Raw genomic sequence first — 72089 nt, 5'->3', positions numbered from 1 at the left:
GTGTGGGATCACTGGAAAATCCACAGTCATGAACTTGTGTTCAATTTGGTGCATCACATCCTGAGTTAAACAGTCAGACAAGACCCAGTCTGTTTTACTGTATGCTCTCCTCAGTTCATTAATAGGTATTCTGTCGTGTTACTGTCCAACAACTCATACATTTTGAACACCATCTTCTTGATTCATTATGACAACCCCCCCCCCCCCCCCCAACCTTTGGTTTCATAACTCTAATCTGACACTGATCGTTCAAGTGTCTTAAAATTAGTTAAGTTGTCAAAGTTTGGTGTACCACTCAACAACATAGCACGTATTTCATTTTCACATACAGTTTCAAAAGTAGTGATACTGGTGTTTGCTGGTGAAATAAAAGTACTTCTCCATTTTAAACTAGGTACTTGCATGTTAATACTCCCTTGTTTGTCATTAAAGAACAATTTCAAATTTAATTGTCTTGTAAACAATTTTAAGTTAGTAAGGACCTTGGCCACATCCTATCTAAAATTCGGTACAAAAGAATAAAACATTTGAAAAAAGACATATGTACATCATTAATCCTTATTTGTGAAAAATTGTAAACATTAAAACCATCTTTTGTAGTTATTGCACATTTTGTGCCATCAAATGAGTCCATTTCTGTTATAGTAAATTCTTTATCTGATGCATAACTCAAGAAAAAATCAGTACATTCTATCTCATCCCTGACTGGTGTTGGTAGGAAGAATTCCTCCCTGATCTGCCCCCCCCACACACACACACATACACAGTATCTATGGTTCTTGTTCTTGATTCTCTGTGACCTGGGGAGTGCATGTTGTTCTAAAAAAAATCTTGTGTGCATCCGTTACTGGTTCATTGTCCATTCTTGTTTCAAAATCCTGACCAACATCTTTAACATTCTGTTTCCCTGTTCCCTCTACCCTAGGTAGGGGGTAAAGTGCCTTACTAGGGGTGCAAATTTAAAGAACTGGTTTGAAAAACCTTGTAACAAAAGGCTTGGATCTACCATGTCCAAGTATAACACGTAAAGCTTGTAAATGCATCAATACAGGCCCCTATGTGATGCTAGAAGGTTACTATCCCATGTCCTGGCCACTGTAACATTAAGATGGTGATATATGTGGCCACATGTTTGTCTTGCCCAGCTTTTTACGTGGGCAAAACCACTAGAAAATTGAGAGAGAATTTTGGAACATGTTAGGGACATTAATCGGAAAAGGAATGAAAGTGCATTGTACAATCACTCTGTGTGATGTGATAGTTTCAAAAAAAATATATTTTTTGTTATTGACAGGGTGATTGATTATGTTAGAGGTGGTGACTTGAAAACTCACATGGAAAGGTTAGAATTAGATTGGCAGTTTAGGACCAATGCTACATTATTTCCTGGTATTAACGACTGTGTTTAAGTTCAGTGTTGAAACTAAAGGCAGCTCAGATTTGATTTGTATGTTACAAATGTTTGGAACAAAACAAGTATTGGACATTCAAAAGTTTATTAACTTCATTTTACTTTATTTTTGATTGTGTTTTTTAAGAATGAGAAGGTGTTGATTAATGTGACGTTTACAAATGTAAAGGTGTATGAGAGTTTTTAAAGCTTGTGGTTTGTTATGTAAAAGGAACTACATCATTAACTCATGTGATGTGATTTTAAGTATTTAAGGGTGGGTTTAATGTGGCTAATTTACTGTGAAGCCCTGAGGTTACAGGATGAAAGCACTTGGTGACATTAAAAGTTTTTCCAGTTCATTGATTGTGGTTGCGTTTCTATTTTCTTTTGTATTGATGTTATAGTTTTTGCTGTTTTGGGCGTATTTTCTTTCATTTTTCCTTGTACCCTACTGCCTGGCGAACAGTAACCACCGAATCCTGGGTACAGTGGATAATATCCAGAGGTTACAGCATTCCCTTCCATCTCTGTCCCACTTCACCCAGAAATTTACCCGATGTCCCACCCAGTCAGGGGGAAGCAGCAGCACATGAAATCCGAAAACTGCTGCAAAAAAAAGTCATCCAAATGGTCACTCCCAGACCAGATAGGATCCGGTTTTTACTTAAGATTCTTTTTAGTGCCAAAAGACAGGGGACTGGAGACAGATTCTGGATCTCGGCACACTAAAATTTGTAAAAACAGAAATTACGGATGGTCACTGTTCAGTCTATCCTTCCTCTTTTGGAAGAACACTGTTGGATGTGCTCTGTAGATCTTCAAGATGCATATTACCATATAAAAGTGAACATACGTTCAAGAAGATGCCTCCACTTCCGCATAGGAGCCACTCACTACCAATTTCGAGCACTGCCCTTCAGTCTCTCTACAGCCCTTAGTGTTCTCCAAATTCATTCCAGTGGTTATAGCTCACCTGAGACTTCAAGGATTTCGGGCATTTCCATACCCAAACGACTGGCTCACCACCCCCACCAAGCATCTACTGGAGGAAGCCCTGGATTACAGTCTTCTCACAGCTCAGCACCTGGGAATCACTATAAACTGGGAGAAGTCCAACATGACCCTGGCACAATCTTTAGAATTCATCGGAGTTCTCTTGGACATGAGAAATTGCACAGGATTTCTTCCAGATCACAGACTTCAAAGAATGACAACAGGTTCAGCCACTAATCTGTCACCACAAATCTTCTGCTTGGTCCGTACTCCCAACTCTTGGGGTCAATGGAAGCCTTGATCACCATTCTTCCTCTGGCCAGGTTCCAGACTTTTTCAGTGGCTACTTCTCACTCAGAGGTACCCTCTACAACATCCTTTGTCTTTTCAGATAAGTGTAACTCAGAGATGTAAGCAAGGTTTGCTCTGGTGGACGTCTCAAAATCCCCAATAATGGTATCGCCCCCTTCAGCCCCCATCAGCCAAAAGCCACTGTGACCACGGATGCCTCCCTGATGAGGTGGGGGGTCTATGTCAGGGAAACTCTGTCCAAGGCACCTGGTCGGAGACAGGCTCATTTGCATATCAATGTCCTGGCACTGAGGGTGGTGCTACTAGCATTGCAAGCATTTCACTCAATCCTTCTGTTGGGGACTATTGTGATCCAGTTAGACAACATGTCAGTAGTGTGGTACATCAACAAGCAAGGGGGCACCAGATCTTGCCTGTTATGCCTAGAGGCCTTGAGACTATGGCAATGGGCGATAGCTTCCAACCGCTTTCTAATTGCAACGTGCATGCCTGGGAGCTCCATGATAGCAGACAAATTGAGCAGGTGCATTCTACAACCTCACGAGTGGTTCCTCAATCCTGTGATAGCAGCAAAAATTTTCAACTGCTAAGCCCAGCCTTGCTGCGATCTATTTGCCTCCCCAGTCAACTACAAGTTCAGCAATAACTTTTCCCTTATCCTCCCCCCTCAGGGACAGTCACAGAGAGATGCTGTAGTCCATGCTTGGCCCACTGGTCTGCTTTATGCTTACCCTCCTCTACCCCTCATTTCCCAATTTTTGAAAAAAGCACGGCAGTTGAAGAGTAAAATGAATCCTCATTGCATCATTGCACCATATTGGCCTCGACAAGTTTGGTTCCCCTTCCTTTGGCCTCACCTGCTAGATCAACCATGGAATCTCAGTCCAACTCTAAGGTTGATTTCCCATCTGCAGGGTCTGACCCACCCCAATCTAACAAACCTGAAGCTGACAGCTTGGTTTCTCCACTTCCAGTGATTGCAAGGCAGGATAACTCTACTCCCCGGTGCGCAATATTCTTATTGCATCTCATAAATCATCCACCAGGCTAACCTATCTCAGCAAATGGAAAAGATTTACCTTTGCATCAGACAAACAGTTGGATCCCTTTTCAGCCCCAGTTTTGTGGTATTAGATTATTTGTCAGATCTCTCTCTCTGTCTGGGTTATCAGCCTCTACTGTTCGTGTTCATTTAGCTGCCATCTCTAATTTTCACATTGGCTTCCAGGACTCTTCACTCATCTCACACAGACTCTGTAAGACTTTCTTGAAGGGTGTTTTTCACCTAAAGCCTCCCTTTAGAGAACCAGTAGAACCTTGAGACCTGGCTTTGGTTCTGCAAGCCCCAACAGCAGCATTCCCCTTTGAACCTGCATATTCATGTGACTTAAAGTACCTCTTTTGTGCTATAACATTGGCCAGACGTCTGTCAGAACTTCAAGCCTTGTGCATCAAATGTCCCTACCTTATCTTCCATAAGGATAGAGTCTCGCTAAGAACTAATTCCTCCTCCTTACCAAAAGTGGTATCAATCTATCAACCAGTCTATTGATCTCCCAGTATTTTTTCCTAATCATTCTAACAAGGGAGAGTATTGCCTGCACTCCCTAGATGTTCACAGGCAAATCTTTTTTATTTGGACAGAACAAAATATTCCTGTAAATTAGACCAAGTATTTCTGGCTTTTTCTGGACCAAGATTAGGTCATCCTGTTTCTAAAGTTACATTAGCATCATGGTTGAGAAATTACATTACCTTCATCTACAATAAAAACATCACCTTGCCTCACAAAGTGAAAGCCCATTCTACAAGGTCAATGGCAACTTCAGCAGCTTTCCTTGCTAGGGCTTCCCTCAATGACATTTGCTCAGCTGCGACTTGGGCCAACTCCCATGCCTTTATTCCTGTAAATTAGACCAAGTATTTCTGGCTTTTTCTGGACCAAGATTAGGTCATCCTGTTTCTACAGTTACATTAGCATCATGGTTGAGAAATTACATTACCTTCATCTACAACAAAAACATCACCTTGCCTCACAAAGTGAAAGCCCATTCTACAAGGTCAATGGCAACTTCAGCAGCTTTCCTTGCTAGGGCTTCCCTCAATGACATTTGCTCAGCTGCGACTTGGGCCAACCCCCATGCCTTTATTCCTCATTACAAATTGGATTTGGCCTCCAGAGGAAGAGCTTCTTTTGGTTCCATGGTACTCAAGAATGTCCTTCCATGAGGGTTGCCCAAGGATATAGGTAGCTGGGGACTGTCCCATCGTAAGGAATGAACGAAGATGAACAACATTAGATAAAGAAGTTATGTCTTACCATAACATTCCATCTGTGTTGTTGATCTTCGTTTATTCATTACTCCCTACCCTCTGTCCCCCTCAGAAAGTTCTTGGTGGATTTCATATGGTCGTCCTTCCATTATTGTAGGTCTGTTCTGACCAGAGGTAGCCTCTACATTTGTTTATCAACTTGAAAACTCAATCTGAGGTAACTGGGAGCAGATTGAGTAGGATCTTGGCTCGAGAGTTTTTTGGCCAATGTGAGCTTGGTATAAGGCCGGCTCTGTTCCAAGGACGGAACTGATAACCCATTGCAATGAATGAACGAAAGTCAACATCACAGATGGAACATTATGGTAAGACAACTTTTTATGTGCTATGCCTTTGCTGGCAAACTCGATCTGAGGTACATTGAGGAGCGGGGCATTTTGGGTATAAGGGAGGAGCTCATGTTAGGAAGCTCAAGCTGTGGAAAAAGTGGCCGGTCATATTTTAATGGAAATAGAGGACAACACAGATGGAACATTATGGTAAGAACATAACTTTTTTTTTTTTTAATAGAAGCTTTTGCGTCAACAGTTGGGCACAAAGTTGGGTCAGTGGGAGTTGGGTCAGTAATGCACTTATGAATTTTATGGATCCCAAAAATACTAGGGATCCGTGGATACGTCTTCAAATAATTGTATTCAATTTCTGAAATTTGGCCTTGCACTAATAGATCATAAATGAGTTACTATTTTGTAATGCGTTATGCTTAGTTGCTTTCTAGACGCTTCCTCATAGTTATCAGAAAGTAAAATTCCCTCCAATTTAGAGTCATGATCAGTAGTGTCCATCACCACCAGACTTCCACTTTTGTCAGGTTTCATTAACCTTAAATCCCTGTTTTCATAAATTTTTCAATAACTCCCTTTCTTCTCTACTGAAGTTAATAGAATGTTTGAAATTCATATCTTTTAAAAGGGACCCAATGTTCAATTCACAAAGCTTTTCAGAAAGGGTAATAGATGGATACAAAGGCACATTACACCGGCTAGGTCTCTTAAGATTGTCCATATCCCCACTACTATTGGTGATGTCATTTTCATTCATTCTTTAACTTTTGTATTCGGATCCAACCCTCTGATTTGACTCTGCTTTTTGCTGCTCGTGAAACAAACTGTCAACGTCCTTACCTATAATACCACAGACACCTAACATACCTCAGATCTTGTTTGCCACCTTCACATAAGGATGTGGTCATTGCAAACTTTTAGGTTAGCTAGCTAGTTGCAAGACTTTTGAAAAGATTTATCTTCTCTTCTATATCCTCTCAATATATATTTTTTGTATCACCATAGCTCGTATTCTTTTTCCCTCGTACTAGTTGAGTACTTCTGTAATTACCGTCATTGGTAATCTTTTCCCTTGTTTTTTTTTCCACTGAAAATAAGTGAAAATAAACTATCCTATCATCCTTCTGTTAAGGAGTTAGTTCTGACAAGTCTTCTGGATTTTAAAAAATGTACAGCCTGTGGCCATAAAATAACATGTGATGTGCACACTAAATGTGTATATTGTCTAGGCCGTAACGCATCTAGACTCCTCCTGTGGTAGTCTGCCTTCAGAACGAAGGAAGCCGGTGGGCAGGAAGCATGTCTTTTAGGAGCAGTTGGTTTCTTTCTCTCTAAGGCATTCTGCTTTCAAGGTGGTGGAGAGAGCTTTCTCTATTTTTAGTCAGAATGTCTCCCCCCCCCCCCCTTTGGCTCTGACTTCCCAACCCCCATTCATCACTGCGTCTTGAGCCTCAACTTCCTATGCCATGGGAAGAGCCAGCCCAGGTAAGTCACCAAGGGATACCCAGCAGGGTATACTTCTTTCTTCTGAAACTTTTCTGGAGCATCCCTCCGAAGAAGAAAATGCATAAGGATGCACTTCCTCTCCTCGTATGTCTCAGAGGATACCAGTTTTGATGAGGGAAAGGGTCCCCAAGATCACCACCTGATTGTTTCCATTGGAGACATTCTAGAACTTTTGAAGCAAACAGTGGTTGGTATCCCAACAACCCTTCCCAAGAAGTGCTGGTATTTCTGGAGCTGGCTCTTCTACCTCCTGGATGGATCCCCTCGCCAAAGAGCTCATTGATTTGGTCTCTCAATGGGTGTGGAAGGAACCTGACACCATTAAGCCACTCCCCAAGAGACCGGATAGGATCCTGGCACCACTGAAGGAGAGAGTTCTGGCGCAAGAGAGTACCAGTTGATGCCATGGCTGTAGCTGCAGGCACAAAGAGGGAGCTAACAGAGAGCTGGGAAGCATGTATATGCTTAAATGACCATTGCTCTTTGGTTTCTGAATTATTTGGCACACTCCACTAGACTCCAGAGGGATTTGTTTAAGGACTTTAGTAAATCCCTCTCTGGAACCATATCTGCCAAGGCAGAAAATACCATTGCCTTGCATTTGGCTACCCTCCAATCCATTTCAAACTCCTCCATGAGACTCCTCTCACAAGCAGCTGAACGTACCTTATGGGCAGTAATTCAGACATTTCCGTCAGAAGGCATGCTTAGATATGCTTATGTAATTTTTTTTTGCAGAGCCCTTCAAGTCTTCCTGTGGCAGTGCTCCCTTTGAAAGAAGTTCTTTATTTGTTTCTAAGGTAAAAGCGATGCTCTTCAGGTGTGAGCAGGAAGGTAAAACCACATCTGCTACAGGTGTAAGTTTTTCAACCTCATGTCTGCTACAGGTGTAAGTTTTTCAACCTCTCCATGGACGGAAAATGTGGTTCAGAAATTCCCAAGGTCCCTTTCAAGATCCACATGGAGAAAGTTTCCCCAGGGGCAGGGGGGTGGGGTAATTCTAATGGAGGACACAGTCTATGCAGCAGAGGTGGTCTGCAGAGCCAGGCAGGGATCTAGAGATGCATTCTTTGACAGCTCCTACCAGCACTGTTGAAAGGAGGCCTGACCATCTGTAGAGGCAGTCCAGGGGTCATTTATCCCTGCACCAGAGAGCCTGGCTAGAGACTTCAAAAGATTCTTGGGTGTGGAGGATAATCTTCCAGAGGTTATATAATACCCTTTTCCCTACCACCCCCTTTGATGATAAAATTCCTGATGTTCCACCCTGTCAAAAGGGAAGTAGCAACAGTACTCGAAATAAGCTACTAGAAAGAGAGTCCTCCAGGAAGTCCCCCAGACCAGAGAGAGTCTGGGAGTTGCTGTTCTTTTTGCTGCAAAAGAAAATGAGACTGGAGACCAATTTTGGATCTCTGCAATCTGAACAAGTCAGTTTGGTACACCAAGTTCCGGATGGTCACTGTTCAATCCATTCTACCCTTTCTGCACAAGGACGACTGGATGTGCTCAGTAGATCTTAAGGATGCTCACTATCATATCAAAATGAACAGATGATCAGGAGATATCCATGTTTCTGTCTGGGGGCCAGTCATTACCAATTCAAGGCTCTGCCCTTTGGTCTCACTACAGCCCCCAGGGTGTTCACCAAGTGTTTGACAGTAGCAGCAACTCACTATAGACTGCAGGGTTTCAGGTTTTTCCATATTTGGATGACTGGCTCATAACCACTCTGACCACGCATCTGATCAGAGCATGACTATGTACTCCAGTTATGCTCTCACCTGGGAATTGGCATCAGTCGCAAGAAATCTCAACTCAAACCAACTCAAATGTTGGAGTTCATCAGAGCCTCATTAAAAACGGTAACTGCCAGCCACTTTCCCTCAATCAAGGATTCAAACCATTCGATTTCAGGTCAAAAGGATCATTGAAAGTTCTACTCTTTCAGCTCAGCTTATTCTGCAAGTATTGTGGTCAATGTCAACAGCAAGGTACCACATGAGAATCCTTCAGTGGACCCTATAGGCATAATGGTCCATTCTTCAATCTTTGTCCAATCAGATCAAGATAACAAGGGCTTGCAAAAATTACCTTCTATGGTGGGTATATTCAGGTCAAGTAGTAGGTCATCCCTTTGTTCTCCCTCAGCCCAAGGCCATAGTGACCACAGATGCTTCTCATATCGGGTGGGGTGTCATTTCTTAGGAAAGACGGTCCAAGACGCATGGTCCCCCTGAAGAGGCCAATACACATCAATGCTCTGGAAATGAGAGCTGTCAACACTGCAGGCCTTCCAAGAAGCTCTCCTTTCCATAACGGTTGTGATTCAGGCAGACAATGTCAGTGGACTGGTGCATCAACAAACAAGGGGGAACCAAATCTTGCCCCCAGTTTTTGAGTAGCTTTGAGTGTGTGGCACTGGGCAATCTCATCCAATTGTTTTTTGATAGCAAAGCACATTATAGGGGAAATCCACCGTGATTGCAGTCAAGTTGAGCAGGTCCATTCTTATGCCTCACAAGTGGTCTCTCAATATGAAGGTTGCGGAAAGAATATTCCAGCAGTGGGGATAACCATGATGCTATCTCTCTGCATCTCCCCTCAACAAATGCAGCAGGTTCTTTGCCCCAATCCCCCTGCTGGGGAGTAACCAAAGAACGCTGTTATTCATGATTGGCTCTCTGGTCTCTTATGCCTATCCCCCATTACTTCTACTTCCCAAATTTCTTCAGAAGCATCTTGAATGAAGAGGACAGTTCTCCTTATTGTCCCTTATTGGCCTTGTCAAATTTGGTTTCTTTTTCTTTGGCATCACCTAGGTCATCCACCATGGATTCTGTATCCAATTCCAGACCTTCTGTCTCACCAGGCAGAAATGACATACCTGGACATTCCAGGCCTAAAGTTGACTGCATGGTTTCTCCACTTCCATTGATTGATTGACAGCCATCCCAGGTTCTCTCTTCTCTGTCCGATACATTCTATTATCCTCTCACAAAGCTTCCTCTTGAAAAATCTCTTCCATTTACTTCTATAAATTAGTTTTTTGTGTGCAGCAAAAAGATACTGATCCCTTTTCAGCACTGTTTCTTAAAGTTCTTGAATTTATAGCTGCAAGCTTTATTGAAGGTGCTAGCTCTTCTACTGTTTAAGTATAATTGGCTGCCATTTCCAGTTTTCATATAGGAATAAATTATTTGTCTTTAGGCTCTTCCAAACTTTGTAAAGCCTATATATAAGGGACCTTTCTTCTTAGACCCCCCCCCCCAGTAAAATATCCCACTCCTCAGGGGGATGTGTTCTTCAGTCTTTGACACAATCACTGTTTGAGCCATTAGCGAAGTGTGATTTAAAGTTTTTGATCTGGAAAACTGTCAGAAGAGATTCAGAACTTCAGTCCTCCATATTTGATTTTTCATAAGGATGTATACTTATGAATGAACCCCTCCTTTCTTCCTAAGGTGGTATCAAAATCCAACATTAAACAACCTTGCAGTTTTCTTTCCAAAGGAGAATATATGTTGCACCTTTTGGATGTTCACAGACAATTCCAGTTTTATCTACATAGAAGCAAAAATTTTATGAAATCAGAACAGTTGATCTGGTGGTGTTAATCTTCACCTAATCCTTGACAGTAGGTTCGGTTCTGAACCCTTGGAACCGACTCGGCCATATCTTTCAGTTCACATGCTCCAAACTATCGAGCCAGGCTCTATCCATAATGCTCCTCACAGAGATTACCTCAGATCTCGTTTGTCACTTCACAGACCAGACATGTTCATTCCAGCTCTCTCAAGCTTTGGCAGTTAAATTGCAAGTGTTTTCAATTTTCTTCCTCAACTCTATTTTTTCTATTTTTATTAGTACTTGTACCTGCTCTTCCGTCCTAAGTAATTTCGTCTAGCTATTACCAGTGGTATTCTGTCCCTTATCATAGTTGGCAAGTTCTCCTTATACTTGTACAGTTGATGTATTTCTTAATACCATAGTTGGTATTATATTTTCCTTTTTCTTCCTGTTTTTCTTTATTTAGAAAAAAAAAATTCCTTCTGTTTCATCTTGTCACGACAATGGCAGACCGAAAATAATCTCCCTGAAAACCTTCGAAGAGCACCTCTGAATTCAAGAGGTGTAGGAAGTGTGAGGGTAAAAATGCCCAATTCAGACGGGCACACTGTGTTCATTGTCTGGGCAAGATTCACCTGCAAGAAAATTGCGGATTTGTCCAGGGTTCTCCTGTGCATTGACAGAAAGGAAGAGCAAACTTATTTTAAAAGGACTTTTGAAATCTCCTTTTGATGAGGCCATTTCTGGTTCCAAGGAAAAAAACTAGTGGTACAGGAAATGTTTCCTCCCATTGCTTGAAGAAAAGATCTTCCTTGATTCCGAGTGCTTTGGAATAGACAAAAAAAAAAAAACTCAAGTTCATCGGTACCAAAGAGTTCATCTGCACAGGGCGACCTGTCTACACCAACAGACAGCCGTTTCCACATCGGTACCAACAGATCAACTGGTACCCAAGATACTGCAGCTGCCTATCCTCCCAAGAACTTCTTATTCCCCTTCTGTTGACCCTTTCAGAGATACTCCATTTGTGGAGGTTAGATCCAGATCTCCCTCCACGGCATCTGTGAGGTCTACTAAGAGTCTATTGGAAGCTGAGATTGAGGCTAGTGGATCAGCTACTTGTGGCGAGACGATTACCTTCGGTTCTGAGCCAATCCAGCGTCAAAATTGTACGTCCTATGACCCCCTCGTACCCGCCTCCTCCAACTCTACATGAGCCTTTGGAGCCCTTGATCCCAACACTTCCAGCTCTGACGGATTTTGTTATGATACCTTTTTCATCTTCGGTTCCAAGAACTGTCTTGAGCATCTCCAAGCCTTCAGCACCGGAGACCTTCTGGGGTTGGGACTGTCTAGTCGGTTCTGAGATGCATGGAACCATTTTGGTTCCTTCTGAGCCATCTATGCCTCTCAGTGCCTTGGCCCTTGTAGTGCCGACCCAGGCTCCTCGTCCAGGGGCATTCTCATCGGTGCGGGGTGTGACCCCAGTTCCGAAGCAGTCTTTTTTTGGTTCCGGGCTCCCATCCCTCTACAGGGGGATCTGCCTTCCAGATTATGGAGAAGACATTATCTGTTGGGGATTCTCAGCCCTTGCCATCCCTGTCTGGACATATTTCTTCTTCCTCTCAACCTGAACTACTATTGGTCTCATTCTCTGGACAGGGGGCACAAAAGCCCCAGGTGACTCCTACTTTAGTGGTGGTCTCTTCTAAGACTTCCCTGGAGCATCCCCCAAGAAAGTCCCTGTGAAGAGGAAGTGCAAGAGGAAGCTCCGGGACTTCTCTGAAGAGTCTTTTACCAAAGATACTGTCTTTGATGTAGGGGAAGGTTCCCCCAGGTCACCCTATGATGATGCTTCCTTTGGGGACATCCAGGAAATCCTGAAGCAGAAGGGTGGCCGGTCTTCCACCCAGCCTTCCTCAGAGAATCCTTATACTGGAGGCTTTTCGTGCCCAACCCTCTACTTCTTGGATCTCTCCACCCGCTATGTAACAGATTGCTCAGCGGGTGTGGAAGATGCGATCCCCGAGAGATCTGACTGTGTACTTTCAGCACCAGAAAAAGAGCCAATTTGGTCTAAGGGAATTTCTGTTGACCCTGTGGTGGTAGCAGCTGCCACCAAGAGGGAACTTGCAGAAGACAGTCCTACTATCCATCCTCCTAACAAGGCATCTAGGATGTTGGATAGATGTGGGACGCTTGTTTATGCTTCAGTGACCTTTGCTCTGAGGGTCCTTGAATTATATGGCACATTTTACCAGATTACAGAGAGATTTGATTAAAGAACTTTCAAATACTCTCTCTCAGGAGTAGTAGCTGAAGAGGTCCATGACAAAGTTTCCTCTCCCTAGAGTCGATTTCCAACTCATCCATGAGGCTCATAGCACATGAAGTTGAAGGGATGACCAGGGCAGTGGGTTCAGGTATAGCCATTAGAAGGCACTCCTGAATGCGTTTATGCAAGTTGAATGGATGACCAGGGCAGTGGGTTCAGGTATAGCCATTAGAAGGCACTCCTGGATGCGCTTGTGTGACCTTGTGGAGCCATTTAAAGCGTCATCGGTCCTTTTGAGGGTTCTACACTTTTTGGCCCAAAGGTTAAACATACTCTAGCTCAGGGGTCTGCAACCTTCACTATCAAAAGAGCTATTTTGGCCTTTCTCCTACCAAATAAAATTCAGCTGGAGTCGCGAAACATATTTAACCCGTAAAATGAAGGTAACACGGCATACTAAGTTTTATATATAGTTGTACTGTATATAACAGAACTAAGCTTATAAGAGCAATATTTAAAATTCGTCCCTATTTTTGTTCCATTGTTGAGATTTTTATTGGGATCACCCGATTGCTGTCTGTGTGTGTGTGTGTGTGTGTGTGTGTGTGTGTGTGTGTGTGTGTGTGTGTGTGTGTGTGTGTGTGTGTGTGTGAGATACCTTTCATCCTCTTAGAGCAAGAAATCTTGACAAAGCCATAAATAATAGGGAGACAAAAGCCCAAAAATAGGGACACCTTTTAAATATTGCTTTTACAAAATTAGAAAGTTGAACAGGTTTTGCATTAGCATGAATTTTTCTGAAAGGTATGAAGTCTGAAACAAACATCTGTCAATATTTTCTGACTTCAACCCTAAATAATTTACCAGTGATATGCCAGAAAACCACAATTTTATGAGAAATAGACAAAAATATGAGGCAAAAATCAGGACATTCTGCAAAAATCTGTATAATTGACAGGTAACTGCATGTGGAAAATGCACGTTAACAAACAGTGTTATTCAAGCAAGTTTCTGAGTTTATAAGAGCAGTATTTAAAATCTGCCCCTATTTGTCTTCCTTTGTTCCCCTTTATTTGTGGCTCTGTCCAGATATTTTGTGGTTAAAAGTTTGAGGTATGGTGGAGAGGTACAGAAACCTTTCAGGAGATGCTGATGCTGCCAAGGGTGTGTGTGTAATGCATGGTAAATAAAACCATGTTATTCTAGCAAGTTTCTAAGTTTATACTAGCAATATTTAAATCCATAACTTGATCGATATCCGTTTGTGTCATGTGGCAGAATGGCCATTATTTTTCAAAGCTATAGGGAGCCACTGCAGAGGGGTGGAAGAGCCGCAGGTTTTTAGACCCCTGCTCTAGCCAGAAGTGAGCAAGATGCTAAGACCCTATCTGCCATAGGCATACGTTTGTCCACTTCTCCAGAGACCTTATTCAAGGAGCCAAAGGAGTGGGAGACTATGGTTTGGAAAATCCAAAGAGCCTTTTCATGACTCATGAGGCTAGGACTTCCTCTGGGGCAGAGGGGGAAGCAACAGAAGATGCCGCCCTAGGGGCAGAAATAGACTGCAGAATCAGGGGTCCAGCGAATCCTTCTCTGGCACTTCCTACCAGCATCCCTGAAAGGATGCCCAATTGCCTTCCTCTGGAGGCAGTCGGGAAGATTTATCCCTGCAACTACCAGCCTGGCAATCAATAACTTCGGACAAACGGGTGCCGGGAATAATATCCAGAGGCTACCAGATTCTGCTATCTGTAACTTCCAAAGCCCAGAAAACACTCCCAGATGTTCCACTCAATCGAAGGGAATCAGCAGTCTTAGAAATTCAAAAACTGCTCAAAAAAAGGGTCGTCCAAAAAGTCCCACCAGACCAAACAGGATCTGGGGTTTACTCAAGATTCTTTAGTACCAAAAAAAAAAAAAAAAAAAAAAAGGGACTGAAGACCTATTTTGGATCTCAGCCAATTCAACATTCCAAATTCTGGATGGCCTCTGTACAAGCCATACTTCCTTTTTTTTTTTTTGGGAAAAAGCCAACTGGATGTGCTCTACAGACCTCTAGGATGCTTATTACCATAAAAAAAAAGAATGGACAAAAAGCTCCAGGAGGTTTCTACACTTCCGGCTAGGAGCCAATCATTACCACTTCAGAGCACTGCCCTTTGAACTCACCACAGCCCGCGGGGTGTTTACCAAATCCATGGCAGTGGTTGCAGCTCACCTCAGACTGCAAGGTTTTCGAGTCTTTCCGTACCACGACTGGCTTCTCACCACTGCCACCAGGCATCACTTAGAACGGGCAAGAGATTACACACACCATGAATGCTTGCACATCTCTAGGCATTTCAATAAATCTTTAAAAATCCAACATGCCGCCTTTTCCACAATTGGATTTCATAGGTGCTCATTTAAACACACTCAGGAGTAGCTTCTGTTCCTCCAGAGAGACTACAGAGTATTAGGGTCCTAGTCAGACAAATTATCCAGTCCCAGCAAGACTTATCCTTCATATCTTAGGTTCAGTGGCAGTGTCAGTCATTCTGGTTCCTTTAGCGAGGTTTTATATGTCAGTACAACTGTGGCTACTAGCAACACAATGGTCTCTGATTTGCCAACCAGTGTCTTACTTAGTCTTGATCACCAACCATTTCAAACAACACCTGACATGGTGGCTTCACTCTGACCAAATCCTCTTGGGTCGACCATTCACCCTTCCCAAAGCCATAGTGACCACGGATGCTTCCCAGATGGGGTGGGAGGGCATTATCTGGGAAAGACAGTTCAAGGCACATAGTCCCAATTTGCACATCAACATTCTAGAGATGAGGTTCATAGGTTCATACTAGGCTATCTGCCCGAGGGCATTTACAAGCCTAGCCCATAGTTTTTAGTATGGGGAACTATACCCATTATTTTGCTGTGCCTCTGTTGAGCAGTGACACTGAGGTAATCCCTGGGGTATATCTGGCATGTGCTATTAACATTTTAAGCATTCCAAGATGCCCTCCCTCTAGGGGACAGTTGCTTTTCATACAGACATGTTGGTAGTCTGGTACATCAACAAACAAGGGGGAACCAAATCTTACCCATTATGTCGAGAGGCACTCTGAGTTTGGCAATGGGCGATTTCTTCCAACCGCTTTCTGATGGCAATGCACATTCCGGGAAGTTCCAGTGTGATAGCGACAAATTAAGCAGGAAAATTCTTATGCCTCACAAGTGGTCTCTGAACCCTGTAGTGGCAGACAGGATCTTTCACCATGGAGCCAACCTTGCTGCGACCCCCTGTAATGGCAGACAGGATCTTTCAGCATTGGGGCCAACCTTGCGAACTACTTGCTTCTCCCCTGAACAAGGGCAGAAGTTATTTCACCCTAATCAGCCCTCCGGGGGAGTCACCCAGAGATGCTCTTCTCAGTTGGGCTCCCAGTCTGCTATATGCCTTTCCCCCATTCCTCTAACCTTACAATTCCTAAAGAAAGCCAAATGGATGAAGAATTCAGTAATCCTCATTGCCCTATTCTGGCCTCGACAAGTTTGGTTTCCCTTCCTTTGGCCCATCTGTTACAGAAACCATGGATCCTGGACTCTGTTCCAAATCTACTAAATCACCCAGACGGCATGGTTCACCTCAATCTTCGACACCTTCAGCTCACTGTATGGCTTCTCCAATTCTTATGATTGTCAGGCAGCCTTCTCTTTCTTCTCCCATCTAACGTATTATTATTGCACACCACAAACCTAGAAAACTGTACCTGTGCAAATGGAAAAAAAAAATACCAAATGAATAAAGGGCATGACCCCTTTGCTGCTCCTTTTTGAGACATTCTAGATTTCCTAAACAGACTTTTTTTTTCAGTCTGGTTCCTCTACTTCTATGATGAAGGTTCATCTAGCAGCAATTTTGAATTTTCATTCAGATTGGAATAATTCTTCGATAATGTGTCAAACTTTGTAAAGCCTTCTTGAAGGGGCTCTTCCTACTAAAGCTCCCTTTTAGAGAACCAGTTCCCCCATGGGATCTGACTACTGTCCTTCAAGCTCTAAGCAAGGCCCCTTTTTGAACCATCAGCATCTTGTCATTTGAAGTATTTACCTTGGACATCTGTATTTTTGGTAGCAATTACTTCTGCAAGAAGGGTTTCCAAATTGCAAGCCCTATCATGCAAATCACCCTACCTGATATTTCATAAAGACAGAGTGGCACTGAGAACAAATCCCTCCTTCCTACCCTCGGTAGTCTCTGAATCCAATATTAATCAGTCCTTACAGTTGCCAACTTTTTCCCTAATTTTTCCAACGAGGGAGAATATGCACTTCATTTACTAGACGTGCACAGCTATGCTTTTGTCTTCACAGAATAAAGTCAGATAAATTATTTGTAGCCTTTTCACCAATCTGTATGGGCTATTCAGTTACTAAGATTACTTTAGCTAAATGTCTGAGACTGCATCACATTCATTTATCAAGCTTAAGGACTTCAACTCTCCAAAACAGTTCAAGCCCACTCAACAAGAGCGGTTGCAACATCAGCAGTGTTTCATGCCAGAGCTTACGTAGATGACATCTCTGCAGCAGCCACATGGTCTTCTCCTCATACCTTCATTGCCCATTACAAATTAGACCAGATCTTGGAGTTGAGCATCCTTTGGCTCTATGGTGCTTCAGAGTATTCTTCCATGAGACCTCCCAAGGCTAAAGGAGCTGGGGATTCTACCCCACTGTTAAGGATTAGGTGAGGATTAACAGCATCAGATAAAGAAGTTATGTCTTACCATAACGTGTTCCATCTGTGTTGTTTATCTTCACCGATCCTTGACATACCCACCCACCCACCATCCTAAGGATCTTAGTGGATATCCTTAGTCCTGATCTAGTTTCTCTTTAAGGACTCCTATATGGTCTCATCTCTATTTTTATCTATATTAAACCACTCTATTTTCTGCTATATACTGTCATCTGTCAAGCTCGATCTAAGGTAATTTCTGTGTGAAGCATTATGGGTAGAGCCTGGCTCGAGAGTTTGGAGAGCACGAGCTGAAAGATACGGCCGAGTTGGTTCCGAGGGTTCAGAACCAAACCCCCCACTGTCAAGAATTTGTGGTGATAACACAGATGGAACATTATGGTAAGACATAACTTTTTTTTTTTTTCGGAATCAAAATTAGGCAAACCAGTTTCTAAAGTCACTTCAGTTAAATGGATGAACTGATTACCTTTGTTTAGGAAAAAATCAGTTTGTTTTAACTGAAACCACCAAAAGCTTCCTCCACCAGGTCAATGGCAACTTCTTCAACCTTTTGTCTAGATCTTCATTAGATGATATTTGTGCATCTGTAGTTTGGGGCTAATCCTCATACCTTTATTGCTCATTAAAAATTAGATCTGGTCTCTAAGGGAAGAGCAGTCTTTTGGTTCAGTCATTCTCAGGAATATTCTTCCTTAGAGTCCTACTGTGGGGTACAGGAAGCTGGGGACTCTGTTCCAACAGTTGAGGAATGAATGAATGAAAGTAAAAACATCAGATAAAGAAATCTTGTATGCATTATAACATTCCATCTGCGTGGTCTATTTTCATTTTTCCTCAACTCCCCTCTCAGCAATCCCCTTCCATGTTTAACTTTTGGGAGGATTAAAAGATGCTGTAGGAACCAGTCTTCCTTTATTGGAGCTCCAAATGCTATTTCCGCTTTATTGCATCATGCTTACAGGTTTAAGGGACAGCATACAAGATCGGAGGTGTTTTATGTGTCTGGGTCATTATGGGTAAGAGAGGAACTCAAGAGTTTGTGTTGCATGAGCTGGAAAAAGTGGCCAGGTCAGATCTGAACCCAACAGTTGAAGAAAAAATGGACAATACAGATGGAACATTATGGTGAGTGCATAACTTTCTTTTCTAATGTATAGCTTTAAATTGTTTAAAGATTCTGCCACCCTACTCCTTCTGGTTGGTACAAAGGTCATACCCTTATCACATAAACAAGCATGCCCATCTGTAATAAATACATAACTCCATTTATACATTTTAAAATTCCTTTGTTGAAGATTGTCTAATGATTCCATGTATGGTACCCCCAATGTCTTCCTTTGGTGAGGAGGGGTACCCAAGTCTCCCCTCTCTTATGATCTTGAACTTGATCTTCTAATTTGGTTCCCGATCTCCTTTTTTTAGCCTCTCTGATCACCTGAGGTGGAAAATCTAAAGTGGCCTGCTGGAAGCTATTATCTACAGGTTATGAGCACTCGTACTTTGCTTATCATTGTTCCCTTTGTCCTATTTTTAACCTAAGAACCTTGTCAACATGTGAACATTTTTTTCATATTCACCTTTGTAATGATCAAAAAACATGTTTTTAGTATTCACACTATCCAGCTGAGTAATTTTAGTCTCTAATAAATCCATAGATGACTGACTTTGCTGCATGAGGGCCTCCATAAGCTCACATCCTTGACAGTCAAACAAAGCAAGTCAATCATGGTGTAAAGCTGACCCTTCCTTTCCTGTTGAAAATTTCCAAGTCCTCGATCCTTTTGGGATGATGCCCATTTTAATGTACTCGTGAAAATAACAGATGTTCTTTGTGTTTCACTGTTGCAGTCATCACACTTGGGTTATCCTGCCAGGGGTAGCCCTCAGTCAGCCCAAATACCAGAGGTTTAGTATTTCTGCGTCGGTTGCTGTCGCTTCAAGACTGATATCAAGCCGTCAGAGGTATAAAAACAGGCAGCTGGTGCCATTACACTAATCTTTCTTGCCAAGGATCCTGAAGCAGAAGCACTTCACACGAGTGCCAGTTGGCCGCTACCTGAGTTTTCATTTCCGAAATTGAATCATCTTAAAGTCTTCTAAAGCTAAATACCCCATTGGGGATCCTTTTTTCTTGCTCTAACCAATGTCAGAAAAAGTTAACAATTGTCTCGCCTGTGGAAAGCAAATACCACACTGAGATTTCCATTCTTACTGCATCACCTGTTTAGGCCCAGACCACGATGTACCTCGCTGTCATTTTTGTGACTTGTTCAATGCCCAAACTATTCATCATTGGGCCCTTATTGTAGCTAAAAACTTTCGATGTTCATCGTGCATACAGCTGCAGTCATAACAGATGGGTTATCCTGCCGTCAGGCGGGTCCTCGGTCGGCCGAATTCCAAAGTCTAGGTCCGACGTCAGTTGTCGTCGCTTCCTCCCTGACGTCAGTGCGGCAGGGGTATAAAAGAGGCAGCCGACACCATTTTCTTCTGTCTTTCTTGCCGCGCGGTGCCCGAAGCAGAAGCAGTTTGCAAGTGCCGGTCGGCCAGCTCCTGAGATTTACGAAAGTATTTCAGCCGAAGTCTTCTTGAAAGCTAAGTACCCCGTTGGGGAAACTTTTCTTGCCTCAGACCGATGTCAGACAAAGTTAATAATTGCATTTCATGTGGGAAGCAAATACCGCATAAGGATTTCCACTCTTACTGTATACCTTGCTTGGGCCCAGACCACAATGTCTCGGCCTGCCGTTTTTGTGCTAGATTCAAGAAACGCACTATTAAGCGTCGGGTGGAGTTCGCCCTTCACTTTTTTGGCAAAAAATGTAATTATATTATGTCGTCGGATACTCTGACTCCAGTTTTGAGCAAAAAAATGCAAAGATAAGGACCGGCATACGAGGTCCGCACCACCTACTGATACCACGCTAAGGCCGACTACCGGTTGTCCAGTACTCAGTGAGGCGCCTACGCAGCCCCTGAGTACCGATGACAATGCATTACCGGTGTCTTCAGTACCCGAGGTCGCAGGCTCCTCGGCCCCCATTTCTACTACAGATACCGACGCCACACCTGGTGGAGAAACTCAGAATTTAGGCAGGCCTGCCATTTCTCAAGGGGTCTTCAGGCCTTCCTCCTTCTCTATTAAAGCCTTCACTAAATCTAAAACCGCCATGAAAACCAAAAAACAGGTTCCTCAGACACCCTCTCAAGGCACCATGCCTAAAAAAACAGATGCTTAAAATGGCTGAGGATTTGATTACTCTTATCAGGGGTTCTCAACCCCCCTCGGACAAAAGGCCCAGATTAGAGGAAGACTACCATTCCTCAGATCAAGCTTCTATTACCTCAGAACTATCTGAGGACCAGGATTGTGCCTATTCTCCATTCGAAGACTCTGATGCAGAGGAGTCTATTCCCTCGGTCTCCCCCCTGAGGACTTCTCTTTTGGGGGAAACCCTGCATACATTGAGGGAACACTTTCACTGGGAAGGCCAAGATTACTCACATTCCAAGCAAAGGCTCAGGGAATTTCCTCTGCTCCCCCAGCATAGGCCACTGGCTATCCCTCCTGTTTTAGATATATTGGATGATGTGTACACAGAGGCCAGCCTTAATCCTGATTCATTGCCTCCAGCTCCTGTTAAACCAGACAGGTATTATCGGGTTCCTGATTCTCACCAGTTCCTATATAAAAGCCATATTGCTGACCCAGAAACTATTTCACAGGGTCCCAAGGGAATTAAGGCCTCTACTGCTAAAAACCCATTACCTTCAGAGAGAGATTCCTGATCTTTAGAAAGGTGGGGGAAAAAGGTGTACACCTTGGCCACTTTAACCATGAGGGCATTAAACTGTCAGTTCCATATGTTAAAGTATCAGCAGTTTTTGATATCTCAGCTGAAAAACAAAATGACACAACCAGAACAACCAGATTTAAAAGAGTTGCAGGATTTGTTGCATGGTGCAGAGCAAGTGGGTAGACATACCTTGCAGTGTGGTTTTGATGCTTTAGAGGCCTCATGTAGAGCTGCTTGTTACGGGGTCTGTTATACGTAGGCATGCTTGGCTCAAAGAGCAAACCTTACCAGATCATGTCAAAGCTAAATTATTAGATGCACCTCTTCAAAAAGATGTATTGTTTGGTGTTAAAGCAGAGGAGGTGCTAAAGAAAATGGAGGAAAAAGCGAAATCAATGCAAACAGTGAAAGATTTCCTGCAGGTACAGCCTCCACGTTTCAGCAGAAACTGGCCTTCAGAAAATTGGTCCTTTCCAGCCATGGACAGACCTCAAAGGGGCAGATACAGGCGTCCAAGGGGTAGAGGGAAACCTCAAGGATCTTTCAGAGCCAGACAGTGGCAAGCACCAACCCCAAGAGGTGGAGAAGATAGATCACAGTCTTTTAGAAAACAGACACAATGACTTCCCCCGACACCTGCCAAGCAAAGCTTTAATGGCAGCACCTTTGGGCGGAAAACTGACGTTATTCTCAAAAAATTGGCATATTGTTAGAAAAGACAAATGGATTCTGGACATTATAGACAGAGGCTACAGGTTCCACTTTCACACCCTTCCAAAAATGAGAGGCATGCCAAACCTGCCACAAAATCAAAGGGCAGAGGCACAAAAACAAATTTCAGCTCTCATGGACATGAAAGCAATTCAGGAGGTACCTGCAAAAGAAAAAGGTCAAGGGTTTTATTCCAGACTATTCCTGGTACCAAGGAAAGACAAAGATTGGAGACCTATCTTAGACCTATCCATCCTAAACACATATCTACAGGTGCCAAAATTCAAGATGCTCACATTACAGCAGCTTCTTCCCATGCTGGGCAAGGAGTCTTGGCTGGTAACATTGTACCTCAAGGAGGCATACCTGCATGTCCCTAGATTGCAGAAGATACCTCAGAATTCTTGCAGGTTCATCCCATTACCAATTCTCTGCATTGCCCTTTGGCTTATCTACTGCGCCCAGAGTGTTTACGAAATGCTTGGCATCAGTAATCGCCTTCTGCAGACTACAAGGGATACAAATCTACCCGTATCTGGACGACTGCCTGATCCAAGCGGACAGCAAGGACATACTGCTGCAGCACCTGGCGTTTGTAATAAAACTGTTGAACTTCCTGGGATACACAGTCAACAAAAAGAAATCAAAGCTAATACCCTCTCAACAAATAATTTTCCTGGGTGCCAACTTGGATACAACCACCCAGATGGCCTACCTCACGCCAGACAAGCAAGGGCAACTGTCTCAATACTTCAGAAAAATGGCAACTTACACCAGGCTAACTGCAAGGAAAGTCCTGCAGGCTCTGGGATTCATGGCATCTTGCATCCTACTTATCCCATGTGCAAAGCTGCATGTGAGGAAACTTCAATGGTACCTAAAAAACTTATGGTCTCAACACAGCCACAGCTTGGAAGCAATTATACCACTCATTCCATGCCTTCAAAAGGAATTTATGTGGTGGGCTCAAGTTTGCCAAAGAAACACAGGTCTTCCTTTCTGTGTACCTCAAGCAACTCAAATCATCACAACAGACGCCTCAGACTACGCCTGGGGAGCACACTTGACAAATCAGTGCATTCAGGGAAAATGGGCACGAAAAGAGAAGCTCCTTCACATCAACCAAAAGGAAATGCTAGCCGTACAAAAGGCTATTATGACCTTCAAAGGCCTTCTGCATCCAGGCCAGCTATTGATAAGGACAGACAACACCACAGTGATGTGGTACATAAACAAACAGGGGGGAACTCATTCATACCCCCTGTGCAGGCAAGCCATGACCCTATGGAACACAGCACTGGAATTGAAAATTCAACTACAGGCACAATTCCTGCCAGGGAAGGAAAACACACTGGCAGACAACCTAAGCAGAAATGACAGATCCACATGAATGGAAGTTGCATCCTCAAATTTTCACAAAGATAACTCCGGCATGGGGACAGCCAGACATAGATCTCTTTGCTACCCACAGAAATTGCCAGTTGAAAAAATTTTGTTCAAGGACCTATCATCCACAGGCCTGGAAAGTGGACGCACTTTCCTTCAATTGGGCAACATTGACAGTCTATGCCTTCCCGCCTCTTCCTCTGCTGCCCAAAGTTCTATTGAAAGCCAGGGCAGAGAGGCCGAAAATGATTCTCATTGCTCCAGACTGGCCAAGGCAACACTGGTATCGGCTCCTGAAGAGCCTGACACATTCCCCACCATGGATCCTACCTCTAGTCCCTCTTCTGTTGTCCCAGCACAACTACAAAACTCTTCACAGCCATCTCAAAACTCTAAATCTAGCTGCATGGAGAATTCCTTGATTTCCCAACAGTTTCTCTCCTCCAAGAAGGTGCAAGATGTCATCTTGGAGGCCAGAAGACCTTCAACTAGAAAGGCCTACTCCGCCAAATGGAAACGATTTTGTGCCTGGAATCAAAAGAAGGGCAGAATCCTTGGGTAATAAATATACCTCAAATTTTACAGTACCTAGCTGAGATGTTAAACAATGGACTTTCCTCCTCCTCCATCAAGATCCACGCTTCAGCCATTTCTGCACAATACAACACAGATCCTCCTTTATTCTCTCATCCTCTCTTAAGGCAATTCCTCAGAGGGGCAAAGAATATAAAACTCCCAAGGAAATTACCAGTCCCTGCTTGGGACCTCAACTTTGTATTGGAAAAGCTGACTCTTCCTCCCTTCGAGCCAGCTTCTTCATCAGAGTTACAGTACTTGTCATGGAAAACAGCCTTTCTTCTGGCTATCACCTCAGCTCGCAGGGTTTCGGAGCTACAGGCCCTCATGGTTGTGCAACCATTCATCATTTTCCATCAGGACAGAGTTTCCTTACGAACCAACCCTACCTTTATGCCAAAGGTAGTATCCAGTGTAGCTTTGAATCAGACTATTCACTTACCTATCTTTTATCCTAATCCACAAAACAAAGGGGAAAGACTACTACATTCCTTGGACATTCACAGACAACTTCGTTATTATTTGGACAGGACAAAGCCATTCAGGAAATCTGAGCAACTCTTTGTGTCCTATGCTGCAGGTGCTCAAGGAAAGGCTATTTCCAAACAGACAATTTCAAAATGGATAGCCCACTGCATATGCTTTTGTTACTCATTTCATGGAAAAACTGTGCCTGCATGCATCAGATCCCACTCCACCAGAGCCACAGCTACCTCTGCAGCCTTCCTCAGGGGGTCCCTACCAAGGATATTTTGGAAGCAGCCACCTGGAGTTCAGTGCACACTTTCTCCAAGCACTATCACCTCCCACTGTACTCTAAATCTAGTGCGGGCTTTGCCACAGCAGTCCTGCAGGCCATCCTAGCCCCTCCTAGTTCCACTTAGTGCCTACCACCCTTACTTTAGAATTGGGATTCTACCCATCTGTTATGATTGCAGCTGTATGCACGATGAACATAGTACAGTTTTGTACCTACCATAAATGTAGATGTTCGAGTGCTCATACAGCTGCAGTCCAGGTTTCCCTCCCTCCAACCCCTCTTAGGACAGGCCTTATGATAAACCCTTTTCATATAACCTTTTGGGGTACTCTTTTATGGTGTATTTGCTTGCAACTATTGTTTTTGATTTATCAACATTGCATTTTTGCATAGCATTATGTTTGCCTTCCTTCTGGGGGCACCTGACATCTGGGGCAAGAAAAACTGAAGAAAATGGTGTCGGCTGCCTCTTTCATACCCCTGCCGCACTGACGTCAGGGAGGAAGCGACGACAACCGACGCCAGACCTAGACTTTGGAATTCGGCCTACCAAGGACCCGCCTGACGGCAGGATAACCCATCTCTTATGACTGCAGCTGTATGAGCACTCAAACATCTACATTTATCTCCGTGTTCCGAAATGGCTTCGGTAAACCATCTGACTACTGATCTTCCAAAAAAAATGTAAGGATAAAGACAAGAGATAGACAACACAGGTCCAAAACTGCCGACAACGCTTCCATTAAGCTAGTTGCCAGGTCGCCGGTACTCAGTGAGATGCTTTCGCAGCCCCTGATGCCCACTTCAATGGATTCGCAGGCCACTACCAAGACCCATTGGGAGTCCGGTATGCCGAGCAACTCTTCTTTGACTAGGGAACCTGTGGACGTCTCTACCTTGGATGGGTCCAGAGCCGCTGTGCAGGCACTGGCTTCTGAGGAAGTTCTTTGCGCTATTGATATTCGACACAAACTGACTACTTCTTTCACGTCTTCATTTCTTTTTAAAACTACAGAGTTTCTAAGGCCAAGAGTACGAGCTACACCTAAAAAACTGACAACCCAAATGCCTGCTTCCTTGCCAAAATCTCAGATGCTTAAAATGGCAGATGACCTGATCATGCTGATTAGGGGAAGCCAGCCTTCCCCTGCTAAAAGAAAGAGACTTGTCCCCAGCAGCTTTATCTGACCAAGAGTCCGATGACTCTGAAGTTTCTGAATATGAAGACATGCCCTTGTCTGCCTATGAGGATTCAGATGCAGAAGAATCCAATCCTTCTGCCTCCCCCCTAGAGGAATTTTCTTTTGGTGACAACCCTACATACTTTAAGAGAGAATTTCCATTCGGAATGCCAGGATTATCCTCAGTCCAAAAAGAGACTCAGGGAATTTTTAGATTTACTACAGCACAAGATCCTTAGCTATCCCTCCTGTACTGGATGTTGTGGATGATGTCTTTATGGAATCCAGTCTAACTCCTGGTACTTTACTCCCTGCTCCAAGGAAACCTGACAGGTACCACAGAGTCCCTGAATCTCACAAATTTCTCTTCAAAAATGCTACTGCTGACCCAGAGGTCATATCCCAAGGGCCTAAAGGAATAAAAGCAACTACAGCTATGAGTCCCACCCCCTCGGACAGGGATTCCCGAGCTTTAGACGGGGTAAAAAAGTATACACCTCTAACTCTTGTCATTAGAGCATTGAATTTTCAGTTCCACATGTTGAAATATCAGCAACATACTATGGAACTTATAAGCAAAAATTGTCTACCTTTCCTGACTGCAGAAAATAAAGAATTACAGGAGCTTATGCATTCTGCAAGCCAAGTCAGCAAGCATACCCTGCAGTGTGGGTTTGATGCCCTAGAAGCATCTTGCAGGGCAGCAGTCACAGGTTTTGTACTGAAAAGGCATGCCTGGTTTAAGGAGCAGACCTTGCCAGACCATGTCCAATCAAGATTATTGCACGCTCCTCTGAACAAGGACAGTCTGGCACCAAAGCAGAAGAGTTTTTTTAAAAAAGGTTGAAGAAAACGCTAAGTCTGTGCAGACAGTCAAAGATTTTTTTGCAAGTGCAGCCTCCAAGATTCAGTAGGCCTTGCCCCTCAAAACATTGGTCCTTTCCAGCCCCCTCAAGGCCATCTCAACCTTAGACCTAGGGGAAACAGACCCCCCCAGATTACAGTCTCAGGGTATGCAGAGATCTTAAGCAATGGAGTACCTCCACGTCTAAAACAGGGAGTGCTAAGCCCCCCTTACGGAAATAATTCACAATGACTTCTCAACTCCTCTTCTTACCTCTGCACAAATTGCTCCTGCCTCTATGAGGAAAACTTGCCCACCATGCAAAATACTGGACCTCCATCACCAACGATCAATGGGTCCTCAACATAGTATCCCAGGGGTACAAATTTTATTTCCACAAGCTGCCAACCCCAAAAGGGTTCCCAGACCTTCATCCAAACCAGTGGGCAGAGGCAAAAAATCAAGTTCAGTCCCTGCTTGTCCATAAGGGCAAGTCACCCTGTCCCTGCAGAGTAGATAGGCCAAGGTTTTTATTCCAGACTTTTCCTGGTACCCAGAAAAGAGGGCACCTGGCGCCCAATCTTAGATCTATCCATTCTAAACACCTTCCTGGTGGTACCAAAATTCAAAATGCTCACCCTATAGCAACTTCTCCCTATGCTATCCAAAGATGCCTGGTTAGCCATCCTAGTCCTAAAGGAGGCCTATCTGCACATCCTAGTCAAGGACTCCTGCAGGAAATATCTGCGTTTCAGGGCAGGATCTAAGCATCATCAGTTCTCTGCACTTCCCTTTGGCTTATCCACTGCTCCCAGAGTTTTCACAAAATGCCTGTCTCCAGCCATTGCTTATTGAAGAGAGAAATATTCAAATGTGCCCCTACTTGGATGATTGCCTGATTCAGGCAGACAGGAAAAGCTGTTGCAGGACCTGACATTTGTAAAGGACCTACTAACCTCCCTGGGGTTACACCATCAATGAAAAGAAATCCAAACTAGTCCCCAGTCAAAAAAATGTATTCCTGGGAGCAAGCTTGGACACAGCAACCCAGATAGCATTCCGTACTCCAGAAAAACATGCCTATCTGACAGGCTACTTCGCTCAAATGGCCACCAGAACCCAGCTATCCTCAAGGAAAATCCTGCAGGTTCTAGGGTTCCTGGTCTCCTGCATTCTACTAATTCCATATGCCAGACTGCATATGAGGAAACTTCAGTTGTACTTGAAAAGTCTTTGGTGCCAACATGCTCAGGACCTGGAAGCTATCATACCTATAATACCTTGTCTAAGGAAAGAGTTCCTTTGGTGGGCAGCAGCATGCAACCACAGCAAGGGGCTTCCCTTTACACGACCCCACACCGCCCAGACCCTAACCACAGATGCATCAGACTGCCTGGGGTGCACATCTGGACAGCAGGTGCATTCAGGGCCACTGGAGCCCAAATCAAATTCATCTGCACATCAACCAAAAAGAGATGCTAGCTGTTCAGCATGCTCTGATAGCTTTCAGATCCCTTCTCTCCTCAGGGCCCCTACTAATCAAAGCCGACACCAGCACAGTGATGTGGTACATCAACAAGCAGGGGGGAACCACTCTGCAGGATAGCCATGACCCTGTGGAATATGGCCTCAGCCATGCATATTCACCTGCAAGCTCAATTCCTGCCAGGCAACCAAAACTCTCTGGCAGACAACTTAAGCAGAAATCTCCTAGACCCACACGAGAGGCAATTAAACCACATCACCTTCAGCCTTGTGACCTAGAAATGGGGTACCCCAAAGGTGGACCTATTTGCCTCCCCTACAACCATCAGCTCAGCAAATTCTACACCAGGGTACCTCACAGCAAGGCCTGGAAAGTGGATGCCCTATCCTTCCAGTGGACAAACCTCTTAATTTATGCATTTTCCCTTCTGCTGCTTCTTACAAGAGTATTACTCAAGATAAGGGATGAAAGACCAAGGGCAATCCTGATTGCCCCAGACTGGCCACGCCAGCACTAATACCCACTACTGCACAGTCTGTCACCTACCCCAGATCCCAACTGTCCTGATTCAGCAGGAGGGACAGTTCTTGCATCCGCAATTGCAGACCCTGAACCTTGCAGCCTGGCTTATTCCTTGAATTCTCCTCCAGTAGCCAGCCTAGGCAAGCAGGTAATGGATGTCTTACGCAAAGCCAGATGACCCAGTACAAGGAAATCCTATGCTGACAAGTGGAAAAGGTATTGTTCCTGGATTCACACTAAAGGAGCAGATACAGCACAGCCCTCCTTATCTCTCATCCTGGATTACCTAACAGACCTACTCCACAGAGGCATGTCCTTCCCTTCCATTAAGATACATGCCTCTGCCATCTCTGCTCATTACATCACTGAGCCACCTCTCTTCTCTCACCCTCTCATCAAGCAGTTCCTGAGAGGAGCTAACAATTTAAGGCTACCAAGAAGAGCCGCCACCCCTGCTTGGGACCTTAACTTTGTGTTGGAAAAACTCACGCTATCCCCCTTTGAGCCTGCAGCGTCAGCAGAGTTAAAATTCCTCTCTTGGAAAACAGCCTTGCTTCTGACCATCACTTCAGCTAGAAGAGTGTGAGCTACAAGCACTTATGGCTGTGGAACCCTTCATTATTTTTCATGCTGACAGGGTCTTCCTCAGGACTAACCCAACGTTCATGCCTAAAGTGGTGTCCAGTGTGGCTCTCAACCAATCTATCCATTTGCCCACCTTTTTCCCTAATTCTCAAAATAAGGGGGAAAGAATCTTGCACTCTTTAGATGTGCTCAGGCAGCTCAGATTCTACCTTGATAGGACTAAGCCCATTAGGAAATTTGACCAGTTACTAGTCAGCTTTGCAGCAGGGCCAGAGGGCAAGGCCATATCAAAACAAACCATCTCCAAATGGATACCACACAGTATCCATTTCTGTTACAAACATCATGGGAAACCACCCCCTCAGGGGGTCAGAATGCATTCCACTAGGGCAACTTCAACCTCTACAGCCTTTCTCATAGGAGTCCCTGTTCATACCTTTACCAAGCATTACCACCTGCCTATCTTTTCCAAATCCAGGGCAGGCTTTGCGACAGCAGTCCTGCGTACTAGCCAGCCTCAACTCTTCTTGAACTACCTCCACCCATTCTTCAGCTTTGGGAATCAACCAAAGTGTGATGACTGCAACAGTGAAACACGATGAACATAGTACAGATGTTCTTTGTGTTTCACTGTTGCAGTCATTACATTTGGGTAATCCTGCTGGCAGGTTGCCCTCAGTCGGCCTGAATTCCAAAGTCCTGGGTCCCGCGTCGGCTGCCTTCACCCCTTCCCTGACGTCAGGTCGTCAGGGGTATAAAAGAAGCAGCCGACGCTATTTTCTTCAGTCTTTCTTGCCGCGCGGTTGCAAAAGCAGTTCGCAAGTGCTGGCTAGCAGACTCCTGAGATTTTCGTGTTCGAGTTTCAGATCCAAAGTCTTCATTAAAGCTAAGTACCCCATTGGGGAAACTTTTTTCTTGCTCCAGACCGATGTCAGAAAAAGTTAATTTCATTTCTTGTGGAAACCAAATACCTCATAAGGACTTTCATTCTTACTGTATTCCTTGCCTAGGCCCTGACCACGTTGTCTCTAATTGTCGGTTTTGTGCTAGATTTAACCAACGCACTATTAAGTGTCGGTATGATTTTGCTTAAGCTATTTTGGACGCAGATTTAATTATAAAATGCTGTTGGATAGCCATCCGACTACCGGACTTCACAAAAAACGCAAAGAAACAGACAGGCAACCGAGAATTGTGTACACTTACCATAAATGTAGATGTTTGAGTGTATTCACTGTTGCAGTCCTGGTTTCCCACCCTCCAGCCTCCTTCTCTCTCTCTTCCTCACTCCTTACAGGGCTGTTGGTATTTACTTTTTTACTGGTGATGTTTTTCCACCTTAACTTACCTCCCTATTTGGCGACTCCTGACATTTGGGGCAGGAAAAACTGATGTAATGGGCATCTGCTGTCTGTTTTTATACCTCTGATGACCTGATGTCAGTCTTGAAGAGACAGCAACCGATGCAGAAATACTAAGCCTCTGGTATTTGGGCCAACAGAGGGCTACCCCTAGCAGGATAACCCAAGTGTGATGACTGCAACAGTGAATACACTCAACATCTACATTTATGGTAAGTGTACACAACTGTACTTTCTCCACCTGAAGTTTACAAAACTTCACTAACTTACTTTTCAGAAATACCAATTTGTTTAGAAAGTGAGATGCCAGAAATTATTTCATGGTTGATGTTATTACCAAAGTCAATTTCATTCTGAAACAATTTAAATTATAACCATTATGTATGCTACCTTCACAATTTCTACAAAATTAGTGAAGTTTGAAATTATATCCATTCCTGAATGCAGAGATCTCTCAAATGTGATTAGATATTAAAACTGCATCCCTTTGCCCACAGAGGATTCTCCTCTCACTATTTTATGTACATATATGTTTATATTTTTATGTACTATATATGATTTTCAACTTAAATATGGTTGTTCAATTGTGTATTTAATTGGGGGGGGTGGAGATCTGGTTATTTAAATGTTCGCAGAAAGCACTGGTAGTCAACTCTGATGAAGTACCTCTGTGCTATAGAGACAAGAATGCTTAGTTTGGTTTTGATGTAATAAATTTGAAAAGATTTTATTTGCAAGTTCTTGTATTTGGCTGTTTTGCCTGGTGTTCATTGAGAAGGGAGTATATTTAAAATCTTGTCTACAGAGGTAGTTTTGAGATAATCACCTTAGTTTGGTCAAAGATGTCCTTTTTTGTGAATAACCAAAGGTAATAGCCAGAGGCAGCCATTTGTAAATAGCCTGTTTTGACACAGTTCGCCCCTTCTTACCTTCATAAGTAATAAACAACTGATTCGAAGACCTGAAAGATTTTCTGTCAAGGTAGTACTAGAGTTGTCTGTGGACATCCAAGGTTTGGAATATCATTTCTCCCTCATTTTTAGGTTGAGCAAAGAAAACTTGGAGATGGATAGTTTGGCTTCAAGTAAACTTTGATACCACTTTAAGCATAAAAGGATTAGTTCCCAAAGAAACTCTTCTCTGTGGAAAATGAAATAGGGTTGATGCCATAAGAACTTGCAGCTCTGATGCTTTTCTGTCAGAGCAATCTGTAAAACATTTTCCATGTTAAAAACCTCAAGTCAGTCTGATGAGTTGGTTCAAATGGAGCCAGTGTTAGCTTTTTTGTCATAAAATTAAGATCTAAAGTAGTGACCACCAGTTTTCTTTGAGGTCTCTTATGCAAAACCCATTTCAGAAACATTTTGACATGAGAATGCATTGAAAAGGGTGACTGATGGGCAGACATGCTGAAATGGATGATTAACTTTGATGGAAGAGTAAAAAAGTCCAAAAGATAATGACTTTTATATGTATTGTAACATTAGACCTGAATATTATTATTTATGCTGTTGGCATCATCTAGAAAACATTTTTCTGTCAGTATATGAGTAGCAGGCTTTCTTACCTCCGTTAGTGCCAGCTGCATGTTCTTGGTAAACTGGTACATAAAGGGAGTTAAGACAGTTGGTTGAAGTTAATTGGGGCATATCAAACACCATGTTGTGAGAGTAGTGCCATTATGCGAGTTAGCTTGTGGTAATTGCCCATGGTTATCTCAAAAAGAGAGGGCCACTTTTGTGTGGGCCAAAAGGGAATTGTTGCAATGATCTTGGGATTCTTTCTGAGTCTTCATAAGTACCCTGAATATTGGTGGAAAAACATGCAGGAACATACCCGTCCAATGTATCTTTCTTCCAGTCTTCAGTGGAGTCCTGGAGGAGATATTTGTTATTTTCAAGGCAGAGGTCTACTTGAACTCCCCACAAAGTGATCAAATCTTGGAAGACCCCTGATCTAGTTTCCATGTGGCAGAGTCTGCCTTTGTCCTGCAACTCTTCTATCATATAGTTTTGCTGTGATGGAATGTAGGTTGCCTTTAGGGTGAAGCTATGCTGTGAAATTATCCCAAGCCAACATGGCTAGTCTGCAGAAGGGTAAAACACCGCCACCCCAGCTTGATGTACTGCAAGATTGTGGTGGTGTCTGTAACAACTTGAAGAGGTCCAGAGTGCTAATCAAAGCATGTTTTCTGTTGATATGCTCCCTTTGTGTCCTATGCACCTTGTTGTTTTATGCCTTCTGTAACCGCAGCAGAAACAGTCTGAGGTGTCTTGTGTTTGCTTTGAAGCGGGGGAGAAGGGGAAATCCATATTTAGGGATATTTGCTGTCTCCAAGTGATTTCTCTTTTAACAAATTGCAGAAATGGAATTTAAAAAAAATGGATGGAGCTGGGAACAAAGAAGCTTCAGATACCATTGTGTGTCTTGTGGAGTTTTGCCAAGGGTATCAATAATCTTAGATGCTATAAGACCCAAATTCCTTGGGTATTCTCTTGTAGTGACTGACTTGCAAAACCCTAGATATGTAGCTCCCTACCCCATGGAAGGAAAGTTCTTGGGTAAAAAGCAGGCACCCCAGAAACACTCCATCTTCTGTGATGGACACAAAAAAGATGAATTTTCTTTTTGAATCCTAGCTTGTGTAAACGATCTCTCATCCAAGTGAGATTCTTGACACTTTATAGACAGCCTGCTTATCTTTTCCAACAGGGTAAACTGTGGTTACCTTGTAGCCTACAGTGAGCTGTAATTGGAGCTAGGCACTTGTGAATACTCTTAGTGCAGTGGGCAGTCCAGGAGGTAAAGCAGAAAACTGATGTGATCTAAACATGCAACCTTGAACATCTGAATCCTGTCTGAATAGGAATGTGTGATGAACATCTTTCAAATCTAGTGTTACCGGGAAGCTTAAATGAGGAATAAGGGGTAACAGGTTGTAAAGTGACAGCATTTTGAGCTTGAGCGCAATCACAGATTGGTTTAGGAAATATCCATAACTGATACCCAAGCATTTTCTTTCTTTACTACTAAAAACATTAGTGAATAAAAACTTTTCCCAACTGTGAAGGTGGAACTGTCTGTATTATTCCTTGAGACAACTGTTGAAGGGCGAGGAAATAGTCTGGTTTGATGGATGAGGAATGGCTTCCTGAAGAGGAATTCCCTCTCACTTGCTATCTGTAACCTTGGTGAAACTATCTGTTGCCAAAGAGAGAAGTTGAGATTCAGGCTTCCTTGAAGGGAAAATGGTCTGCTAGGGCGGAACAAAATTCTTTAAATAGCCCATTCTGACTTGTTAGACTGCCCTTTGGTTTTGGGGAAGTCCTGTATTCCTTTTGGAATCTCCTTGCAATTTCTTCTTAAATGTCTGTTTACCAGCATTGTGCTGAGATTGAACATTTGGAAGATTTTTTACAACAGTTGGCAAAGGTCTACAAAATTGTACGATTCTATGTATCAGCTTAACTCCCTCATCACACTTCTTGATTATCTCTGCTGCACTGGGGCCAAAAACTAAATCTCTGTCTAATTCAAAATCTCATTTTGGGGGTGGGGGGGTTCTGAGAATGCAGCCAGATAAACCTCAAAATTGTACCAGTAACCATAGCCCTGAAAGAAATGCTAAGTGACATACACCCACTTTAAACAATAAGTTGTGACCTGTAAGAGAAGAAAGTAAACCATTTAATACTAATTGTTCCTTACAAGATGAAACTGCAGACAAAACCTTCCTTTTTTCAGAATTAGAATAAACTTTATTATAGGTCTGACCGTTCAAAATTATGAAAATAAATGTTGCAAAAGCATATATTTTTTCCCCATCTTTGTTAGAAAGTGCAGGATGGAAATAAAGTAAATATTTAGCAGCAGGATTAACTTAAAGCTGTAGCTGCTGAGTCAGGTTTGGGAGTGAGTGTATAAAAACTTAAAAAGATTGAGGACCTTTATTCAGTTTAGAACCTTTTAGGGGCGGCAGGCTATCAGGAAAATTGCAGTCAGTCACACACTCTCCGATGCTGACATCACTGGAGGAAATGGGTAAAGGGTTTGGAAACTGCATTTGTAGTAGCTCATAGTAGTTTGTGATGACCTGAGAAATGTGTTCTCGCACTGAAAACACTGACACGTTCTAGGGATAGTCTCAAAGAACCCCCACAAGGAGAATTAGATACTATGCGCTCCTCTGTATCTGAATTAGAAATCTGAGGAGAAAACCCTGCATTTGTCCCTTTATCTTCTGTCTAGATTCATAGTCTTGAAACTCTTAAGTAAAAGAAGCACCGCTTTTTCTTTTACCAGAAACCATCTGATAGGATGGATCAGTAGTCTGAATTAGAAACTGAGCCAGATGTAGTAAACTACTCCTGTCCAGATAAATTTGAGGGGGAGCAGTTACATGCTTAGTTTTCGGTTTCTTTTTGACAACAAAAATGGGGCCAACAGAGTTGTTAATAGCATCAGCTTCCCAAGGGATGGGCACAACATTGAGTGAACAGGGAAAACTTTCCTGTTGGCTCTCACTTGCCCACTAAAGGAACCCCAACAGCCATAGAGAATGTCACAAAAACACTAAATCTTCCAACAAAGCAAAAAACAATGAAAAATAAAAGTCCCAAAACAAACATGGTTTCACCAATTTAATAGCACAAAACACAAAGATCCCATTCTTATGGTGAAAGCGCTCGGTCGTTGGGATCTTTGTGTTTTGTGCTATTAAATCGGTGAAACCACATTTGTTTTGAGACTTTTTTATTTTTATTTCATTGTTTTTAGCCATAGGGAATGCATCTAACCCCTAATCCTTAGTGCTGTAGGTGCTACACCAGAGGGATCCAGGGCACGAGATGAGTAGTCCGAAGAAATAGCATTGGCCAGAGTCACGCACCTGTGGCTGAGGAAAATTGCTAGCTTGCTGTGGTGGCAAATGTTAACTTCTTTTTTGTGGCTGGAAGAAGGACCTGCCATGGGACTTGGTAGTTTGTTCCATGGGTAAGCCAAAATTTGTAGTTCTTGCCCAGGGGAAAACAAACCTCATAAATTGTTAAAAAAATAAACATGGCAAGTGACTTTTTTCTTCTCAAAAATATAATAAAAAAGTGCTTTAATTCACTTCTCAACCCCAAAAAGTAAACATTTTCTCCACAGAAAAATGGTTTTCAACTACTTTTAAACTGACAAGAAAAAGTGCACTCTCATTTAAAAGTTCAGTTAAGTCTTGTGATAGTCTGTTAAAGCACAGGTTCCTAGATTCAAAACACTTTTCCCTAACCTGGAAAGTTTTCTCCAAAGAGGAAACTTTTCTGTCCAGCAAAGGAACAGTAAAAGCTGACTGCAGATCCACAAAAGCCTGCAGATTAGCAATCTCTTCGAGGATAGGACAGCTCTGGAAGGCTTGGTGCTCAAACCTGTTTTTTAAGCCACTGAGGTCAAGCTACCCAACAGTTTGAGTGCATGGAAGGTGCCCTGTAACTTTAGAACCTGTCTGTTATATCCTTGGCTGGATATAGCTAGCCCATTTAGTTAAAGCTACTGCAGTAGTATTCATTTTGATGAACATCCACTATTCATGTGGTATATATCAGATGCATTGTTCTAATGTTTTGTCTTTTCATTTTTTCCTGGTAAGGGGTCGCCACAGCAGAACTCCGCTCCGCTAATGATTGGCAGTAGATTTTTATGGTGCCAAGTTGCCAGCCCGACGCCCAACCTTCAGAGAAGGCACACCTATTCACGCTTGTCTTTCGGAGGCCACTCGACCATGGGGAGGACATGCAGACTCCACACAGAAGGCACTCCACACACACTGGCTGAGAATCGAACGGGAGAACCTCTTGCTGTGAGGCAACAATGCAACCGCTGTACCACCGCGGCTTACTTAGTTCATATTTAAAGTAGAAGTTATATCCTTCAGCTTTTTTGCTGCCATTTTCATTGTTTAACAATATTGTAAAATGATGCAAAAAATGTCATCTGCAGTTCATTCATTAACAACTGTATTAAAAATGTCCTTGTAAATATCATAATGGTCTCTGGAATCAAATTTCCCCTTAATGTAATGTATTTTTTTTACTTCTAGTCTTTAAACTGCATTACTGCTTCTCATAACTTGCTAATGCTTCTTCCAGTAACATACTGCTATGATTTTGAAATGTCCTGCATTCATGTACGTGATGTAGATCAGTGTGTGTGATATACCTTTAAGAAGCTTTCCAATAAGTCAGCACATGCATATAAGTACTGAGCACATGCAAACGAGTGCCATTTTGAGTGAGCATGCAAGTATGTAGTCAATTAGTTCATTTTAAGTTTAATGTTCCTGCCATCCATCCTGATGCAGTTGTATACAATAAACTACTTATACGAACACCCAAGCCTCAACGTCTTCTTTATACACACAAAAATGACATGGTGTCAGAATGGGATCCAGAATCACAGCCATGAGGCAATCGGTTAAAGTTGGAGGAATGTACAGGAGTGGATCATCCCTACTGTTCAGTTGACTCGCAAAACAGGTCAGAAACAAATTCCAGGTACTAAAACTTAATTAGTTATTTTGCTATAAATATACAACAAAGCACTCAGAACACTCAAACCAAATTTCTTATTAAATGGAATGTCCGAAACTGTGACATATTGATAAAAATATTTGAGATAATTATGAAAATGTTTGAAACAAAATCTGAATCTCCTAAACTGTACAAAAAAGGGAAAATGACCATATTTTTTGGCTATGTAATACTTTTTCATATTAACTAAAGCTGTTCAAAATATCTGAAGTGTGCAGTGTTTGCAAGTGTGTGCAATTATTTTGCAAATTAAAGTTTCCAAGAATATTTCATGAGTAGTTATTTCGAAGCATATTTTGCAGGGCACAGTATTTTGAAGAGTTCTGTGCATTTGAATATTATTGTAAGTACCTGGTGTGTGTGTGCACGTAATTACAAGGGCAATTTTGCATTGTTTTACTATAATCTGTGGGCATGGCAGAAGGTTTTCGCAGACCTGCACCACTTGTGTTTGATAACAATATTGCAGAAAATTGGAGAGTGTTTGAGTAGGAATATATTTTCATACAGGTTGCTTTTTCTGAAAGACACATATACAAAGGCATTTATTATGCTTAATTTAGCTAGTTCAGAGGCCATTGAAAGAGAGCATTCACTTGTGTATGCACCTGCTGTGTTTGCATAGGAGGGGGAAGACCACCAAGTTGTGGTACTGGCTGAAACAAGAGAAGATCCAGAGTGCTTAAAACATAAATTTAGAAAACTGTGTAACTTGCAAATGATTATTACAATGGAAAGGCACTTATTTTACACACGGGATCAAAAGCCTGGTGAAACTTTTGCAGCATATATAACTGACTTGAGAAATAAGGCTAAAACGTGCAGATTTGATAAAAGACATGCTTGTGCGTGTGGTATTAATGACAGTGAGAATGATTTTGCTTTGAGATAGTGATTTAATGTTGAATAAGGCCATTGGGATTTTTCAGGTATGAGTTTACAGAAAGGCACAAAAGTGTACTTACAAATGAGAATAGCTGCGAAAGGCACAGTGACAAAACTCATGTTGATAGTATGCAGCACAGTTAAAAGAAACAGGCCCAAGCACATGGCAGCTACTGCAGATCCTGTAACAGTCCCTGGGAAACCACCGAGTCCTTCCAGGAAATTTCAGAGCATGCTGAGTGAAGTATAAGGGTGATTCAACAAAGTCAAAACACATGCTCCCACTCAGCTTTATAGTCAACTGTCATGATTGTGGTGAAAATCATGAACCCAAAAGAGAAAAGTGCTTAGCTTTTGGTCAGCAGTGTCATTCTTGGAGTAAGTGGAATCATTTCAAAAGATTTTGTAAATCGAATAAGGCACATTCTTTTATTAAAAGAAAGCATTCCAAGAGGCAAGTTGATCAATTAGAATGACACAACCCTACTTTTTATGTTGATGGTGTGTGTCTGCTTGGTGAAATGGTCAATGCAGTACATTTGTGGGCAAAGAATGAGATCTTTTCTACTGTTTGGATTAAAGGGAGTTCTGTAGAGCTCAAAGTGCAACATTATATCAGCAGAAACATTTGCTAGAGTAAAAGCTGCAGAACAACTTGATTTGACAGTGTGCGAAGCTTGTTCATGGTGCTGAAAAGATTCGAACCAAGGGCTCAGTAGTGCTTTCATGTAACTCTGCTGGGAACAGCTATAACTTGCAATTTTACATAGCCAAGAGACATGTGCATTGGGCCTCAGAGACCGTTTGAAAATAGGACTGCTTTAATTTAATAAAGAAGTTCACCATGTAAGCCTGAATGGTAGCTCCAATTTCACCCAAACTATTTTTCTGAGTATGCTGATATTTTTGTAGGCAAACTTCCAGTTGTGTACTCTATGAAGTTGAACCCAGTGGTTACCCCAGTTATCAGACCAGCACAGAAAGTTCCAGTAGCCATGCAGAACCAGAGTCAAAGCCAAACTAACAAAAATGGTGCAGTTAGGAGTAATTTGTCCAGTAGACAAACCTACTGCATGGGTATCCTCCATGGCAGTAGCTCAGATTATATCAGAATTTGTATTGATCCAAGCGATCTGAACAAAGCATTAAAAATACTTCATCATCCAATGTGCACAAAGAGGCTGCTCCCTTCATGCCAAAAGCCAGTTGTTTCTGTCTTAGATGCAAAGGGTTCATTTTGGCAAATTTTGCTTGACCAAAAATCATTGCTAACCACTTTCAGTACTCCTTTTGGAAGATACAGATCTATGAGAATGCCATTTGGGATAAATTTTGCCTGTGAAGTCTTTCAGTGTGCAATTGAACAAATGTTTTCTGGCTATCTTTGTGCTATTATAGTAGATAATATTCTAGTAGTAGGCAATGGTGAAGTTGAACATGATAGAAACCTCAAGAAAGTTCTGGAAAGAGCACATGAAGTGAATCTTAAGCTGAATCCTCTGAAGTGCAAATTCAGGCTACCAAAAGTTACTTATGTTGATCACTTGTTTACTAGTTTAGGCTTACGACCAGATCCTACCAAGCAAACTGCATTTATTGAGATGACATCTCCAGTGTCCAATCTATTCAATGTTTTCTTGGCATGGTCAACTATCTAGGCAAGTTCATTCCAGATTTAAGCCAACTTTCATGCAAAGATGTAATTTGGTCATGGTCAGAACAGCACCAAAGTGTATTTGATGTCCTAAAAGAGAAAATTGCTAACCCCGCAACTCTCAGCTGCTATGATGTTCACAAATCAGTTACTCATTTCTCTGATGTTTCTAAGTTTGGTCTAGGTGCAGTCATTCTTCAAGAGAATAGACCAGTAGCCTATGCATCGAGAAGTCTTACCCAGACCGAGAAAGAGTGGTTGGCAATTGTTTACATGCTCTAAGTTCCATGATTATATTTATGGTCAACCTATCCAGATTAAAACTGACCACCAACCTCTAGTTACTATTTTGAGAAAGCCTATGCATACAGCTCCAGCTAGACTGCAATGTATGATGCTCAGATTGCAAAAGTACAATTTCAATCTTGTTTACACAATAGGCAAACTTCTTTATCTTGCTGCATACTTTATTCAGATTGCCCAGAAAAAAAAACAGCATAACAATGAGCAACTTGATTTTGAGGTCATGGAAGTGAGAATTTATTTTCTTCCACACATCTTGAAGAACTCAGAACTCACACAGCTTCAGATCCAGTTTTCCAGAAGCTAAACCTCTTTAACAGTCAAGGATGGTCTACAAAGCAGTCTTGTAGTACAACCATATTTTCCATACAGAGATGTGACTTTGTCAGACAATGGTATCATTATGAAAGGTCCTAATGTGATTGTTCCAAAGTCCATACAACACGAGTACATCAAGGTCTTGCATCATGGCCACCCAGGAACTGATTCTATCAAAAGAAGGGCAAGAGGTCTGGTATTTTGGCCTTCTATGTTAAGTAGAGAAAGTACTTTAATCATATAGTACAAAGCCACATCAACAGAACCATTCAGTTAAGCCAGATTCCTGAACTACCTTGGTCAACAGTAGCCATATATATCTTTGAGTGGAATGGTCAACATTACTTGGTGTTAGTAGACTCTTATTCAAATTGGTTCGAGATCGACCTACTTCCCAACCTAACTACCAGTATTATCATTACTAAGATGAAGCAACATTTTTCTGTCCCTGGTATCTGCCCAGAGTTGTTTCTGACAGTGGTTCATAGGTAGGTACTAGGCTATTGGCCCTAAGGCCTATATAAGCCTAGCCAAATTGTACCCTGGCTTTTGCCACCCAAGAAAATTATTTTCCTGTGCCTCTTGTCAAGTCGAGCCACAGGAAGTGATCCCCGGGCTGAATTTCCTATCTCCCATCCAATCAAGATTTTTCTTAATGAGCTTTGTTTGATATAGATAGGTAGTTTGTTCCAGAGTATGAGAAGTCTCTGGGACAAGAATCTATCCCTCCAGCATGTTCTGTTTATTGTGGTGACAAGGTTTAGGTCCCTAGAGCATGTAGCTTGGGGGGGGGGGATTGGGATTTATTTAAGTGGAGCATGTCCAAGAGCTCTGGGTTTGACATAGCTTTGTATGTTAGGCAGAAATCACCTCTGAGTAGGCGATATGCGACAGAGTAAAGCTGGAGTTTTTTGAGACTATCTGTGTAGGGTATCTGTTTGAGGCTGGTAATCCTCTTTGTGAGGCATTTATGCGGCCTTTCCAGTTGTTGTAGATGTCTTGTGAGGTACATACCAAAAGGGGCATTGTACTCTATAATGGGTGTAATGAGTGATGAGTAGAGGGGAACAATCTCTTTTTTCCTGGATGAGAAACCTTTTGGGATGAGGTGTGCCACATGGAAGGATTTCCTGACTATTGTAGCGATGTGATTATCAAAGGAGCGACTACTGTCCACCTGTGTCCCAAGGTCTCTTATCACACTTTAGATGTTAAGTAGACTGTCACCTATGTGGTAGTTCATGGGTACAGAGTTTTTACCAAAAGGGGATGACAGTGCACTTTTTGGCATTGAGCTTGAGGCCATGGCTTTTTCACCAGGCATCTGTCTCAATGAGGCCCTTTTGTAGGATGTCCACATAGTTATGAGTTTTGATTATGGCTCCTAGTTTGCAGTCATCTGCAAACTTTGATGGCCAAAGAACTTCTGTGTTAGCCTGTACTTCAGAGAAGTTGATACCAACCCTGTGGTACTCCACTTGTCACTGGTCTGAAGTTGGATTTGGAGTCTGCTACTTTCACAGTGTGGGTTCTGTCAGTGAGCCAGTTGGCAACCCATCTTGTGACCTAGGGATTTATACCTAGTTTAGTGAGTTTATCTATAATTACAGAGTGGGGGATGGTGTCAAAAGCCTTGGCGAGATCTAGATGGGCTGTGAGAACCACCTTACCCTCATCTACAGCTTTGGTGACTGTTTCAAAGAAGTCTATCAGGTTTAGGAGACATGATCTGCCTTTTACAAAACCAAACTGGGTAGGGTCCAGAGTTTGGAGATTACCAATGTCATTGTTTATAACTTCCATGATGATACATTCCATAGCCTTGCAGACCAGACTCGTCAGGCTGATGGGGCGGTAGTTCCCTGGGTCCGTGGTGGCTCCCCCTTTGTGGAGTGGGATAACCGTTGCTGTGTGCCACTCAGTGGGCACAAAGCCTGAGGTGAGGCTATGATTGAACATGGTACTTAAGTGGGGTGCCAGTTTGTTCTGTAGTTTGTGTAGAACGCAGCCTGGGATGTTGTTAGGTCCCATGGATGCTGTGTTCTTGGCTTTGGAGAGTTTTTTTTTTTTTTTTACCTGTGCAGCTGTGATTACAGGAACTTTGCATTCTTCCGGTATAGAGATGGGGCCTTTAGGGGGTGAGAGAGGGGTAAAGTTTGCACTGAACCTATCTGCCAGGATGTTGGCAATATCAGTTGGTTCTGTATATTTAGTGCCATTGTGCTGTAACTCGGAGCAGATCTGAGTGTTGCCATTGAGATTCTTGACAGCTATAGAATGCTTTGTGGTTGTCTTTAGACTCAGTGGCAATTTTGTTTTTGTAACTAGCTTTGGAGGATTTTATGATGGATCTCAGCTTCTTACTGAGGCTGACTACAGAGTTCCTCCAATCATGGGATTTTACTCTTTTTTATGCAACAGTTTCTTTCTTCTGTTGTAGAGTTTGTTATGGCAGGAGACCACCATATTTGTACACCATCTACAGGGTCACATGAGATTTTCTTCTATGTATGTCAGCCTTTCTTTTTTACCATTACTCTGCTTTCTTTTATTTACTGTTTGTGCATTACTGATGACTGAAACAAAGCGATTATAGTCAAGTACCCCAGTGCCTATCAACTTTATATCTAAAAATTTCTGTTGCCAGTCCCTTGTAAAGTTAATTTTCAAAGACATTGAAACATACATAGCACACATTTTCATATTAAGCAGTAAAAGGCACAGACAGGTGATAAAACTGCAGAGAAAGTTCCTATGCACCTTTTCTTAACAGTAGCCTCCAGAAAGTGAGAGTAAGTGGTGACTACACTGCAACACTCCATATTTAATACTGAACAAACAACCGTTCATAAATGCTTTTTGGGTAGTATGACAAGTTGTAGAAAGCATACAAAATGTGCATCTCACTGATACAAATCAGTCTGTCAAAGCCTGAATAAATGACTTGTTTGCTTGAGCAAACCGCAGGATCAGCCACTTTCCTTCAAAGACAGTCTGAATCCTACAGTTATACCTGCGCTGATGATTGTGTAAGCCTCAGATGGTTGGCTTTAGTATAGTTTTTTTTTTTTTTTTTTTTTTTTACCCACAAAATGTATTTCAGCTTTTTCAAATAGTAGCGGGAGTCAAGTATTCCTTCTTGCTTAACACATCATCAGTGTTCAAACGTGAGCATTACACACACACACATTTGCCCAGCTACTCGCTGCAGACAGATGACATGCACATTAATATTACATGCAGACTAAATGTAGAAACACCTGCAGTCCTTATTGATGTCCTTCCATAATCACTCTTGCAGTATTCTTTACTTAAGGGATCTCCTGTCAAGGATAGCCCAATATCTGAGCAGTATACCCAAACCTTTAGTTCTTATAAGCTTTGCATATCAAATGTACTCTCCCTGCACAAGATGTAGGGTATAATACAGATGCACACACACAACTTCTTTGCTGCTAGCCCAAACGCCATTGTTGAACATCAGTCTGAACACCCTTCTGCTAGGCTGGTTACCAAGCTGTGTTTTCAGATAAGTGGGCTGTTGGGGTTTCTTGTCTTCTTTTTCATGTGGTTATTGTGTTCATTTCTTCCAAAAAGAGAAATGTCAGTGTGGGAGGCTGATTCCCCAAAAAGACCATCACTAGTGTCTCTTTTGCTTGGGTGCTTCCCATGATCATACACAGTGCTCTATTTACCCAGCGTTTGTGCCTAAGACTCTACATGGACATTTGTCCTCCTTGTCCATATACCGAGAGAGTCAACATCTTATGTTGGCTCAGGGTGCCTTGGTGGAATCCTCCCATCCCAAGGGCCATCCATCTGCCAAGAAGAGGGACAGAAAATTTAGGTCTGATCTACTTGCTGTTCACCCTCCATGGATGTCTCTCTTGAGTCTTGTGAAAGCCCAGAGGACCTTCCAGTGTTTGCTTCAGATTCTTCTGTCACAACCCCATCTAAGGCTGCATGGGTCCAGATTCTTGAATGTCCTCTAAGGCTTTTCAAATGTCTGTAGATGACATTGGAGGGGAACCTCGGCTGATTATATTTCTGAAGGACCGAGGGGGATTCCTCAACTAGCAGTAAGAGAGATGATTCCTACAATCATTATCAAGTCCAACCAATGTTCTGACCCTCCAAGAGTGTTTCAAGCCTACATTCCACAGCAAAAGAAACAAAATATAGTTCCCCTGTTGTTAAGGATCTCTGATATGAATTGCAGGATTCCACTCTGGGTTTATTTAATGCTTTGATGACCTTGAAGTCCCTTAAAGGAATCTCTGTTCCTGCTTCTCTTTGGTCTTCCACTCAACTCAAGAGGCCTAGGGAATTGGAATCCTTGGATGAGTATCTGGACTCTGGAAGAATCCTTGATTTATTCTTCCCAAATCCTTTCTCTCTTGGACTACGGTTCAGAGGAGGAGGACTCAATAAGTCCAGATTCCCTTTTAGAAGAGCACTCCTTTGGGGATACCAATGATGGATTATTTTAAGTGAGATTATTCTCAAGTTTCTGAGATTCAAAAAAGATATGAGCTCCTACAGATGTAGTCTCCCAAACCATCAACTCCTCCTCTTGCTCTGACTGCATTCTCGGCAGCATCTGTAGACCCTGACTCTCAGCCTCCTGCACCCAAGAAGCCAGATATATTCTATAAAGTGCCCAAGGAGTGCAAATTTCTTTATAAATCCCTTTCTACTGACCCTTCTGTAGTGTTAGTCCCATTTGACAAGTCATCCAAGTTGTTGCCCTTCACCAAGCTCTTGCCTTCTGATAAAGACAGTAGGGCTATGGAAAGGCTGAGCAAGAAAGGTTACATTGCTGCCCCTTTATCCTTTAGGGCCATTAGCTACCAGACTTGTATGACCAGGTTTGTTTTGGCTGTCCTTTCTTGGGTTTATAATGTGGTTTTTGACCATCCTGAGTCTGAACAGAAGGAAGGTATTGGCCTTATCCCTCTTGGGCTGTACTTTTCAAGTTGCCTGCCACTCAGTCAAATGCAGCTGATGCTTCTTCCAGGGCCACAGACTTTGGCTCAGTTGTGAGGCATTATTCTTGGGTTCATCATGACATTAAGGCCAAACGTTTGGATGCTTCTTTAGATAAAAAAACCTTTTTGGATCTGCTGCTGTTGTGCTTTCAAGTCTCTCCAGGACAAAGACAAAGTCTTTCAGGAGCTGAAACATATATTTTTCTCTCCTATTCCTAAATTTTAGAAGAATTACCTCTCAATATCTGCCCTTGTTCATAGGCAATTGGCTGTTTTCCTAAAGGCAAGAAGGGTTCTAGGCTTGTGCCTCCTGATAAGTCTACTCAGATGCCTGCCAACCAGAAACCTGCTTTCCAGGACAAGTCTGGTTCTGTTTGATGGCTTACTTCATCCTTCCTTGGCCAGGTTCCCTTGTCCCTCCAGCTCACCCTGTCCCTTTCAAATTGGCTATAACTCATTTCAGACTCTTGTTTTCTATTATCCATCAGGGATATTTCATGGTTTGGAGGTCCCTTCTTCACTTTTCAAGTATTCCTCAGCCTCTTCGAGAACAGCTCTCTCATTTCCCAGAGGTTCTTCACTGTCTCTTGGCTCAGGGCACCATTCAAGCCGTGCCTCCTGCTCAGGTAGATAAGGGATTTTATTCCAAAATGCTTTTAGTCCCATGGAAAGAGTGCATATGGAGACCAAGTCTGGATCTTTCCCAGTTCACCTCAATTCTAAAGATTCCTACCTTTTGGATGTTATCTGTGCAGGCATTTCCTTTTCTTCTACTACAGACCTTTCTGATATCTCTGGATCTCAAGGATATTTACCTTCACATTCCCTCTTCAGGAAACGTTTACGTTTCCCCATTTCTTCCTTGCATTTTCAGTTCTCTGCTTTGCCCTTTGGCACCTCTACTACCTCAAGGGTATTCACCAAATGCCTCTCTCCTGTCTTTGTTTTATGCAGGAATTGAGGAATTCAGATCTTTCCTATATAAACTATCTTCTTATTTAAGCTCCTTCCACCAACACTCAGCTTCAGGATCTCAAGTATACTGCTTCCCTGTTAAGAGTCTGGAGTTCACCATACACCTCCAGAAATCACTCTGACACTTTCCCAGGATCATATTTTCATCAGCTGCAGACTTCAAACATTTCCCATGCTGGCATCTTTGCTTGCTCCCAAGACTTTCTCTCTAATTGCCTTTTTCCAACCCTTTCTTCCTCTGGCATCTGTCACAGTCAGGGAATTTCTCAGGGTTTTCGGGATTTATGACATGTTCCCTTTTGCCAGGCTCCATATGAGGAAGCTTCAGTGGTAAAAAAACGAACACAAAATTTATGAACTGCACCAAGCCGCTTTATTAAAGAGCTAAACCAGGCTCCAATGTACTAAGCGCATTCACCATCAAATTAATGGCTTCTTCAGAGTAAAGGAGCATCTAATTGCATGGTTTAAATACACACCACATTTTCCCCCTAACCAATCTCAATTGCCAAAGATAGCAGCATACATAAAAGTATACATGACATATAAGAATATACTTATAAAAGAATATAAAATATATATATATATATATATATGTATATTAAACCTATTACTCTCCAAAAGGTAAAAATATTATAAATACTTGGTATATAAAAATATATATTTATATACTCCTATAATGTAATTGAATGGAATGAAGTGAAATAAATTTAAATTTAAACCTCCTCAGACATCAAACAGCTATTGTCCTTTGTTTCAATATGGGCCTAACGGAAATGTGGTAGTTTAGTCCAGGGAAGACTGTAGCATTCAATAAAACCTGCCATTTAAATTCCATGAACTCAACTCTAGTGTTTTCATCACCACCTCTTTCACTTGTCAATACCCTATCAACTACAAAAAATGTAAATTTCTTAAAATTGCCACAAGCCATGGAATGTATATACAAAGCATTATAAATATCTTTATTTTTTATGGCCCTAAGATGTTCCGCTATCCTTTCTCTTAACCTATGTGTGGTTTTTCCCACATAAAAACCTGAACATGTTGTGCATGTTGCCAAATAGACAACCATCTTAGAATTGCATTGCAACAACATTTACCTAGGCACTGAATTGTTTTATTGTAACAAAGGGCAATGTATGCTGCTATGTTTGGCAGTTGTGTAACAATTGTGATTGGTTAGGGGGAAAATGTGGTGTGTATTTAAACCATGTAATTAGATGCTCCTTTACCCTGACGAAGCCATTAATTTGATGGTGAAAGCGCTTAGTGCATTGGAGCCTGGTTTAGCTCTTTAATAAAGCGACTTGGTGCAGTTCGTAAATTTTGTGTTAGTTTTTTAATCGTTTTTACCCTGTTGGGTGACGTGTCTTTTACAAGCTTCAGTAGTACCTCAAGTCAGTGTGGCTTCAACATTGCCACCCCTGGACTTCCCAGTATCTTTTCTTCCCTTTCTTAAGCTTGAGCTTCAGTGGTGGAGTCATCAACTTTCACTCAAACTGGGACTTCCTTCTCACACTCCAGTTGCAACTCGGGAGCTCTTTACAGATGACTCAGACAGGGAATGGGGTGCCTCCTGTGGCTTCCTCAGGGTTCAGGGTCGATGACCTCCTCATCAAAGGTCAGACCACGTCTATGTAAAGGAGATGAGGACTGTGCTTCTTGCTCTTCAGGATTTACATTCCCCCTTCTTTGCACCCCCATCAAAGTTTTCACAGACAATACCACAGTGAAGTGGTATGTCAGCAAGCAAGGGGGCACAAGGTCCTGTCTTTGCAGGCTACCTCTTCAGGTCTGGAATTTAGCTATCCAATATGAAGTGACTCTTCAAGCAGTTTGCATTCCCTCGGAGCACAATCTAGTGGCAGAATCCTTGAGCAGGTTCAAAACAAGAACTCCCAAACGGATGGTTCACAGAGATGTGTCCCTAGACATTGTTCATTGATGAGGTATTTCTCAGATAAATCTTTTTGACTCCACTCTGAACAAACAGTTTCTTCTATTCTGTTCCAAAGTCCCAAGTCCTCTGGCTTGGAAAGTGGAAGGCCCTCTCTTTTCTTTGGAAGGGGATGTTTCCATCCCCTTTCTTTGTTACCATGAGTCTTGCATAAGATCAGGCAGGACTCTCCCAAACACTTGCTAGCGACTCTTTTTTGGCCCAGACAGCATTGGTTCCCCCTTCTGTCTCACCTGTCTAGGGCAATTAACACAAGTTACCTTACCAGGTGGAGTCTCTCAAACAAGAAAATAGATCTCTTATCTATTGTCACTTGTCCACTCTTCAACTGACACTGTGGGGATAGAATTTCTATCCCTTTCAGTTACCCCTTTTCTGAGGACATTCTTCAGGCTCTGCAGGAGGATGAAACCCACTACCAGAAAGTAATATATGTCCAAATGGAAAATATTTTATGTCTAGTGCCTCTTTCACCATCAGGCTCCACTATCTGTGGAGGTTCCCTTGGTTGTCTCTTATCTGTGTGATCTGCTCCTTGCTGAGTTGGCTTGTTCTTCAGTGAAAGCTCACCTGTCAGCAAATACTGCTTGTCTGCCCTTGACTCCTCCTTTGGCCTCTAGATTTGAGGTCAATCACTTTCTTAAAGACGTTCTTTGTATCAGACCTTTCTGGAAGTCTATTTCACCTTTCTGGGACCTCAGTTTTGTACTTGAGAAATTGACTTAGGCTCCATTTGAGCTTGCTTCTTCAGCTTCCTTCCAACATTGTACTTGGCAGACATTTTTATTTTGGGGGGGGCTCTCACTTTAGCCAAGAGAGTGTCTGAACTTCAGGCTCTCAAGAATATTCCTCCTTTCATAGTTTTCCAAAGAGACAGGGTGTCTCTGTACTAATCCATCTTTATGTCTAAGGTGGTCAATGAGTTGTCCCTTAGTCTGTTCACCTTCCTTTTTTTTTCTGTCTCCACAGTCTGCCAATGAGCAGGTTCTTAACACCTTGGATTTGCATAAACAGCTCATATATTATTTGGGTAGAACTAAAGTTATTCACAAACGTGAACAGCTTTTTGCTTCCTTTTATCTCAGGTTGGCAGTTTTTAAGGAAACCACCTCCTGGATTTCTAAGGCCATTTTTTGTTATTCTTTTTATATCTGTAAAGACACATTCTATTAGGGCAATTGCCTTCTCTTGTGATTTTTTTCAAGGGTCTGGATGCCATTTCCATCCTTGAGACTGCTGCTTTGTCCTCTGTTCATACTTTCACTAAGCATTACAAGTTGGATGTCATTTCCAGGGCCAGAGCAGGCTTTACCATTGGTATCCTGCATGGGTTTGTAGAGGGCTGATGTTCATCGTGTTACCCTGCTGCAGTCATCACACTTGGGTTATCCTGTCGTCAGGTGGTCCCGCAGTCGGCTGGAATTCCAAAGCCTTGGTCCAGCGTCGGTTGCTGTCACTTCTTCCCTGACGTCAGTGCGCCAGGGGTATATATAATGCAACCGACGCCATTTTCTTCAGTCTTTCTTGCCGCGCGGTGCCCGAAGCAGAAGCAGTTCGCAAGTGCTGGTTGGCCGACTACTGAGATTTTCGAATTCGAATTTCAGACCGAAGTCTCCTATAAAGCTAAGTACCCCGTTGGGGAAACTTTTCTTGCCTCAGATCGATGTCAGAAAAAGTTAATAATTGTATTTCTTGTGGGAAGCAAATACCTCATAAGGATTTTCATTCTTTTTGCATACCTTGCCTAGGCCCAGACCACGACATCACTAGTTGTCGTTTTTGTGCTAGGTTTAATAAGCGTACTATTAAAAGACGCTTTGATTTCGCACGACACTACTAATTTAACTACACCATGCCGTCGGAGCAACCGACTACCGGCGTGCACAAAAAACGCAAGGATGAGGACAGACAGCCCAGGCCTAAGCCAGATTCCGAGGCCTCGGCTGGTCCGGTCTCTGGTTCTCCGGTCCTTAGTGAGGCCCCGACACAGCCCCTGACTACCGCAGATCTGGAACCCGAGACCGCTTCAGAAATTTTGACGGAATGTACCAGGCCGACGCAGCCATTTATTTCAGGCCCTACCGACGACATTGCTGAAAAAGATGGTGCTGCAGAAACGCCATCGGTTTCTGAAGGCGTTTTCAGACCAACGACGCTCACCATTAAATCGTATTTTAAAACGAAGACTCCTATTAAATCTAAAAAGACTGCACTTCAGTCCCCTATTCAAGGCCCCATGCTCAAAATGGCTGAAGATTTGATCACTTTAATCAGGGGTTCCCAGCCCCCTCCTGACAAAAGGCCTAGACAAGATGAAGATTATGCATCCTCTGAACAAGTGTCCATTTCTTCAGACTCCTCTGAGGACCAAGATTACTCCTTCTCCCCTTATGAAGATTCTGATGCTGAGGATTCCATTCCCTCAGCTTCTCCTCCTGAAGACTACTCCTTTGGGGAAACTTTACACACTATGAGGGAACATTTTCACTGGGAAGGTCAGGACTACTCTGACTCAAAGAAAAGACTCCGAGAGTTTATTTTACTCCCCCAACACAGACCACTTGCCATCCCACCAGTTTTAGACATTGTGGACGATGTTTACTTAGAATCCAGTTTTAACCCTGATTCTCTACCTCCTGCTCCGGCTAAGCCTGACAGATATTATAGAGTACCTGATTCCCACAAATTTCTTTACAAAAGCCCTGTTGCTGACCCAGAGACACTCTCCCAGGGTCCCAAGGGGGCTAAGACTTCTATGGCTAAAAATCCTGTACCTTCTGAGAGGGATTCCAGAGCACTAGACAGGTGGGGGAAAAAAGTTTGCACCTCAGCCACTCTAGCTATGAGGGCACTAAATTGCCAATTTCACATGCTTAAGTATCGGCAATTTCTAATCTCTCAGTTAAAGCAAACAATGACCACTCTCCCTCAACAATCTGAATTGAAAGAAATGCAGGATCTGTTGCCTGCCACTGAACAGGTGGGCAAACATACCTTACAATGTGGGTTTTATTCTTTGGAGGCCTCCTGCAGAGCAGCTGTCACTGGGTCTGTTATACGTAGGCATGCTTGGTTAAAGGAACAAACTCTTCCTGATCATGTTAAAGCAAAACTTCTAGATGCTCCCTTACAGCAGGATGTGCTTTTTGGAGTTAAAGCAGAAGAAGTCTTAAAGAAAATGGAGGATAAGGCAAAATCTATGCAGACAGTCAAAGATTTCCTACAGGTACAGCCCCCTCGCTTCAGCAGAAACTGGCCAACAAAAAATTGGTCCTTTCCAGCTACAGACAGACCACAGAGGGGTAAATACAGACACCCAAGTGGCAGAGGACAACCACAAGCCCAGTATAAACCTCGCCAGTGGGGCATTGCAACACAGAAGGGAGGAGAAGACAGGTCCCAATCTACCAGAAGGCAAACTCAATGACTTACACCTCATCTGGCCAAGCAACACTCTCTTGGCAGCCCCCTTGGGATGAAACTTCGCACTTTTTTCAGACAACTGGCACATTGTCACAAAGGACAAATGGGTCCTAGACATAATTTTACGAGGATACAAATTCCATTTTCACACCTTGCCAATGAAAAGAGGAATGCCAAACCTGCCATAAAATCAATGGGCAGAGGCACAAAAACAATTACAGCTCTCATGGACATAAGAGCCATTCAACTGGTACCTACTCGAGAGCAAGGTCAAGGATTTTACTCAAGACTCTTTCTAGTGCCCAGAAAGGACAATGCCTGGAGACCAATTCTGGACCTTTCAGTTCTAAACACTTACAAGTGCCCAAATTCAAGATGCTAACACTACAGCAGCTTCTTCCCATGTTGGGCAAGGAAGCATGGCTAGTAACGTTGGACCTCAAGGAGGCATACTTGCATGTCCCTATCAGACAAAGTTGCAGAAGATACCTCCATTTCATTGCAGGTTCAACCCATTACCAATTCTCTGCACTGCCCTTTGGCTTATCTACTGCACCCAGAGTCTTCACAAAATGCCTGGCACCAGTAATTGCATATGGCAGACAAAGAGGAATTCAAATATACCCATACCTGGACGACTGCCTCATCCAAGCAGAAAGCAAGGACATTCTATTACATCATCTGGCTTTTGTGAAACATCTACTAAATTGCCTGGGGTACACAGTAAATGAAAAGAAGTCAAAACTAGTACCCTCACAAAATATGACATTCCTGGGTGCCAGCTTGAATACAACGGCCCAGAAGGCTTATCTGACGCCAGACAAACAACTACAACTGACTCAATATTTCAAAACAATGGCAACAAAGGCCCAATTAACTGCAAGAAAAATTCTGCAGGCCTTGGGCTTCATGGCATCTTGCATACTACTAATACCATTTGCAAAGCTGCATATGAGGAAATTACAGTGGTACCTAAAAAGCGTATGGTCTCAACACAGCCACAGCTTGGACACAATGATATCTCTCATTCCCTGCCTACAACAGGAGTTTTTATGGTGGTCACAGGCATGTCACCTCAACAAGGGTCAGCCTTTCACCTTGCCCCCAGCCAGGCAAACTATCACAACAGATGCATCAGATTACGCCTGGGGGGCTCACATGGCAGGACAGTGCGTTCAAGGCATATGGACTGCAGATCAAAGGAATCTGCACATCAATCAAAAAGAGATGCTAGCTGTACAGAAAACTCTGACAGCCTTCAAGGATCTATTACATCCAGGACAACTGACAATAAAGACGGACAACACCACAGTAATGTGGTACATAAACAAACAAGGGGGTACTCACTCCTACCCTCTGTGCAGGCAAGCAATGACCTTATGGAACACAGCTCTGGCTTACCAAGTTCAGTTACAAGCTCAATTCCTGCCAGGACAGAAGAATACATTGGCAGACGACCTCAGCAGAAACATCATGGATCCCCACAAGTGGAAACTAGATCCACAAGTATTTACAATGATAACTCAAAAATGGGTCCTTCCAGACATAGACCTGTTTGCCAGCCCTCAAAACTATCAACTAACAACATTTTGTACAAGGGCACTTCACCATCAAGCGTGGAAAGTGGACGCACTCTCTTTCAGTTGGAAAAACCTGACAGTATATGCCTTCCCTCCATTGCCTCTCCTCACAAAGGTACTTCTGAAAGTCAAAAAGGAGAGACCATGACTGATTCTCATAGCCCCAGACTGGCCACGCCAGCACTGGTACCCGCTATTGAGGAATATGGCCCACGGCCCACCATGGATATTACCACAAATTTCCCATTTACTCACACAAGAAAACAATCAGATTCTTCACAGCCAGCTCAAAACCTTAAATCTGGCTGCATGGCAAATCAACTAAGCATCCAGCCAGCCCCTCTTTCCCAAGCAGTTATGGATGTTATTCTGGAAGCTAGGAGACCAAGCATCAGGAATGCTTATTCGGACAAATGGAAAAGGTTTTGTGCCTGGAAACAATCTAAAGGCCAAGACACAATTCAGCCTCACATGCCTCACATTCTACAGTATTTAACTGTGATGTTGCACAAAGGACTTTCTTCCTTTTCCATTAAAATCCATGCTTCAGCTATTTCGGCCCACTACAACATGGATCCACCCTTATTTTCGCATCCACTTCTAAGGCAGTTCCTCAGAGGGGCAAAAAACATTAGACCACCCAGGAGAACACCTACACCAACATGGGACCTCAATTTTGTTCTGGAAAAACTAACGCTACCTCCCTTTGAACCAGCTTTCTCTGCAGATCTTCAGTTCCTATCATGGAAGACTGCCCTGCTCCTAGCAATAACTTCAGCTAGAAGAGTCTCAGAGGTACAGGCACTAATGGCAGTGGAACCTTTCCTCATTTTTCATCAAGACAGAGTTTCTCTACAAACTAATCCTTCCTTTATGCCTAAGGTGGTTTCCAGTGTGGCTTTAAATCAAACCATCCACTTACCCACCTTCTTCCCAAATCCACAGAACAAAGGTGAGAGACTCCTGCATTCCTTGGACATTCACAGGCAACTTCGTTACTACTTGGACAAAACTAAGACTTTCAGAAAATCTGACCAGCTCTTTGAATCCTATGCTACAGCTTCTCAAGGGAAGGCTATATCAAAGCAAACCATTTCCAAATGGGCAGTTCTGCAGGGCCTTCTAGCCTCCTCTAACCCTCTATGACACCTCCACCCATCCTTAGCTTTGGGATTCAACCCAAGTGTGATGACTGCAGCAGGGTAACACGATGAACATAGTACGGTTTTGTACCTACCATAAATGTAGATGTTTGAGTGTACTCCCTGCTGCAGTCCAGGTTACCCTCCCTCCCTCCATCCCAACTGACCTACTGGCTAAATCTCTTCAATACCTTCCTGATGTATTTGCTTATAGCTGAAGGGATTTTGTGTTTGTGCAAGTTTACTCAATTTGGTACTAATTACTGACCACCTTTTTGGGGGCACCTGACATCTGGGGCAAGAAAAACTGAAGAAAATGGCGTCGGTTGCATTATATATATACCCCTGGCGCACTGACATCAGGGAAGAAGTGACAGCAACCGATGCCGGATCAAGACTTTGGAATTCCAGCTGACTGCGGGACCGCCTGATGACAGGATAACCCGTGTGTGATGACTGCAGCAGGGTGTACACACGAACATCTACATTTATGGTAGGTACAAAACTGTACTTTCTGTGCCTTCCTCCACCAAGGCTTCCTCTTGGGCTCTTGTACTCTCCTTTAGGTAAACAATACTGCAACAGTGATATAGAAGGACATCATACAGTTGTGTAAAATCTTATCATAATAGTAGATGTCCTTCTCTTCACTGTTGCAGTATTCGCTCCCTTCCTGCTACCCCCTCATTCTAGCTTTTGCCCTGTATATTTCTTACCCTCCTGGCAGGCCCAAGTGGTCCCTAGTCTTCCTCAACCCTTTTCTTCTTATGGATACACTTGATGTTCATCGTGCATACAGCTGCAGTCATAACAGATGGGTTCTCCTGCCGTCAGGCGGGTCCTCGGTCGGCCGAATTCCAAAGTCTAGGTCCGGCGTCGGTTGTCGTCGCTTCTTCCCTGACGTCAGTGCGACAGGGGTATAAAAGAACCAGCTGACGCCATTTTCTTCAGTCTTTCTTGCTGCGCGGTGCCCGAAGCAGAAGCAGTTCGCAAGTGCCGGTCGGCCAGCTCCTGAAATTACGAAAATTTTGCAACCGAAGTCTTCTTGAAAGCTAAGTACCCCATTGGGGAAACTTTTCTTGCCTCAGACCGATGTCAGACAAAGTTAATAATTGTATTTCATGTGGGAAGCAAATACCGCATAAGGATTTTCATTCCCTCTGCATTCCTTGCTTAGGCCCAGACCACGATGTCTCGGTCTGTTGTTTTTGTGCTACATTCAACAAATGCACCATTAAGCGTCGGGCGGAGTTCGCCCAGCACTATTTTGGCAAAAAATTTAACTATATTATGTCGTCGGATACTCCGACTCCAGTTTTGTCTAAAAAATGCAAAGATAAGGACTGACACACGAGGTCCGCGGCCTCTACCGACACCACGCCAAAGCCGACTACAGGTGGTCCGGTTCTCAGCGAGGCCCTCGCAGCCCCTGCCTACCGACGACACTTCATTGGCAGTGTCTTCTGTGCCCAAGGTCGCAGGCTCCTCGGCCCACACCCCGACTACAGATACCGAAACCTCTCTTGGTGGTGAAACTCAAAATGTAGACAGGTCTGCCTCCTCTCAAGGTGTCTTCAGACCTTCCTCTTCTTATTCCATCAAGGCTTTCACTAAGTCTAAAGCAGGCATGCATTCTAAGAGACCAGCTACACAGGGCCCTTCTCCAGGCCCCATGCCTAAAAACAGATGCTTAAAATGGCTGAGGATTTAATTACTCTTATCAGGGGTTCTCAACCCCCTCGGACAAAAGGCCCAGAGTGGAGGAAGAATCCCCCTCCTCTGACCAGGCCTCCATTATTTCAGAGCACTCGGATGAACAGGAACATTCTTACTCCCCTTTTGAAGATTCTGATGCAGAGGAGTCCATTCCCTCTGTCCCCCCCCCCCCAGAGGATTACTCATTTGGGGAAACCTTGCATACCTTAAGGGAACACTTCCACTGGGAAGGCCAAGAGTATTCAGATTCCAAGAAAAGGCTTAGGGATTTTCTCTTGCTACCTCAGCACAGGCCTCTGGCTATACCTCCTGTCTTAGACATACTAGATGGTGTATTCGGAGGCCTGCCTTAACCCGGATTCTTTACCTCCAGCCCCAGTCAAGCCTGACAGGTACTACCGGGTTCCTGACTCACACCAATTTTTATATAAAAGCCATGCGGCTGACCCAGAAACTATCTCACAGGGCCCCAAGGGAATTAAGACCTCCACTGCTAAAAATCCATTACCTTCTGAGAGACATTTCAGATCCTTAGAAAGGTGGGGAAAAAAGGTATACACCTCGGCCACATTAACCATGAGGGCATTAAACTGCCAGTTCCATATGTTAAAGTACCAACAGTTTCTGTTATCACAGTTGAGAAGCAAACTGTCACAACCTGAACAACCAGACTTGAAGGAGTTGCAGGATTTGATGCATAGTGCAGAACAAGTGGGTAAACATACCTTGCAATGTGGTTTTGATGCTCTAGAGGCCTCATGTAGAGCTGCTGTTACAGGATCAGTCATACGTAGACATGCCTGGCTCAAGGAGCAAACCTTACCAGATCATGTCAAAGCTAAATTACTAGATGCCCCTCTACAAAAGGATGTATTATTTGGTGTTAAAGCTGAGGAGGTATTAAAGAAAATGGAGGAAAAGGCTAAATCAATGCAAACAGTGAAAGATTTTCTACAGGTACAGCCTCCACATTTCATTAGAAGTTGGCCTTCCAAAAATTGGTCCTTTCCAGCCACGGACAGATCCCAAAGAGGTAGATACAGGCGCCCGAGGGGCAGAGGGCAATCTCAAGGATCGTTTAGAGGCAGACAATGGCAAGCTCCTACACAAAGAGGTGGTGAGGATAGTTCGCAGCCATTCAGAAAGCAAGCCCAATGACCTTCCCCTTTGCATGCCAAGCAAGGCTCAAATGGCAGCACCCTTAGGCGGGAAACTGGCATTATTTTCGAAAAATTGGCATATTGTCACAAAAGACAAATGGATCCTGGACATTATAAACAGAGGCTACAGATTCCATTTTCACACCCTTCCAAAAATGAGAGGCATGCCAAACCTGCCACACAATCAAAGGGCAGAGGCACAAAGACAAATTTCAGATCTCATGGACATGAAAGCTATTCAAGAGGTACCTACTCACGAACAAGGTCAAGGTTTTTATTCCAGACTATTCCTGGTACCAAGGAAGGGAAAAGATTGGAGACCTATTTTGGACCTATCCATCCTAAACACATTTTTACTCATACCAAAATTCAAGATGCTCACATTACAGCAGCTTCTTCCCATGCTGGGCAAGGAGTCTTGGCTGGTAACATTGGACCTCAAGGAGGCATACCTGCATGTCCCAATCAGACAAAATTGCAGAAGATACTTCATATTTCTTGCAGGTTCAACCCATTATCAATTCTGTGCATTGCCCTTTGGCTTGTCTACTGCGCCCAGTGTATTCACGAAATGCCTGGCATCAGTAATTGCTTACTGCAGACTTCAAGGGATACAAATATATCCATATTTGGATGACTGCCTGATCCAAGCGGACAGCAAGCACATACTTCTGAAACATCTGGCTTTTGTAATAATGTTGTTGAATTCTCTGGGATACACAGTCAACAAAAAGAAATCAAGGCTAATACCCTATCAGAAAATAATTTTCCTGGGTGCCAACTTGGACACAAACACCCAGATGGCCTACCTCATGCCAGAGAAACAGGGGCAACTAACTCAATACTTCAGAAAACTAGCAAATTTCACCAGGCTGACTGCAAGGAAAATCCTGCAGGCTCTGGGATTCATGGCATCTTGCATCCTACTAATCCCATGTGCAAAGCTGCATATGAGGAAACTTCAATGGTACCTGAAAAACCTATGGTCTCAACACAGCCACAGTTTGAAGCAATAATACCACTAATTCCATGTCTTCAAAAGGAATTTCTGTGGTGGGCTCAAGCATGCCAAACAAACACAGGTCTCCCATTCTGCAAGCCTCAAGCAAATCAAGTCATCACAACAGATGCCTCGGACTACGCCTGGGGGGGCGCACATGACAGATCGGTGCATTCAGGGCAAATGGTCCCAAAAAGAAAAGCACCTTCACATCAATCAAAAGGAAATGCTAGCAGTAATAAATGCTATTATAGCTTTCAAAGACCTTCTGCATCCAGGTCAACTATTGATAAGGACAGACAACACCACAGTAATGTGGTACATAAACAAACAGGGAGGAACCCATTCATACCCCCTATGCAGGCTGGCCATGTCACTTTGGAACATTGCTCTGGAATTACAAATCGAACTTCAAGCACAGTACTTGCCAGGCAAGGAAAACACGCTGGCAGACAACCTAAGCAGAAATATGACAGATCCACACGAATGGAAGTTGCATCCTCAAGTTTTTACAGAGATAATTCAAGCATGAGGAAGGCCAGACATAGATCTCTTTGCCTCCCACAAAAATCACCAATTGACAAAATTCTGCTCAAGGACTTTTCATCCAAAGGCCTGGAGAGTGGACGCTCTCTTTCAGTTGGACAACAATGACAGTTTATGCCTTTCCACCTCTTCCTCTGCTGCCCAAAGTTCTATTAAAAACCAGAGCAGACAGACCAAAGATGATTCTCATTGCTCCAGACTGGCCAAGACGGCACTGGTACCCACTCCTGAGGAGCCTGACGCATTCCCCTCCATGGACCCTACCTCTAATGCCTCTTCTTCTGACTCAGCACAGCTTCATAACTCTTCACAGTCAGCTGAAAACACTCAATCTGGCCGCATGGAAGATTCTTTAACATCACAACAGACCCTACTCTCCAAGGAGGTGCAGGATGTCATTTTGGAGGCCAGAAGGCCATCTACTAGAAAAGCTTACTCCGCAAAATGGAAACGGTTTTGTGCCTGGAATGAGAAAAAGGGCCAGAATCCCAGAAAACTGAATTTACCTCAAATATTACAGTATCTAGCTGAGCTGCTAAGTAGTGGACTTTCATTCTCCTCCATCAACATCCATGCCTCAGCCATTTCTGCAGAATACAACACTGATCCACCTTTATTCTCTCACCCTCTCTTAAGACAGTTCCTCAGAGGGGCTAAGAATATAAACCCCCCAAGGAAACAACCAATACCTGCTTGGGACCTCAATTTCATTCTAGAAAAGCTGACCTTGCCTCCTTTTGAGCCAGCTGCCTCAACACATTTGCAATATTTGTCCTGGAAAACAGCTTTCCTTCTGGCTATCACCTCAGCTTGTAGGGTATCGGAACTACAAGCCCTCATGGCTGTGCAGCCTTTTATCATCTTCCATCAGGACAGAGTTTCCTTACGAACCAACCCATCCTTTATGCCAAAGGTGGTATCCAGGGTAGCTTTGAATCAGGCTATACACTTACCTACCTTTTACCCTAATCCTCAAAACAAAGGGGAGAGACTACTACATTCCTTGGACATCCACAGACAGCTGCGTTATTATTTGGACAGAACAAAGCCTTTCAGAAAATCAGAACAGCTCTTTGTGTCCTATGCTATAGGAGCTCAAGGGAAGCCAATTTCCAAACAGACAATTTCAAAATGGATAGCCCACTGCATACGCTTTTGTTACTCTTTTCATGGTAAAACTGTACCTGCAGGCATCAGATCTCACTCCACAAGGGCCACAGCTACCTCTGCAGCTTTCCTCAGAGGAGTTCCTACCAAAGATATTTTGGAAGCAGCCACTTAGGGAGTTCTGTGCATACCTTCTCCAAGCACTACCACCTACCATTATACTCCAAAACTAGAGCAGGCTTTGCCACTGCAGTCTTGCAGGGTATCCTGGCTCCTCCTAGTTCCACCTAGTGCCTACCACCCATTTCTTAGCTTTGTGATTCTACCCATCTGTTATGACTGCAGCTGTATGCACGATGAACATAGTACAGTTTTGTACCTACCATAAATGTAGATGTTCGAGTGCTAATACAGCTGCAGTCCAGGTTTCCCTCCCTCCTTCCCCTCTTGGGACAGGCCTTTTGGCTAACACCTCCTCATACAACCTGACTGGGGTATTAATTTATGGTGTATTTGCTTGCAACTACTGTATTTTGATTATATGGCATTGCTTTATTACTCAAATTTATGTATTGCCTTCCTTCTGGGGGCACCTGACATCTGGGGCAAGAAAAACTGAAGAAAATGGTGTAGGCTGGTTCTTTTATACCCCTGTCGCACTGACATCAGGGAAGAAGCGACGACAACCGACGCCGGACCTAGACTTTGGAATTCGGCCGACCGAGGACCCGCCTGACGGCAGGAGAACCCATCTGTTATGACTGCAGCTGTATTAGCACTCGAACATCTACATTTATGGTAGGTACAAAACTGTACTTTCTCCTTGTTCCCAAGGGCATTCTGTTCCTCCTGGGGCTTTTTCAGTTCTGAGTGCCTGCGTCTGTTACTTCACCTTTATGCCCTATGCCTTGATCAGGGAGCATGCGTGTGGCATACAACACCCATAAGACCTAAAGGCTTTCCTATACTGGCCGGGTGTTGGGCTATTTTTGGCAGGAGATCCCTTAGGTAAAAAATGCTGCAACAGTGAAGAGAAGGACATTTATTTTTATAGTAAGATTTTAAACAACTGTACTTTCTTGCTCATCCACTTACAGTAAAACCCATGCTGTATACTTCTGATGTGTATTACACATAGACAAATGCACGCAGTGGCTCTGCTGTACCCATATACATGCAGAAAGGAATGTATGGCAAATCTGTCTTGCTCAACCCCCTGGCCTTTCTCACTGCTAGCTAAGCCTTTTGGCTTATCCACTTGATTTTCACTGTATACATGCTTGTTTCTCTGCTGATGCCTGCTGTCTTTTGGGAATGTCAATTCTGTGATCATTGCCATCCATAGGAAAGGTTCATAGGTTAGTACTAGGCTAACTGCCCTTGCGAGCCATTGTAAGCCTAGCCAATTATCCCCTGTGAGACTCAAACCCTGCACCTTGTGTTTGTAAGGCAAACACATTAACCATTAGGCCACCCTCCCAACACTTTCACAAGGAATGGACCTGGCGGCCCTAGCAAGTATCCAACCAAGGTTGCTGCTTGTGTCCTCATATCCTTTAGATTTGTTTATGGCTTGGCACAGGTATCTCTCATTCAAAACCTTAAAGTGTAGCTGTGGAGCATTTCTATGTTAAAGATGCACATCAGCTTAAGGGAGATAATGGCTGTCAATTTTAGTCCTCCCTGGGCCTTCAAGGTAGTTAAGAACCCAAGGAACCAGCAGTAATATGCATTAGCAGCAAAGTGCCCACTTACCAGCTGTGCAGGCAGCCATGATGACACGACAACAGTGAGTGTTCATCTCCTAGCCTCATACGTCTCTTCAGGAAGCAGTTGTTTAGTGGATGTGTGCAGCAGATGCTGTATCAGCAGTTGCAAACTTAAACTGGATCTTGGGGGAGCCTCTTAAATCCTTACACAAATGTGGTGGCCAGCTGGAAAACTCTGATTGAAGCACAGTCAACAGATACATTTTTTTTATGGGTCACTGTTACAGTTGTAACTTCTGCCCTTGGCATTTCTTTCAGGACTGAATATGCTTCTCCATGGCTGGACTGATGTTGCCTTATCTCAGACATATTTACCTACCTAGTACATAGCTGGCATCTGCCAGTACCATCTTCAGTTCTTTCTTGGTATATATGTTTGCTTCAAAAGAGTGTGTCACACTCCAGTGTCAGTCCAGGCCAACAAGTTAAGAGCATTGAGTAAAGTACACTATTGATGGACCATCTTCTTATCCTGGCTTAGCAAATGTTAATTGTAGTTTGTTAGCAGAAATCCAGGAAATGAGCTTTCGGACATGAAGGTGTAAGGTATTTCAAGTTCCAAGAAAACCATCAGGAGTGCTTTCAGGTGTAAAATACAGCATAAAAACTTACTTCCATTTTCAGTGTGTGTTGTGCTCAAGCTTGGAGCATGGTATGGCTAAGTAGTATCTGCCATAGATTTCTCCTGAAGATCATAAAGAGGCAAGAAGCTCTCCAGTTGTATCAGGCCAAAGACTAGCAGTTCTGTAACTTTATTTGCCAAGACAAGGTTGTGGATGTTCAATAGAGGTGAAGCATCCATAGGGAAAAGACATAGGAAATGAAAACACAGGCCCGTAACCTGAGATAAATCCATTAACTTCTCACATGTTTTTCATTGGTTGTTTTAATTATGTGATATGGGGAGAATTTAAAAAAAAAAACTCTTGGATATTGTTTGGTATCATTCTGAAGAAGTTATTTGTTACAAACAAAAGTGCACAGATTTATTTGTTAGTTTTCACTCACCTCGTGTGATTACTTAGCCTATTTGAGCCTGTGTTTTCATTTACTGTTTTGTCTTCTGTGTATGGTTACCATAATTTCTTGAATGTAAAAGAGGACACTGCATCGAAGAGCAAAAAAAAAAAACTTCTTTCTTTTTTTTTTTTTTTTGCTCCACTCTTACTTGAAGAGCAAAAAAAAAAAAAAAAGGTCCGTGATTCAGGATTTTTTTAATTGGGCCGCATGCCGCTATGCAAGCCAATCAAAAACGCGCACAGCGGACACTTTTCTGTTCGATGCGGAACATCAAGCAGTTCCACATTGAACAGAGCTCCGTTTTTAATTGGCTCGTATAACAGTATACGAGCCAATCAAAAATGTGCACAGTGGAACTTTTCTGTTCAATGCGGAACATCAAGCAGTTCCGCATTGAACAGAGCTCCGCTTTTTGATTGGTTCGTATACCAGTATATGAGCCAATGAAAAAAATAACACGGAGGAAAAAACTCCAAAATAGGGATGTCTGCTTTTGAAATTACTGCAATTTGTCCAGGTTTTAAAACACGGACAAATCACAGAATTTTCAAAAACAGCCCGGACAGGAGTCCAAAAAAAAGGACGTGTCCGGGGAAACCCAGATGTATGGTAATACTTCTGTGCCTCTCGGGTATAATATTCCAGTTAGTTCTGCACATGCAAGGGATGAATCTCAGTTTAACCTGGTCTTTTTTACTCCGTTAATACAAGAATTGTTTCAGCAAGTATTGTGCTTTGTTTCAGAGTCCAGGCCTTCTTACTGTTAGTTTTTCCTCACCTCATGTGGTTGCTTAGCCTATTTGAGCTTGTTTGTATGTATGTATTTTATTTTGGTTTTGTGTTTATCTCAGGTTCCGGGCCTGTGTTTTTGTTTGCTGTTTTATCTTCTGTGCCTCTTGAGTGTGATATTCCAGTTAGTTCTGCACATGCAAGGGATGACTCTCAGTTTGAACTGGTCTTTCTTACTCAGTTAATACAACAATTGTCTCAGCAAGCATTGTGCTTTGTTTCAGAGGCCAGGTCACAGAGTAGAAGTTTTGATATGAGGGAAGGCTCTCCTTTCAACTCTCTCCCTTGTGGTCACCCTTTCCTATCACAGCAAAATGATGATTTCTTTAATAGAAAGACTGGTGTAGATGGAGGTGAGCAGAAGTGAGTTGTGGATTCAAAGTAATCCCACAATGCGAGTACCTGGCTAAATCAATTCATGGATGTTCATCGTGTTTCACTGTTGCAGTCATTAAAATTGGGTTATCCTGCTGGCAGGCTACCCGCAGTCGGCCTGAATTCCAAAGTCCTGGTCCGGCGTCGGTTGCTGTCACCTCCTCCCTGACGTCAGTGCGCCAGGGGTATAAAAGATGCAGCCAACGCCATTTTCTTCAGTCTTTCTTGCCGTGCGGTGCTCGAAGCAAAAGCAGTTCACAAGTGCCGGTCGTCTGACTCCTGAGATTTTCAAGTTCGAATTTCAGATCCGAAGTCTTCATTAAAGCTAAGTACCCCATTGGGGAAACTTTTTTCTTGCTCCAGACTGATGTCAGAAAAAGTTAATAATTGTATTTCTTGTGGGAATCAAATACATCATAAGGATTTTCATTCTTACTGTATTCCTTGCCTAGGCCCTGACCACGACGTTGCTAGTTGTCGGTTTTGTGCTAGATTTAACCAACGCACTGTTAAGCGTCGGTACGATTTTGTATTTCATTATTTTGGCAGAAGATTTAATTATATAATGCCGTTGGAACAGCCGACTACCGGAATTTATAAAAAGCACAGAGAAAAAGAAAAGGACAGGCATCCGAGGTACAAAACTGACGAGGCTTTGGTTAGGCCAGTCGCCGGTTCTCAGTGAAGTGCTTTCGCAGCCCTTGACGCCCGCTACCTCAGAGCCACAGGCCACTTCTGACTCCCATGTGGAGCCGACTAGGCCACTGGAAACTCAAGGTATTGGACCCTCGGAAGCTATTCCCTCAGTTGGGTCTGGAGCTGCTGAGCAGGCATCGGCTTCTGAGGGTGTTTTCAGGGCTACACAGTTATATGTGAAAATGACTTCAGCTTCAAAGGCAAAGACTAAAGCACCTCTAAAGACAAAGAAACAAGTACAACATTCCCCTGGACAGGCCTCCATGCCTAAAAAACAGATGCTTAAAATGGCAGAAGACCTAATTACTTTGATCAGGGGTTCCCATCCCCCTCCTGATAAGAGGCCTAGGCAAGAGACAGAATATGAATCTTCAGATCAGGTTTCCATTTCCTTTGATTCCTCTTCTGAACAGGGATACTCTCTTCCTCTCTATGAGGATTCTGATGCTGAAGAATCTATCCCTTCAGCCTCTCCTCCCGAGGATTATTCTTTTGGGGAGACCCTGCATACTATGAGGGAGCACTTCCACTGGGAGAGCCAAGATTACTCAGAATCTAAGAAAAGGCTCAGAGATTTTCTTTTACTACCTTAGCACAGGCCCCTTGCTGTTCCTCCTGTTTTAGACATTGTAGATGATGTATTTATAGAGTCCAGTCTGACTCCTGACTCTCTACCACCAGCTCCTGTTAAGCCAGACAGATACTACAGGGTTCCTGATTCACATAAATTTCTTTATAAAAACCCTGCTGCTGACCCAGAAACTATCTCTCAGGGTCCCAAAGGAGTCAAGGCATCCACTGCAAAAAACCCTATCCCCTCTGATAGGAATTCAAGGGCCCTGGACAGATGGGGGAAAAAAGATTTACACTTCTGCTACCTTGGCTGTAAGGGCCTTAAATTGTCAGTTTCATATGCTTAAATATCACCAATATCTTATGTCACTACTTAAACAGAAAATGTTGACAAATTCTGAATGTGCAGAAAACAAAGAAATGCAGGATTTATTGCATGCAGCTGAACAAGTGGGAAAGCATACTTTGCAGTATGGTTTTGATTCTCTGTAGGCCTCCTGCAGGGCCGCTGTTACGGGTTCTGTCATTAGGAGGCATGCTTGGTTAAAGGAACAGAATCTGCCTGATCATGTTAAAGCAAAATTATTAGATGCTCCATTACAACATGATACCTTGTTTGGTGTTAAAGCAGAAGAGGTGTTGAAGAAAATGGAGGACAAAGCTAAATCTATGCAAACAGTCGAGGATTTATTACAGGTACAACCTCCTAGGTTTAGCAGGAACTGGCCTACAAATAATTGGTCCTTTCCAGTGTCAGACAGGCCACAAAGAGGCAGATACAGACGCCCCAGAGGAAGATCCCAGCCCCAAGGCTCATACAGGTCTAAACAATGGGGTGCTTCTACCTCCAAAAGCGGAGAAGATAAATCACGGCCATACAGGAAACAATGACTTTCCCCTGCCAGCACCAAGCACTTATCTTCTGGCAGCTCCTTTAGGGGGGGGAAACTAGCACTTTTTTCACAAAATTGGCACATGATCACCCAGGACAAATGGGTCTTGAATATAGTGTCACAAGGCTACAGGTTCCATTTTCACACCCTGCCAAGGGCAAATGGTATTCCAGACCTGCCTCGCACTCAATGGGCAGAGGCACAAAAACAAGTTTGATCCCTCATGGACATGAGGGCCATTCAGCGAGTACCACAGCAAGAGCAGGGACTAGGATTTTACTCAAGACTGTTCTTGGTGCCCAGAAAGGACAAAGCCTGGAGACCAATACTGGACCTGTCTATTCTAAACACATTTCTGGATATTCCAAAATTCAAAGTGTTGACTCTGCAGCAGCTTCTGCCCATGCTGGGCAAGAAGGCTTGGCTTGTGACTTTAGAACTAAAAGAGGCATACCTGCATGTCCCAATCAGACAATCATGCAGAAGATACCTCCGATTTATGGCTGTCTCAATGCACTACCAATTCTCTGCACTGCCCTTTGGCTTATCTACTGTGCCCAGGGTCTTCACAAAATGCCTGGCACCAGTTATTGCATTTTGCAGACAAAGAGGAATACAAATATATCCTTACTTGGACGACTGCCTTATTCAAGCAGAGAACAAGGACATTCTACTACAGCATCTGGCATTTGTAAAAAGATTGCTAACATGCCTAGGGTTCACAGTAAACGAAAAGAAATCAAAACTAGTACCCTCTGAAGAGATGATATTCCTGGGTGCAAGCTTAAATACAACTGCCCAGATGGCTTATCTCACGCCAGACAAAGGCAACTGACTGCTCATTTCAAAATGTTGGCAAGAGACCCAGTTATCTGCAAGAAAAATTCTGCAGGCGTTGGGCTTCATGGCATCCTGCATTCTGCTAGTTCCATATGCAAAACTGCATATGCGGAAACTACAATGGTATCTAAAAAGTGTTTGGACTCATTGCCACAGCCTGGAAACAATAATTACCCTCATTCTTTGCCTGCAACAGGAGTTTCGATGGTGGGCAAAGGCCTGTCACCACAACAAGGGACAGCCTTTCACTTTAACCACAGCCAGGCAAACATTAACAACAGATGCATCAGATTATGCCTGGGGGGCCCATATGGCAGGAAGATGTATTCAGGGCACATGGTCCGCAAGCCAAATGCATCTACATATCAATCAAAAAGAGATGCTAGCTGTTCAAAATGCCCTGACAGCCTTCAAGGAACTACTTCATCCAGGACAACTATTGATAAAGACGGACAATACTACAGTCATGTGGTACATAAACAAGCAGGGAGGCACACATTCCTACCCCCCTCTGCAGACTAGCCATGACTTTGTGGGACACAGCATTGACTTACCAAGTATATCTGCAAGCACAATTCCTGCCGGGAAAGATAAATACTCTGGCAGATGAACTAAGCAGAAACCTAATGGATCCTCACGAGTGGAAATTGGATCCACAAGTCTTCAGCATGATAACAAGGAACTGGGGATGCCCGGACATAGACCTATTTGCCTCCCCTCACAACTGCCAACTACAGAGATTCTGCACAAGAACTTATCACAAGCAAGCATGGAAAGTGGATGCTCTAGCTTTCAGCTGGAAAAACTTAACAGTATATGCCTTTCCTTCACTGCCTCTCCTCCCCAAGGTACTCCTAAAGGTCAGACAAGAGAAGCCAAAAATGATACTGATTGCCCCAGACTGGCCCCGCCAGCACTGATGCCCAATCCTAAAGAACTTTTCTCAATGCCCAGCCTGGACATTACTTCAAATTCCTCACTTATTGACCCAACAAAACAGTCAGATCCTGCACAGCCAACTCAGGACCTTAAATCTGGCAGCATGGCGGATAATGTAACCATTCAAAACACACCTCTCTCTAAAGCAGTGATGGATGTTATTTTGGAGGCAGGAGGCCTAGCACCAGAAAATCATATGCAGAAAAATGGAAAAGATTCTGTGCTTGGAACCAGGCACAAGGAATTTACACGATTGTTCCAGATATTCCTCAGATTTTGCAATACTTAACTGAAATGCTGGACAAAGGCCTATCCATTTCATCAATTAAGATTCATGCCTCTGCCATTTCAGCTCATTACAATACAGAACCACCTATTTTTTCTCATCCATTACTAAGGCAGTACCTCAGAGGGGCCAAAAACATAAGACCTCCAAGGAGAGCACCAGTACCTGCATGGGACCTCAATTATGTCTTGGAAAAACTCACACTGCCTCCTTTTGAGCCAGCCTCTACAGCTGATATAAAATTCTTATCCTGGAAAACAGCTCTGCTCCTAGCAATAACTTCTGCAAGACTAGTCTCAGAGTTACAGGCACTCATGGCTGTGCAACCTTTCATCATTTTCCATCCTGACAGGGTTTCTCTGAGGACAAATCCGTCATTTATGCCTAAGGTAGTGTCCAGTGTGGCTCTGAATCAAACAATTAATTTGCCTACCTTTTATCCAAACCCACAGAATAAGGGTGAGACACTTCTGCATTCTTTGGACATTCACAGGCAGCTACGCTTCTACTTGGACAGAACCAAAGCTTTCAGAAAGACTGAACAACTTCTAGTGGCATATGCTGCAGGATCACAAGGAAAGGCTATCTCAAAGCAGACTATTTCAAAGTGGATAGGCAACTACATTCATTTCTGCTATTCGCAGCATGGCACATCAACCAGAGCAGCAGCCACTTCAGCAGCCTTCCTCAGAGGAGTACCAACCAAAGACATCTTAGAGGCTGCAACTTGGAGTTCAGTGCACACGTTTACAAAGCACTATCATTTACCTCTCTACTCTAAATCCAGGGCAGGCTTTGCCACTGCAGTTCTGCAGGGCCTCATAGCTTCTCCTAATCCTATTTAGCCCCAGCCGCCCCAACTTAGCTTTGGGATTCAACCCAATTGTAATGACTGCAACAGTGAAACACAATGAACATAGTACAGTTGTGTACCTATCATAGATGTAGATGTTAGAGTGTATTCACTGTTGCAGTCCAGGTTACCCACCCACCATCCCCCTTTCCTTTGCTGGGACTTATCTGTACTTCTCTATTCTATACAACCTGTGGTGTATTTGCTTGTAGATACTGCATGCATGTTTATTGGCATAAATTAGCCTACCCTTTTGGGGGCACCTGACATCTGGGGCAAGAAAAACTGAAGAAAATGGCGTCGGCTGCATCTTTTATACCCCTGGTGCACTGATGTCAGGGAGGAGGCGACAGCAACTGACGCCGGACCAGGACTTTGGAATTCAGGCCGACTGTGGGTAGCCTGCGAGCAGGATAACTCAATTGTAATGACTGCAACAGTGAATACACTCGAACATCTACATTTATGGTAGATACACAACTGTACTATATTTTTACTGCAGTAGTAACTAAGGTAACTTAGAGCAGTCAATAGGCATTTTTGAAGCTAAGGTAAGAAAACTACAACTGGAAAACTATTTTATGGAGTGTATCAAATCCAAGTGGGTACCTAAATATTTATGGAGCTGGAAGTTTCTAATGGGGCTGGTTGAATGCTCTGATTTACATCAGGAGCTTTTAAGGTTGTTTGACTAACAAGGTTGTGAACTTCTGGAGGTTTTGGTAAAGCACAACCAAAAAACAATGAACCGCTTGCTAAGTGAAATTACTGAATTCGATAAATTTATTACTAATGACTTGCCTTTTCATAAATATAAAGATTAATATAACCAGGTATTTTTTGCAGTGGATAAAGTAGCTAATGCTATTAAACACAGAAAGGAGAAAAAAATTGAGAGACACAGGTGGGAACAACTTAATGGTACTGCATATTCTAAACCTGTGGGTTTATCACTCAGAAGTCAATAGAATGGACAGTAGAATCTGTGGGTACAAATGTTGACGTTATGGATGAATTTCCCTCTCTAGTTTTTTACCCCATTAAGGCGGTCCGAGAAAACCAGGAATCAAACTTGGGGGTGCTGGACAGCTGTAAATCAGCAAAACAGAAAGGGGAAACATTGAATAATGAATGTCATGATGTGCATGACAATGTGAGGTATTGCCAACTATGCCAGGAGAAGTAGGGCAGTGGATGTGTAACTTATGCCAGCATGGCTAGCTGGAATTTTGTAAAGAATTATGTCATTTGTTATCAAACTGATTTGTACAGATGTGTTGAAAATGAATTTGTAAAGCTGCTTGTGTTAAAAATGTACCAATAGTGTGTCCTGCCAGACAGAAAAAGAAATGCACTCATATGTCAGATTGTATTATGATTATTGAAATTAATATTGTAACTGGGGATACTGGAAGAGAAGAGGTTGAGCTTAGTTACAGCTAGCTTTGAAAAATAGTATGAAATTAAATTACTTAATTTAGGCAATAAAGATTGTCCCCCAGATTCATTGAGCCCTGCACGATGTACAGGAACAGTGCAGGAGCTCCAGGAGGCAGTATGTCTGCCCTGCAATCCAGGAATAAGCTGCAGGGATGTGCACGAGCACTCTGCACTATTTCTGCATGGATGCAGCTCCTATATGCAAATTACCCCATTTGCAGGTGAAAAACATACAAATGAGGTGAATTTGCGATACAGGAAGCTGGCAGCCAGCCGTGCAGGACTAGTGTAATCTGCAGAAATGTACTCTGTTAGTAACCGAGTACATTTCTACAAACTACAAAACGGAGCCATGACAGCTCCAAATAAAGGGTGTATATAATGTGTAAAGCATGCCAATGGCCAAATATATGGCCATTGGCATGGAAAACAGTTTAAAAAAAAACCTTTTATTTTTTTAGCCGATTTTGGCAGTGGCGCGCAAATGGGATCGGGCCAAAAATAAAAAAAAAAATGAAATAAACATTCTAACCAAAATCACTATTTTGCCATTATACTCAATGGCAGGCGGAAGACAACATGGCCAGTAAATAGTGTCTGCTAAGGGGGGGAAGCTCAGTGTGGGACCTGTAACAATGCATCAGCAGGCAATCCAATGCAAATGAGGGGAATGATACTGAATCCCAGATTTCCCCTCAATGCTAGTCAGCACCCAACAGTGTAAGTGCAGGAATGGCTTGGTGTAAGCCTAGGAATTAACTGACATCATAGGGGTGTGTGTCAGGTATATTGTAAGTGGATTGGAGCCCTGTGGCTCGGGTTTGCCCTTAGCTTAGTAGGGCTAAGCAAGGGGGTGTGTCTGAGGCTGCCTAGCACTTTTTACATTGACTAAGCTGGTGTGCGTGCTGCGCACCGGGTTTTAAAGGGAAAAAAAAGTAAACCAGGAAATAGCAGCTCTATGCACATTTGAGCACTGTGTTTGTGCGCCATGCCCCCCGGGCTTAAACAGGCAATGGGAAGGGAAAATCAAGGAGAACTAGCATAGCTGGCTGGTGAAATGTATCAGAATCAGCCAATTACATAGGCAGCAGACCAGCCCAGCCCAGAACACTACTATAAACTATGCAAACACCTTTCCCTCTGGTTTTTCCCACATACTCTACACCACCAGTGTATACAAGTGGGGACATTTTAACAAACAAAAACATCAAAATGATAGGGGTTGCAGTAGCTATCATACATCAACATGTGGAAGAGACTGAGGGTGGTGAGGATGAGAATGCTGTTGACCAACCCACAATAAGGAGACTGAGAAGAGTGTACAGACCCAGGCTAACCTACCAGGGGCTACATGAGCTGGAGATAGTGGAGTGCTATAGGGTGGACAGGGACCTCCTACAGCAAATTGTTGAGCTGTGCTGGCCATGCCTGACACACAACTAACAGAGGGGAACCCATCCCAGTGGATACCAAGGTATGTGTAGGCCTAATAATACTAGCCTCAGGTACCTTCCAAAGTCCAACTGGGGATATTATGGGGATCTCACAGGCATCAGCATCCAGGGTACTCCACCAGTTCATGGATGCCATGTCAGCACATGCCATTGAGCACGTATATTTCCCCAACACCCGTGAAGTGTTGGCCAGCAGTATGCATCTCTTACACCAAA

The sequence above is a fragment of the Protopterus annectens genome, chromosome 3.part0 (assembly GCF_019279795.1).
Source record: "Protopterus annectens isolate FY-2018-M chromosome 3.part0, PAN1.0, whole genome shotgun sequence".
NCBI lineage: Eukaryota > Metazoa > Chordata > Ceratodontiformes > Protopteridae > Protopterus > Protopterus annectens.
Note: the sequence above shows the minus strand (reverse complement) of the source record.